Source organism: Lolium perenne, chromosome 3 (genome assembly GCF_019359855.2).
Source record: "Lolium perenne isolate Kyuss_39 chromosome 3, Kyuss_2.0, whole genome shotgun sequence".
In the NCBI taxonomy this organism is placed as follows: Eukaryota; Viridiplantae; Streptophyta; class Magnoliopsida; order Poales; family Poaceae; genus Lolium; species Lolium perenne.
The window spans coordinates 64,705,047-64,777,135 of record NC_067246.2 but is presented as its reverse complement, the minus strand read 5'-3'; the positions used below and the strand labels follow the sequence as shown (position 1 = coordinate 64,777,135).

Sequence of the window (72,089 nt, the reverse complement as noted above, 5' to 3'; positions counted from 1 at the left end):
CACATACTCTAGTTGTTTCGGAGACGCCAGTTGAAGGAGAGGAATCCTCGCCTACTCAACAAAACGTCGGCGCTTCTACTCCTCCTTCAAGCCCCCTTGTCCCTTCACCAAAAAGGGCAAGGGTTGAAACAATCCCGGAGCCTACTCTTCAATTGAGTAGCTCCTCTAACCCTCTCTTGGATGATGTAAGTTCTTAATTTTCTTGTCACTGTCTATATTTCCTCTGTTTGCTTCTTTATGCCATCATATTTTTCCCGTACCGACATTTTCTTTCTGTGTCCTTCTTTGACAGCCTATGATCAAAGAGCTTATTCGCATCGGTGCCCAATTCATTGGGTATCGTGAGTATGCCAGTAAGACTGAAGGTAATGCCTTGCTGCTTCTTTTTGCCCTTGCCTTCTTACTCCTTTGTTGTCAATGTTTTTTAACTAAGTTTAACTTTCTTGGCAGAAAAACTGGCGGAGGTCAGCGAGCGTGCCAATACACTTGCTCAAAAATTAGAACAAAGTGAAGAGGCTCGTAAGAAGGCCGAATCAGATGCTATTCAAGCTAGAGCAGAGGCTGACAAGGCCAAGACCGATGCTGCTGGTGTCGAAGATCTTAAGAAGAAACTTTACGATGCCGAGACTTCGCTGAGCGAGCATATAGCCGCACAATCTGCTCGCGAGGAAGCGATTATTAAACGCCTAAGGTCGCAAAACCGTCGCTTTGTCAGTAAGTATCTGAACCATTTCTCATCCTTTGTACTTTCTTTCCTTCACTCGTTTGTTGATCAATAAGTTTTTATCTTGACAGGTAAAACATCTCAAGAATTTGAACTTGAAGATCCCGACAATGATCCTCTTCTTGACGCCCTTTCGTTCCTTGAGTTTCATGGAACAGAAGCACGCGAGGGCATTGATCAAGCTAAAGCAGGGCTGTCGCGACTCTTCCCCTACTTCTTCCCGAAGAAAGAGGAACCCGCAACTTTCCTTGCTCTTGCCAAGTGCTTTAATCCGCGAGAAGATATTGGTCTGAAGGTGCGCCAAGAGAATATGAAGGTCGCTGTTGAAAGCACTGTTGCCTTGGTCGCTGATAGCCAACAAACTATCGACTGGGCTAAAGTAGGTGACACAGAACAGATAGAGCAGACAGAATGGCGATCGTTGATCAAGGCGGCAAAGCCCAACACGAAGAAAATCCTGTCCTATCTCGGGATCAAGCCATCTTCAACTCCTAGCTCATCAAAGCCGGAGGTCTAGTTGAATGCCCCTTCTTTTTATTTTTCCTGTTTCTTTAGCTATTGTCGCCATATTAGTTTTGGCGACAATTACCTTGGTAGTCCTTTTGAAGAACTCCTTCTGTAATATCCATGTAAATTTCTTGAAGATCAATGGAATTCTGTCTTGTACGATCCTTTGATATTGGAATTTTCTTTTCCAGTTGATATTTGATAACTACTCTGCCAACCGTCATTCTGCCGATACTTCTCCTGCTTCCTCCTTCTCGAAGAAAACACTAGTCAATGATAACTTCATCGAAGGTTCTTCAAGACAACATTTGTCGCAAGATTTGCAAGAATTGTGCCAACAACTCCAATCCATGAAGAAACAAACTCTTGCGATGATGGAACAATCTCGACAAGCATCCGAGAGAGAGAATATTGCTCTTCAACAGGCAAAAGAATCCATTGCTGCAAAGGATGCTGCTGTTGCTGAGGCTACCGAAGCTTGCTCTCGAGAAAATTATATGCTTCAGCTAATGACTGACGCCAGCCTGGACATGACAGGTATGTTTCCTGTTCATAACCATGCTGGATGTTATTTTTGCTATTTTTCCTTCCTTGTCAATTTATTTGCTGTACCAGGCTCATTTTTGGATACTGCTGCCGAAGATCAACGTGTTGAAGCTCGAGCCAATGTTCTGCTCAGACTGGCTGTACAACATGGTTCTAATTTTTGGGTTACTCCTGAGCGTACCCGTCAAATTGTCAGATTCCAAGATCGCGCGGCTCAGGTCCGTGACTTCCTTGACTTCTGTACGAAGACTTTATTTTTAGTTTATGGAACCATGTTCCCTCGCAACAAGATGCCAAAAACTCTTCCTGCATTAATGGAAAAATTTCGAGATGCTCCTCGAATCCATGGCTTTGTGCGGGCTCAACTCTCTGCTGGCGCAAGATTTGCTATGATGATGATAAAGATTTGCTATCCAAAATTGCCCATGAATCAAATTGTTCCTACGTGCCTGGCTAAAATGTCGAAGAAAAAGAGAAACATGGGCAAAATTGATGATCTGGTGACTCCTGTAGCCGAAGATATGATGGATGAACTTCTTCGGATGGACGCTGAGTTCTTTGTGAAGGGTAGCTATGTCGAGCACAGTACTCGTCCTTCCAATGAACAAGTAACCATAGACCATGTGCTAGGTATCCATTGAAGGTTTTTTCCTTTTTTCTTGCTGTAATTTCCCCATTGATACGTCTTTGTAAACATGATCTATATTGTAAAGCTGTCAACTCCGTAAGTGTGTATTGTTTCTATTTTTGATCGTCGAGCCCCCGAGCCTTTGGCTGGAGCTTATACTATTTTGTTATCCAAAGATTTTTCTCTTATTGCGAGAAGGTATATATATTTTGCTATCAATGGGCACGAGCCCCTGAGTGTCTTGGTGGTGACGTTCTATATTTTTGTTGCGAGGTTTTCAGACCAAAGCAATAACATTTTGACGAGTACGCTATATTTGTAGTTGTTAGCTTCCGATAGTCTATTTGGCGAGGTATTCTTGTACCAAGGCGAAATATTTTGGTACGCCTAGTTTATCTATATTGTATATATTTTGTAACTTGAAGGCAGTGAGCCCCCGAGCGTGTCGAAGAATAAGAAGTATATCTCCACTATCTTTATTATATTGCAGCACCGCGAGCCCGCCTCATTAAAAACCTTTCCGGCCCCACTCGGTGCCCCGAAAAGGAAAAGAGTGCGTCTGAAAACTCGATGGCGTTTCAGTACATTGTATCTTTACAGAGGAGGACTATATTTCGACTCTAAGCGTAGAACCGCCTGAGCTGTGCCACGTTCCAGGGGTTTTTCTCGGGAACCCCTGTCTTCTTGTCTTTTATCCTGTACGCTCCTCCTTCGATTACTTCCGTAACGACGTAAGGGCCAAGCCATGGCGACTCGAGTTTTTCAGTACGCTCTTGATTGAGTCGCAAAACTAGGTCTCCAACTTGAAAGGATCTTGGTCGCAAACGTCGACTGTGGTAGTTTTTCAGGTCCTGCTGATATTTAGTTACCCTTGACAATACTTCGTCTCGAGCTTCGTCGAGAGCGTCAAAGTCGTCTTCCAATGCTTTCCTGGAAACTTCTTCGTTGTACTCTGTGACTCTGGGGGAGTCGTGCTCTATTTCTATCGGCAGTACTGCCTCTGCTCCGTGTACTAGGAAGAACGGGGTCTCCTGTGTTGCTGTATTTGGTGTTGTTCGGATGCTCCATAACACGCTTGGTAACTCTTCTGGCCAGGTATGTCGAGCTTTTTCCAGTGGTCCTAACAAGCGTTTCTTGATGCCATTGCAGATGGTACCATTGGCTTTCTCGACTTGACCATTGGTTTGAGGATGTGCAACTGACGCGAAGTGCAATTTGATGCCTACCTCTGCACAGTACGCCTTGAACTCCTTTGACGTAAAGTTGCTGCCATTGTCTGTGACGATGCTGTGAGGTACTCCAAATCGAAAAACGATGCCCTTCACGAACTTTATTGCTGATGCTGCATCTGGTGAATTTATCGGCTTTGCTTCTATCCACTTGGTGAATTTGTCAACAGCAACCAACATGTACTCGTATCCTCCTGGCGAAGCTTTGTGTAATTTTCCCACCATATCGAGACCCCATTGAGCAAAAGGCCAAGATAAGGGTATTGGCATTAATTCTGCTGCCGGAGAGTGAGGTTTTGCGGCAAATCTTTGACATGCGTCACAAGTTCGCACTATTTCCTTCGCGTCCTCAATCGCTGTCAACCAGTAGAATCCTGCTCGAAAAACCTTGGCTGCAGTAGCTCGACTGCTTGCGTGATGACCACATACTCCTTCGTGTACGTCCTTCAAAATTATCCTTCCTTCTTCGGGTGTAACGCACCTTTGTAACACGCCCGAGATACTTCGCTTGTACAACTCCCCTTTGACCACCGTGAAAGCTTTGGATCGCCTAATAACTCGCCTTGCTTCAACCGGATCGTCGGGTATTGTTTTTCTTAGGATGTATGATATGTACGCCTGCATCCATGGGATTTGCACCATCAGTACTAGCTCCTGTTCCTCTTCTTCTTCTTCCAGTGCTTCTTTTGCAGCCTCCGAGGGTTTCTCGTTCTTCTCCTTTTTTGTTAATTTTTTCGGCTTCGTGGATCTTTCTGTTATCTCTTCCCAGAACACACCTGGGGGAATCGCGAGGCACTGCGACCCGATGTTTGCAAGAACATCGGCTTCATCATTGCTCAACCTGCTGATATGGTTTACTTCGCATCCGTCAAATAGTTTCTCCAGCTCATTATACATCTCTTTCTACGCCACCATGCTATCATTGACTGCATCACATTGGTTCATGACTTGCTGAGCTACCAATTGTGAGTCGCCAAATATTTCCAGTCGAGTTGCGCCGCAGGCTTTCACCATTTTCATCCCATGTATAAGGGCTTCATATTCTGCCTCATTATTAGATGCGTTTGGGAATGTCATCCGCATGACGTATTTCAATTTGTCGCCTTCAGGTGATATGAGTATTACCCCTGCTCCAGCTCCTTCTAACCTTTTGGACCCGTCGAAGTTCATAGTCCAGGTTCTCGATAAATCCGGAGGTCCTGTGTTTTGCAATTCCATCCACTCTGCGATGAAGTCTGGTAGAATTTGTGACTTTATTGCCTTTCTTTTTTCATACGTGATGTCCCGAGGAGAAAGTTCTATTCCCCAAAGGGAGACACGGCCTGTAGCTTCTGGATTATTGAGTATGTTGGATAAAGGCGCCTCATTGACCACTATTATCGGATGCACCAAAAAATAGTGGCGCAATTTTCTTGCGGTTGTGAATACTCCATATGCTAGCTTTTGGTACTGCGGGTACCTCTGTTTTGAAGGCGATAATACTTTGCTGATGAAATATACTGGCCTCTGCACTCCATGGAGTTTTCCTTCTTCTTCTCTTTCGACAACTAGCGCTGTGCTGACCACCTGAGGTGTAGCCGCAATATATAACAGGAGCGGTTCTTTCTCTTTTGGCGCCACTAGAATTGGTGGTGTCGAAATTTTCCGTTTGAGGTCCTCGAAAGCCCTATCTGCATCTTCGTTCCACTGGAACTTCTCTCCTTGTTTGATTAAGGCGTAGAATGGTAGCGCCTTTTCTCCCAGCCTGGCGATGAATCTGCTTAAAGCTGCGACTCGCCCAGTTAACTGCTGTATTTCCTTCAATTTTGTTGGCTTCCTCATTGTTACGATAGCTTGGATTTTTTCGGGATTTGCTTCAATCCCTCTCACTGAAACTAGGAACCCGAGAAGTTCTCCTGCAGGGACGCCGAAAGAACATTTCGTCGGATTCAACTTGAGACAAAATTTGTCGAGGTTGTCGAAAGTTTCCTTCAAGTCCTCGATTAATGTTGCCCCCTTTTTTGATGTGATGACGACGTCGTCGATGTACACTTGTACATTTTTTCCAATCTGTGTTGCTAGGCACTTCTGCATCATTCGTTCATATGTTGCTCCCGCGTTTTTTAACCCGAAGGGCATTGTTTTGTAACAAAATACGCCATACGGTGTGATGAACGCTGTTTTGGCTTCGTCGTCTTCTTTTAATATGATCTGGTTGTAACCAGAATATGCGTCCAAGAAGGAAAGACGTTCACATCCTGCCGTGGAGTCGATAATCTGATCGATCCTTGGGAGGGGAAAGTGATCCTTTGGACAATGTTTATTGAGGCACGTAAAGTCGACACACATGCGAAGGACTTTCGTGTTTTTCTTCGGCACCATCACTGGGTTAGCTACCCAAGTGGCCTCAGTAGATATCTCTTTGATGAAACCAGCTTCTCTAAGTCGATCAATTTCTGACAGCATGGCTTTGAGGTTTGGTTCTGAAAAACGCCGCAAAGGTTGCTTGATTGGTCTCGCAATAGGATCCAAGTTTAGGTGGTGCTCGGCAAGTTCCCTGGGTACTCCTGGCATGTCAGCTGGACACCATGCGAAGATTTTCCAGTGCTCACGGAGGAACTCGATGAGCGCGCTTTCCTATGCGAGGTCCATGTTTGTTGCGATGGACGTCGTTTTCTTCGGATCTGTCGGGTGAATCTGCACTTCCTTAGAATCTTTTGCGGTATTGAAAGTTGATTCCTTGTTGGGCCTCCCTACGTCTGGCAGCACATCATAATCAGTCGTGAGCCTTGACGCTGCGTACTCTGCCTGCATCCCGAAAGTTTCTGATAGTCGATGGAAATCTTTGTCGCATTTATCGGCCAGCGCGAAGCTTCCTTTGACTGTGATTGGTCCCTTGGGTCCAGGTAACCTCCAAAGCAAGTACGTGTAATGTGGTACCGCCATAAACCTAGCATATGCTGGTCGCCCCAACAAAGCGTGATACTGCGACGGGAAATCCACAACTTCGAATTCCAACCTTTCTATCCTGTAGTTTTCTCGGGTCCCAAACTGAACGTCGAGATTGATCCTCCCCAGTGGGTAACTTGGCTTCTCTGGTGTGATGCCGTGGAAATGTGTGTCGGTTGGTTTCAAATTTGCGAGGGAAATATTCATCTTCCTTAGCGTATCTGTGTACATAAGGTTTAAACTGCTGCCGCCATCTATGAATACTCGAGATACATCGAATCCCGCAATTACTGCTGGTAAGATCAGTGCTGACTGCCCTGGTCGAGGAACTTGCTGTGGAAGATCAGCTATTGTGAAGCCAATATCTTGCCCTGACCAGTTAAGGTAGTCGACTGTTGGTGGTGGCATCTTTTCTGCCATAAACACCTGTCGCGAGATTACTTTCTGAGCTCTATTGTATGGCCTTCCTTTCTGAATCATCGAGACCGCTCCGTTAGAGTTAGGATCGACATAGGGCGGTGGAGCAGGTGCTGCCGCTATTCTGAGCTGATGTCGATTTTCATCTGTAACCACAGGAGGAGGTGGTAAGTGAATCTCACTCCTAGGTCCTCGAGGATTTCTGTGCGCTGCCTGAGCATTTGCATGTCCTGCCCATCTTAACATTGCCTAGAAATTTCGGCAATCTTTTTGCAAGTGTCCCGACTGTCTTTTTCCATTGCTATCGAGAAAGAATGCATCTGACACGGCCCGTTCATCATCTCTTCGGGAGACACAAAAGGTCTCTGGAACCTTGGCCCGCTATTTTGCCTGTTATCTCTATTGTCGCCTTGCTGTGCACTACTTCTCTGGTAGTCATCTCTATTGTTTCCTCCATTGTTTCCCCGAAAGCCAGCCGATATTTGGCCAGGTGCATCGTAACTTGAAAATTGACGGGGAAATCGACGTCTATTTTGAAAATTTCGACTGCGATCTTCCTCTGGGGACCTATGTCATTTGTTATGTACCACATCTTCGCCATCTGCCCATCTGTTTGCTATCTCCATTAAAGCTGATACTGTTCTTGGGTTTGTCCTCCCCAAGTCCTCCACGAAATCTCCTCGTCGAACTCCTGCAACAAATGCATCTATCGCTCTTTCGTCAGATATATTTTCTGCCGAGTTTTTGATGATGTTCCACCTTTGGATGTATTTCCTCATTGATTCATCATGCTTTTGTTGACATGACCTCAACTCCTCTAGTGTCGCAGGTTTCTTGCAGGTTGACCGGAAATTCTTGATAAACACGTCCTCGAAACTTTCCCAGCTGTCGATGGAACCTGGGGGAAGCTTTTTTATCCATGATCTGGCGGCTCCGCTCAGATGTATCTGGATGCTCTGCATGGCTGTCGCTCTGGTCCCGCCTATCAATTTTACTGTCTCGAGGTAATCCACTAGCCAATCCTCGGGGTCTTGCAGGCCATCGAATTTCTTGAAACTATCGGGTAGCTTGAATCCTGATGGAACTTGAGTTTTTCGGACCCGTCGTGTGAAACATGGAAGTCCACACATGTCCTCTTCAGCAAGTTCTGGTGAATGTCGACGTTCCCTTCTTTCTTGTCGTGCTCTATCAACTCTGGCCTGAGTTGTTGTGTCCCTGGCTCCACTTGCTCTTGGTGGATCTTGCACTGCTGCGGTAGGTCTTGGACTATTTTGCCTTGCAGTTCCTTCAGGAGGTGTAGCTGTGAACGCTGCTCCCATGGCTCCACATCCTGCCATGGCCATGTTGTACAGCGCTTCTCTTGGATCTCCGGGAGGTGGCCTGGACGCTAGGATGAAAGCTTGTGTCGCCATGTACCCTGCTTCCGGTGTTTTTGGGATAATATTCCCCCTCGTGTCGATTGACATAAAGGACATGTCGAGGTTTTGGATTAGAGTCTCTCTTTAAGCTTCCGGTATATTTTGCAGCCGAGATCTTGCTCTCCTCCGAGCTTCTCTGTGACTATCTCCCGAAGTTTCTGAGTGTCGACTTAATTCCCCTCGTCGCCTGCTTGATGCGGAAGCTGCCTCCCTTCTTCTGTTCAAAGCAGCTCTCTGTTTTTCCAACTCTCTTCCAGCTCGGGCGAGTCTATATTGATAAGCTTGCAGTTCTTCGACTGTAGCAGTTGTTTCCATTGGTTCAGAGCCATCCAAAGCTTTCGCAGCTCTATCCCAGGCTGCTTGTGGAAGTTGAACTCTGACACATGGTGTAGGCCTGACATATTTAGTGCCCAAACCTCTCCTTAGATCTGAGGGATCGACATAGGGGTTTCCCAGATCATCGAAAGCCTCTGATGTTTCCTCTTGATCGTGACTTGCTTCTCCAATGGCATAAACTTGGTGATATTTTGGAATTTTCACTTTGCTTGGTTTGGTGACACCATCGTAGAGATTGGTGAAGACCTTCCCAATAGAGATGGATTTGTCGATGAAGTCGAAGCTGTAGGTGTCGCTCGAGTCATCGCTTATATAGGAGTCCGCCGATGACTCGAAGGACATCTCGCTGAAGATCTTGGCGAGTTTTTCACTTGCCCTGCTGCTGATGAAGCGTGGTGATGAAATCTCCTTGTCGCTTGACTCGATGGATGATACTGAGTTTGAGAAATCAGAACCAACCACCGATAATCCCGACGAGATCGGAACTTCGAGACGATACGCTCCTTTTTTCTCGACGCGAAAGTGGAACTTTCCAAACGTCATCTTCATGGGCTCCTCCAGATACGCATATGCATCCAAACGGGAGGGCGGGTGAGGAATAAAATCAACGAGACCAGTTTCGATCTGTTTACCTCTCTCCATGATGTTGCTTGCTACTGATGAAGTCGACGATCTTGAACGTGCCATCGAGATCAGCTCCTTGTCGCCTCTAGATCCCACAGACAGCGCCAATTGACAAGGTATTAACTTGTCAATGCCTACGGATTGTAGACTAGGGTTTAGTTGGATGTAGAGGGCAAGTAGATCTCGAAGGTTTCAGCCGAAAAGTACTCGGCGAATATAAAACTAAGGTTGTGTTGACAGTAAATTCGATGATTTCTGTGTCCCTCGACTCCCCCTTATATAGGAGGCGGAGCCGAGGGATTCGTATTGTACAAGTTACAGAGTCCGGGAAGGTTTCTAACTCCTCCCGCAAGATTACAATAATGCTTCCTATTACAACTCTAGCTTTCCTTAACAATATCTTGGGCTTCCAAGTCTTCTTATTCTTCGGGTAGTGGGCCTTCAGTAAACCCCGGGTACTATCATCGGTAGGCCCATTGGGATGCCTATGTCACCCGGGCCTATCCCGGGGCTTCTTCCTCAACTCCTATCATGATCGCGTGGGAACCTGTGCATAAAATCCTATTATGGCATTCACAATTAAATGCAACATTTTTCAAATGTGAGCAATTTTTGAAATCTAAATGTTTTTTCAAATATGACCATCTTTTAAAATACGAACAATTTTCAAATCCGAACACTTTTTTGAAATATGATTTTTTACTGAACAATTTTCAAAATCTGAATGTTTTTTTCCAATATGGCCATTTTGTAAATCTGATCAATTTTCAAAATTAGGAGATTTCAATTTTTTTAACTAAACATTTTAATTTGAATATTTTTTTCACCTAAAATTTAAAAATTATCTAAAATGTCTGGACAGAAAACGAGATATTTTACCAGGACGGCAGAAAAAGAATAAATGAGAGAACAAACCGATTAAGGCGAGCGAACTAGTGCTAATGGGCCTTCCCACGCAGAACGACGTCTCAAGGATTTGCACCCGTAGCGGACACAACAAGCGTTGACTAGGACCTCCCCTACAAGTCGGAAGGTCCTATCCGGGGAGGTGCTTTCTGCCGACCTGGTCGGCGGAAACAAGCCACCGCACCCCCACGGGCAGGCAGCAGTTTCACGGCCCGCGGCCCATCAGGTACACCTTTTCTTTCCTTTTTTTGTTTTTGCATTTTTAAATCTCAACGTTTTTTGGAAAACCAATAATAATTTTCAAGGTTTCTTAAAAATATTTGAACGTTTTTTCTAAATCTGAACAAATTCAAAATTTAAATAGTTTTCAAAATATAGATAATTTTAAATCCCAAACATTTTAAAAAATTTGAACAAATTTGAAAAGTGAACAAATTTCAGATTTTGAACAGATTTAGAAATTTAATCGAATTTAAAAAATTGAACGAATTTCCAAATTAGAACGAATATCGATTTTGAACAAATTTCGAGTTCGAACAAATTTTGAGTTCGAACAAATTTCGAATTTTGAACAATTTTCGAATATAAAAAATAAATTCAAATATTTAAAAAATCTGAACGTATTCATATTTCGTAAAATCAAAAGTAAATTATAAAATTAAAAGTAAAATAGAAACGAAACTAAAAACAATAGATAAACAGAAAAAGCAGGTCAAAAACGGAAAAAAAAAGCCTAAATGGGCCAGGCCCATATTCCCCGGGGGTGTGCGGTGGCTGGTAGCGACCGACCTGGTCGGCATATAGGATTCACCCCTATCCGCCGACCTAGTCGGTGCGGATGGAGCACCGCACAGCCGCGCGACGCATGTTCGACCGGCCCAGTTTGTCTTTCTTTTTTTCTATTCACGTTTTTTTTTTGACAATCAATACCACATATATTCATAGTAACAAATAGTACATGGTAGAGATACATGAACTGACTCCAACGATTACAAAATAAAGCCTAAGTGGGAGCGCTGAGACATATTTGTAATACTTTATGTAGGTGACATATCGTTGATTATAAATAATGTAATTATATAATTGATTAAAAAGGTTTCATTGAGAATTAAACTTCAATGAAAGGATATAAACTGAAACATGTTTAGTGTCAAGATCTATGAAGATGGATTGAAACACATAAAAGTTTAAGTTAAAAAGTACATAGAATGAATATTGAAGTAGTTCAATATAAAGAAGGTGTTTTTTTCATGTGAAGGTTTTACAAGACTTGAGTGTATTTGACACTCAATGAGTAAAAACACATGAGTGATTTTAGATCACGAATAATATGTACAATATCAGATGTCCTATGCTCTAAATGGTTAGGAGCATATACCAGAATGATTCATGTGATGATCATTGGATAAACAGTAAGAATATCCCTGAGTACTTTAGAAGAACCAAGGATATATAGTTTTGTATGAGTAATGACAAACAAATCGCTGTAAGGTGTTGCACCGATATTTGTTTTGTCACATATGAAAATAAAATTTCAATCTCAAATTAGACTAAGTGTTGTTTAAAAGGTAGCACAATGAGCTAGAAGTTGTCTATGCTAGATTTAGAAGAGTTCAAAATATTGTGACGGATTCTACAAAAGAAGGCAGAGTATGTCAATTGTTTTGACAATGACAGAGGATGTTAAGTCAAGAGGTTCTTTGAGAACTTGGTGTAGTTCCGACAGAGTCAGAACTTTGAAGCTATATTGTGTGTGACAATATTAGTGACATATTTCAGACCGCGGAATTAAGGTTCCACCAAAAGACCAAACATATATAATGCCAACTCATTTGGAAATGAGTGATGCGTTGAGACGCAAATGAATTACAAAATACATACATTTCTGAGCATGTCAGATCCGTTGACTAAAACCTCTCCCGTGAGCAAAACATGATAAAACACCGGAAGGCCAAGGTGTTATATCTTTACAAATGTAAACTAGATTATTGACTCTAGTGCAAGTGGGAGACTGTTGGAGATATGCCCAAGAGGCAATAATAAAATGGTTATTATAATATATCTTTGTGTTTATGATAATGTTTACATACCATGCTATAATTGTATTAACCGAAATATTGATACATGTGTGTTATGTGAACAACAAAGATTCCCTAGTAAGCCTCTTGTATAACTAGCTTGTTGATTAATAGATGATCATGGTTTCGTGATCATGAACATTGGATGTTATTAATAACAAGATTATGTCATTATATGAATGATGTAATGGACACACCCAATTAAGCGTAGCATAAGATCACGTCATTAAGTTATTTGCTATAAGCTTTCAATACATAGTTACCTAGTCCTTTCGACCATGAGATCATGTAAATCACTTATACCGGAAAGGTACTTTGATTACATCAAACGCCACTGCGTAAATGGGTGGTTATAAAGGTGGGATTAAGTATCCGGAAAGTATGAGTTGAGGCATATGGATCAACAGTGGGATTTGTCCATCCCGATGACGGATAGATATACTCTGGGCCCTCTCGGTGGAATGTCGTCTAAATAGCTTGCAAGCATATGAATGGTTCATAAGAGACCACATACCACGGTACGAGTAAAGAGTACTTGTCAGGAGACGAGGTTGAACAAGGTATAGAGAGATACCGATGATCAAACCTTGGACAAGTAAAATATCGCGTGACAAAGGGAATTGGTATCGTATGTAAATGGTTCATTCGATCACTAAGTCATCGTTGAATATGTGGGAGCCATTATGGATCTCCAGATCCCGCTATTGGTTATTGGTCGGAGAGAAGTCTCAACCATGTCTACATAGTTCGCGAACCGTAGGGTGACACACTTAAGGTTTGATGTCGTTTAAGTAGATATGGAAATATGGAATGGAGTTCGAAGTTTTGTTCGGAGTCTCGGATGGGATCCAGGACATCACGAGGAGGTCCGGAATGGTCCGGAGAATAAGATTCATATATAGGAAGTCATATTCCAAGTTTGGAAATAATTCGGTGCATTTATGGCAGGTTCTAGAAGGTTCTAGAAAAGTCCGGAAGTAATCACCATGGAAAGTGGAGTCCCGGAGGGACTCCACCTTGCATGGCCAGCCAAACCCTAAGGGGTGGAGTCCCAGGTGGACTCCACCATAGGTGGCCGGCCACCCCACCTAAGGGAAAGGTGGGAGTCCCACCTTGGGTAGGACTCCCCCCTTGAGTAGGTTTCCCACCTATGGGAGGTTTTGTTGTTGGGGTCTTATTCGAAGACTTGGACTACAACTCTTGGGGATTTCCACCTATATAATGAGGAGGAGAGGGAGGGGGGCAGCCACTCTTGGCCACCACCTTGGCCGCACCCCTTTGAGGGCCGGCGCCCAAGCCCCCTCTCCCGAACCCTAGCTATCTCTCCTCCACATACAACTCCCGCATACGCTTAGGCGAAGCCCTGCCGGAGTTCTCCACCATCACCGCCACCACGCCGTCGTGCTGTCGGGATTTCGAGGAGGATCTACTACTTCCGCTGCCCGCTGGAACGGGGAGAAGGACGTCGTCATCAACACCGAACGTGTGACCGAGTACGGAGGTGCTGCCCGATCGTGGCACCGTGATCAAGATCTTCTACGCGCTTTTGCAAGCGGCAAGTGATCGTCTACCGCAGCAATAAGAGCCTACTCTTATAGGCTTTGGAAATCTTCAAGGGTGAGTCTTGATCATCCCCTCGTTGCTCCCGTCTTCTAGATTGCATCTTGGCTTGGATTGCGTTCTCGCGGTAGGAAAATTTTTGTTTTCTATGCAACGAATCCCTACACATTGACGCCGGGAAGAAGATCTCGTCGCCGAACGAAAGTCTGAAGATCACTTATTGCATACGATGCCATCTCCATTGAGGGGAAACCAACTAGCAGCCGCGCGACGCATGTTCGGCCGGCCCAGTTTGTCTTTCTTTTTTTCTATTCACGTTTTTTCTTTCCGTTTTTGTCTGCTTAAATCTGAACAGTTCTAAATTTGGACAATTTTCGAATTTGAAAAATTTTCAAATTTTTTCTTTTTCGAATATGAACAACTTTTTTAATTTGCACAGTTTTCAATTTTGATTTTTTTTCAAAAAATAAGCATTTTAAATTTAAAATATTTTTCGAATTTGAACATTTTTTAAAAAAGTAAAAAATTTAAAATCTGCATACTTTTCAAAATTATTATTTTTATAAAAAATGAACATTTTTCAAAATATGCAGATTTTTCAAATTTAACATTTTAAATCTTAAAAGTAAATAAAAAAGAAAAAAAAGAGGAAAAAGAAAATAAAATAGAAACAAAAAAGAAAGAAAAGAAAAGGCCAGCACCTAACTGGGTCGACGCCCGGTACGCGTCGACCTGGTTGGTGTATAGGAAACGCCCTACAAGTCTAGGAAGGGTTGAGACCGACAACAGATAAATTGGCCGATTTTGGACGTGGGTTCCAGCCCACATTAAGATGGCCCAAAAAAAGATTCTCATGGGTGTTTATGTCCGAAATAGCTTTTAGGGACAAAAAAAGAGGTCTTATTAGTGCGATGATATGTATTTTTCATGTATAATGTTTTACACTATTTAAGGCTTAAAATTATGTAAAAATTATGTGAATGAACATGTAATTTTTTATGACATTCGATTTTGAGATCATTTTATTTATCAATCAATGTTGAGAAATGCTAAAAAGTTATTTTTATTGTGAGAAAGATGTGACAAAGGATTGACAGGTTGAGAAAGATGTGACAAAGGATTGACAGGTTGAGAAACAAATTCAACTCTCAACTTGATAAAGTATCCGGGAAATTTCATCACACACCATCGATGGACCAACGTTGATTTTAGCCAAAATCCACCACGAATAGATGGCAGCGGAGCAAATTGAAGGAAATATAATTGTTGCCCTTAATTGATTTGTCCGGGCTGGGATTATATGGTACAAGAAGACCTGGTTGGCAAGCTAAGAGATTAGAAATGAGGAAAATAACAACCAGCTAGACATATCCTACTCGTACACGTCTAACACCCCCTCCTAGTCGGAGCAGGAGAGACACATACATTCATGATAGAGCCAAACTCAGTGAAGATAGTCGATGTCAACCCTTTGGTGAAGATATAAGCATACTATGCAGATGTTGGGACGTGGAGAACACGAACATCTCTGAAAGCAACACGCACTCTAACAAAGTGAAAATCAATCTCCACATACTTAGAGTGTTGATCGAGGTACACAACAAAGTTGTTGTCGCAATCAGTGTCAGAGCTTGGGCTGGTTTACGGGGGGGGGGGGGGGGGGGATGGGCTTAGGGGACAAAATTTGCACTATCTTGGCGTAAGTTGTTGGGGCAAATGGGCTAGATATGCATAATTCTTTCAGGAAACGGTAATGGGCTGGGGGCAATAGGCCATAGTGGCTCGCTGAAGTGGATGGTGGACCTCAGACAAGAGCTGGCGCACCTAGGATATGCCTCGGCGACTGTGTTGGCTACTCCCATGATATTCTGCCTCTGCACTTGATTGTGAGACAGTTTGTTGGCTCTTGAAGGACCGAGAGATCAGATTGTCACTGAGGAAGACTCCATATATAGCCGGAAGTGGATTTGCCTGTGTCGGGGTAGCCAGTGCAATTGGCATCAGTAAGTGCAGTAAGTGATGTTGGTGACGATCGATGTAGTTGTGGTGCGGGTCACATGGGTCATGCATGTACAAACATACCTGCTGCACGGCAGAGTCGACATTCGGTCGTGTGAAGGAAAGGTACTGAAGGGCACCTACCGGTAGGTGGATGGGTTACCGACGGAGGATCTAATAGCAACAAGCTTAGGCTGTGTGTCGATAGGAGTGGAGCAAGGGTTGCACTCGCTCATACCTGCACGTTCGAGGACGTCGATGATGTACCTCAGAGAGGAACATGCCACTGGAGGAGCGAGTGAGCACTGGGGGGAGCCGCGCTGTGGATTTTGGTAAATGCAGTAAGCTCTGCGAGGAAGCGGCGTTGTGGATTTTGGTCAAGACAATGGTGGCACACTAGAAACGATCGAATCGGCAGTTCCTCTCGGGCCTAGCCCGGGGTTTCTTCCTCGAGTCCTATCATGATCGTGTGGGAACCGTGGCATATACATCCGCTTATGGCATTCGCAAAACGAGTATCATCAAACTTGTTCAAAAACACTTAGTAAATCCTGCTCTCTTTAGATTAGCCTTTATGTGGCAAACTCATAGTTTCCTTTTAAAAGGAACTGGGAAGTCATTTCCTCAATAGAGTTCTTTGCCCAACCAGCGAAGTTGATTCGCCCAAGGCTGAGCTTTCAAAACGAGATCAACTCCGAATTAAGCTTAGGAGCGGCGCGAAGCTTTTTTCTGTGTTGACACTAAGTGATAGTTGATCTATGATGAAGTCAGAAGAAGAGAATATCATGAAGATCGAATTGGAGGACTAGCTAATGAAGGTTCAAGTCTTTGCACTGTTGAGGGGCTTGCTTGGTGTTCCGGACTTCGCAGTTGTGGTATGAAAGTGGCAGTGGTAGCACATGTGAAGTTTGGAGTCTTACCCTTCAGGGTGAAAACCCAAGGTCAGGCCTTAACTGGTTGTGCCTGGCAATGTCCTTGTTGAAGGCATTGTTTTGAGAGCGGAGACTATCTTCAGGGTGAAAATCTAAGATCTTTGACCGGGCAACGATGGCGCTGGTGTAGTGTTCCCTTCTTGGAGACGTCACTTTTGAAGATTCTGAATTTCAGGTGTTGTCTTGGTGGTGGTTGTATTACTGTTGCTAGGGCTAGGATACTGTAGCGGAACTTTTATTTCTTAGCTTTCTTTTTCTCGTTTTTTGCTATGTGCATCCTTAATGTTTTAGGGCATTGCGTTGTTGCAGATACTGGGTGATATTGGTATCCTTTAATATTAATATATTTCCTTTATCGAAAAAAATCGTGCATGACACAACATGAAGTAAGTCACGTAGCCAATCAAAACGTTTTCGTCTCTCCAAAGGCTGTCAAGAGGACATGCGAGCTACCAGACGTACCCTTGAACACTCACATGCCTACACTACAGAATGAGTAACAGTCCGCGACCTCTGCAAAATCTAGCCGTACGTGGTCGATTGAACAAGTGGCATCATCTCCCGTGTATTCACGGACCGGACCCCACAGTTGTGCAAGGAGCAGCGACGTGCCAGCCAAGCAGAGCCAAGTGACATGTACACGTCGCGGCGGCGATGATGGTACAAGCACTAGTACATGTGCAAGTGTGCACGTACGGGTATCCACGACCGTTGTGCTGAATTGCTGGCGGAACCAACAAGAGTGAAGAGATGGCATGCTGCATGCATTCCTTCAGCGTGTTGCCTACACACGGACAGACATAGGGCCGGCAACGATGTGCCTCTCTGTGTGTGGTGCAAAAGTGCACGAAAGAAAGAAAGATATGGACCGGTGTTTGCTGTGGCGATTCTTGTTTCCAATTCATTATTCCTTGCAAGTATGTCGTCGCGAATTGCTTGCTTGCTCACCGGGCATATGTATTGTCCGGCCGGTGCACATTGCACTAGCTATCAAGTGCATTTTTTTTTTGTCGTTGATAAATCTGACTTTTTGTCGAAACTAATTAATGCCTCATCTGACTCTGACAAAACTATTTTGAAATCTGACCTCTGGATTTAGCGCCAACTGCAGTTGAAGTTGCATAATCGGCGCAAGCGCATGTGGCGTCGAAGCTAAGCTAGGTGGGCGCCAATGACATTCGTGCCGAACCCACGAGGTCAATCTTTCCTGACAATCATTGTTGTCGATCTGCATGACTTTGGCTTCATGCATCTTGTTGGTGCCAAACATAGAGCTTAAAATTTATAAATAATATATTTCGCCGAGAGGTAAGATGAGGTATTCGCTTTGCCAAAAAGACCAGTTCTGTCAAAAATAAAAAATAAAAATACATTTTACATAAGGGGCAATGGTTGAGCTGGCCGTAGGCTTTCGGAGGGGTCAGGAGCTTGTACTTCAGTTAAGCTGCATGCATGGACGGGTCAGAATTACCCGCCGATAATGCGCAATTTATTTATACGCAGAAAGAGGAACTATCCTTTAATCAGAAAGAGAACCATCAACTTAAGTGGACAAGTATCCTTTAAGTACAAAGTGATTCCTCAACTTAAGTGGGTACGTATAGTCAAATAAGAGACCTAAGCCAAGATGATGTTTGGAATTAGGCGTATCTATTGCAAGTTTGTGTTTTGGTAGATGAAACTTTTCAAACATATCGAAGATTCAATATTTTATTTTAAACTTTGTGTTGTGATCGTGGAAGACAACTCATGAATATCTACCATGTATTATTTGCTACTATAAATATATCATATCGATTTTTTTTAAAAGATGATGTTTGGAATTTAGAGAGTGTGGAAGAGCATGTTATGATCTTGGCTTCTTCCTGCCACTTTGTGGGAGACCCAACATATATAGGTAGTACACGGGCTGGCGTTCACTTTGACTAATCCAGGAAACCTGCCAATAATCGAGCTAGGCAGCCTTACAACTTGTCGTTGGTGGTATAATCCAAGAACCGCACCTCCTGATTGAGTGATTGAACAGGGTGGTGGTCTCCAGCGCGGCCGGACGATAGAATATGGTTAAGAAAGACCTGGTTTTGTATCTGTCCTGGGAGAGAGTCAGAGCCACATCCATCCACATGTACTATTTACATCAGTACGTGTAAGAAAATATCGGTGCCAGTTGTGGCGGATACGGCTGCCATTTTCTAGCTTCGTGATTTTTGTCGGATCTCGTGCAACTCTCACCTAGGCGAGCGGCCCAGAGATACCAGGATCGTGGACCAGGCGCCAGCTGATCGCTTGTGGTGGGATGGACGCAGACACGCAGTCCACATCTTTTTTTTTGTGAACGAGACTCCTGTGCGACCCCGTTCAAACGTACATCGGCAGAACTGTACAAGTACGTTACATACGTGTCCATATCATCTCGATCGGTACGTCCAAACGATGATTATATGGTACAGCGACCATTTAAACGACCTCCCGGCCATGGTAAATAAAATCCAAATCTACACAATTTATGTGCAGCTAAAAAGAACTACTCAGAGTGTGGAGTAATATAGGTAGTAACATCAACAATATACAATGCCAACTAGTAAGCATTTTAATAACATGGCACGTTATTAATTAAGAAAAAAAGAACATAGTGGTAACTTAGATATGTTACGATCACATTACACACATTCCAAGAAAGAATGAGTATACAAAATAATAAATATAGCCTTTTATGTTACTGCACTTATAATAGTATCCACTAAGAAATATAGAGTAGTGACACATGTGCCTATGTTACTCTCCACTATGAGTAGCCGAAGACATACCGGATTCAAGGACGAGGGCCGCTCCGTGTGCACGTGTGGAGAGGTAGCGCCTGCTTGGCCATGACTGTTAGATGGATTTCGTCGAAGCTCTTGTTAGTTCTAATGCCCGTTAGCTCTCATCTTTCCTATATGAAGCTCGACATTAAGGTGAGCTATTTCATGGTCCACTTGCCTTCTCAGCATCAGTTGATTCTTAGTCTCTGTAGCATTGTTCTTTTGTCTCGGCAATTCTTGCGACCAGCTGTGTGCAGCAACCTTGAATACCAAGCTAGACACATGGCTCTCCTCCACCCGGCACCTCCACCACCTTGGTCTCACGTAGACTATGGCCTAGCTAACCATGCCATACCAAGCTGGAGGTGTGGTTGTAGGCTTGCCGCCGCTGGCCAAAAATGAGTGTGCCGCTAACCTCCTCTGGGACCTGGAAATGAAGCTCGAAGTTTGGGACATGGAGTGGTTAAAATCAGGAGGTGAGAGTGAACGGTAGAAATAGGGGGGGGGGGGGGGGTCGGTGGTAGGTGACAAGCTCCCTTTTCATTTTCGACTGTCGCGCGCGCATGCTTTTGCTATCTCCATGGTCGGTTGAGCTCCTGCATAAAAAGATTCTCTTTTACATGGGTGAAATGCGAGATGAGAGGGTCTCCACGGAACGGACAATTTGGTTCCTAGAGGGCATGGTCTAGAGGTACTTCAAGAACTGTACGAGCCACAACGCAGAGGGAACCCAGATGCTAGACATCCAATCAGCACAACTTCTCTTCCACCATACCTGATCGGGGAGCATGCGAGCTAACAAACACGCCTGACGTTACATTGACATATCGCGGCTGCGATGATGGTACAAGCACTATTACATGTACAAGTGTGCACGTACGGATATCAGTGACGTTGTGCTGAATTGTTGCCAGAGGCGATGGCATGCATGCATTCCATAAGCGTGTTGGCTACGCACAAGGACAGACATAGGGCTGCCCGGCGGTGATGTTTGTCGTCCGTGCCTCCGTGGTCCAAAAGTGCACGAAAGAAAGAGGAATCGACAATTGTTGTGAGTTGTGACGATTCTTCCTTCATTCCTTGCGAGTGATGCCGTCCGTTATTTGCTTGCTTGCTCACCGGGCATATGCATGATCGGTCCGTGAACAGTGCACTAGCTACCCAGTGTACATAAGTGGCCATCTTTCTTCAACTGGCTGTAGGTTTTGGGAGGGGCCAACAGCATCTACTGCAGTTAACCGGGGCGGGTGCAGGTCGATCGGGTAGGGGACTTCTTTTCTATTTCTAGGATAAGATTGCTTCTCTTAAAAGTTACCCTACCTCAGCTTTATTTAGAAACCTATTTTTAAAATTTATTTAAATTTCTAAATTAGTTTATCTAATATTAGTTTAAAACTTTAAACAAATTAGAGATCTCTAGGTGAGAATATTCGTGCCTGCCACTGAAATGGATGAATTAATTCTGAAGTTCTGCTAACAACGATATGTATGTGTTGATCGATCAGGCAAACTCATAAATCAGTCATCTACCAACATGTGCAGCTTCCTTTCATCCAAACTTAATGGCATCCGAAAGAATCCTTCCAAAAGGTTGAAGAGATATGCCGACGGTATTGATGTCGGCACAACTAACGTCGTTGTGCTTTCGTTAGCCAGTGGGACGCCAGCGATAGGTGGATCGAGCTATGCCGACGGCCAAAGCTACGCCGAGGCCACAGTCGGCGTAGGTCTACCTATGACGATGACCAAACTACGTCGATGGCCATCTTGCAGGCCGGACCTGACAAGGAGCTATGCCGATGGTCCCGATAAAAGACCGTTAGCATAGCTCTTTGTCGTCGGGTTCCTGCAGTGAGAGACAGGTTTGTAGGAGCAGCCGAGGAAGGGTAGCTTCTGAGAGAATCATTTCTAGAAGCTAAAAAAAAGTGGAAGCCACCATTGATATTCGACTTTCTTTTTGACCTGCTCGATTTAGTTTAAATGGGCACAAAACGAACCATCCTTTAATCAGAAAGTGAATCAGCAACTTAAGTGGATAACTGTCCGTAAGTAGAAAGTGAATGGAAATACATAAATAGTAAGAGTCAACCAAAGAGTCCGAAGCCAAGATGAACTGTGGAATTTAGCGGGTGGAAGAGCCTATTATGATTTTGGCTACTTCCCGGGGAGAGCCAATACAAGCATGCACTGAGGCAGGCGCCCATTTTGACTAATCCATGAAATTATTCTGCGCAATAATCGAGGCATCCTCGCAACTTGTCGTTGGTGGGATAATCCAAGACCCGCACCTCGTGTACAATCGAACAAAGTGGTGGTCTCCAGCGCGGCCGGACGATAGAATAATAAGGTTAAGAAAGACCTCATTTTGTGTCTCTCCTCGGATATATGGTCACTGTAGAACTGCAGCGAATTTTTTTTAAATAATACGAATTTTTTATTTAATTCGAGGAATAGCGCGCGATTTGAAAAAAATCCGAAACTGTGACCTGGTCGGTCAGCTACTGACCGATCGGTCAGTAGCCCGCCGATTGAGAGTCGGCTGCCCTGCTCCGACCGATCGGCTGGCTGTAGCCCCACCCCCTGCATGGATTTAGTTTAGGTTTATTACTAGGGATATCTGCTGGCACTTCTCCCCATTATTTTCCCGCCATATCTTCTCCCGCTCCCGTTCACACCGCCGTATTTCCCTCTCGCCCTTTGCCGTCACCCTTCCCGCCACTTCTTCCCGCCAACATCTCCCGCCAAATTTATCCCGCCACTTCTTCCCGCCACCATCTCCCGCCAAATTTATCCCGCCACCATCTCCCGCTATATTTTCCCGCCACGCTCTCGGATTTTTCCCTATAAAAGCAGGCATCGACACTCATCGCTGCACAAGTGCTTCTATCTCTCTATTTTTTCTGTTGGCTCACCCTTAGCCATCATGAGTGTGCCGTGCTCTGACCAGGAGTTAAGGCCGGTGAAGGCGAAGGTTGCAAGTTTTCCCCCGGGTGTGACTGCGGAGCGGTGTTGGTGCGGCCGTCTTGCTAAGGTTAAGCAGGTGGAGGATTTCTCCGACCAGTTCGGCATGAAATTTTTTATGTGTGCGAGCTATGAGCATGATCCACCCCGTAGTTCAGCTTCGTCGTCCACCAGGCCGCCGGTATGTTTCGACATAATTTTATGTACGCATAAATTTATTTATGAATGTGATTTAATGTTATTGTTTGTGTTGCAGTCTCCCCCGCCCCTATGCAAATGGTTTCACTGGATAGACACGGAGCAGCCGGATTGGGCGCGTCAGGAGGTTGAGGAGAAACACCGGCGTGCGTGGGCAACGTTCTTTGAGGAGGAGCGTTGGGAAAAGGTTCGTGCTAATGAAAAAGCAGAGCGAGAGAGGCAGATACAGAAACTTAGGGCGGAACAAGCTCGTAATCGCGAGGTGAATCAGAAGAGGATGGATGATGAGGCTGCACGTAGGTTTGCAGAGGAAGAGGTGCGCAGGGAGGCTCGTGAAGCAGAAAGGAAGAGACTAAGGGAAAGAGCTGCTGAGGCGCAAGCGGCAGAAGAACGCGGCGACAAGTCTGGAAAATGGCCACGGTGGACGCAGGGAAAGTAGTGTGATGTGTCGTACTAGCTATGTATCTTAATTTCAGTTTTAGTTTGTCATTGTATCTTAAATTCCGTTGTAGTGATAAGGCGTATTTTAATTACAGCTTCAATGTATCTTTATTTCAGTTTTAGTATTAATGTGAAATGAATTTGGCGCAAAATTGTTGTGTCCGAAATTTTGGCTCAAGTGTTACCCGCCGAAATTTGCCGCCCAATTTTTCGCGCCCAATTTTCGAGCCATTTATTCCCGCCCAATTTTTCGCGCCCAATTTTCCCGCCATTTATTCCCGCCGAAATCTGCCGCCACTTTTTCCCGCCCAATTTTCCCGCTCAATCTTCCCGCCGAAAGTCATCTCTTGTAGCCTATAAAAACCCCCCACCGTTTCCTTGTGTTTCAGTGTATTCTGTGAAGAAGATGGATCCCCCATATAAGAATCCCCCCCATCTTTTCAAAGAATTCATGGCCGGGCCTCTTCTAGACGAGGCCCGCAAAGTGATGACGGAGAGTAAGGTAGACACATTCGAGGAGTTCATCAGTAGCGACGCCTTGCTGCGTAAGGTGGGTAGGGAGTTTGAGAAATATTCTTATGGGTGGCCAGTGAAGAAGATGCCTGCTCGCAGCCCACGGGAGATAAGGTGTGAGCTTATCAGGTTGAATGAGAAGTGGAAGTCACTAACATGGAAGAATGAAGAAGATAGGGAAAGGGATTTGAAATATCCAGCACGGTGGGCGGTTGAGAGTGAGGACGACGATGATATCTTTGAGCCTAGCAGCAAGGCGAAGAGAGCTGCATCGTCGAAGGGCAAGAGTGCCAAGTCCTCGAAGGGCAAGAGTGCTGCACCACCAGTCGTCGACTCGGACGACGACTTCGAGCCTAGCACGAAGGCGAAGAAAGCTGCATCGTCGAAGGGCAAGAGTGTCAATTCCTCGAAGGGCAAGAGTGCAGCACCGCCGGTCGTTGACTCGGACGATGACTTCGAGCCTAGCACCAAGGCGAAGAAAGCTGCATCGTCGAAGGGCAAGAGTGCTGCACCGCCGGTCGTCGACTCGGACGACGACTTCGAGCCTAGCACCAAAGCCATGAAAGCTGCATCGTTGAAGGGCAAGGGAAAGGGTGTGCTGCGTTCTTAGTTTAAGTTTTAGTTTATTGATGTATCTTAAATTCCGTTGTAGTGATAAGCCGTATTTAAATTTCAGCTCTATTGTATCTTAATTTTCTACGCTGTTATAATAAAGTACTATTGATTTAGCACGAAATGAAATATGTGAGCGGGAGATAAGTGGCGGGAAATCAAGCGTACATAAATATGTCATACATAAGTGTCTCATACAGGAGTAATGCATACATAAATGTCTCATACATAGGTGATACATCAGCCGGGGGACGGCATAGTCTGGGCTGTCGTGGGGGTGGCGTACCACGGGGTGTCCAACCAAACCTGTCCGGGGGCCTGACGTTGCGAGCAGGGATCCAGGACCCGGACTCGGGGTCGTACTGCGTCTCCTGTGTGTGGAGTGGTGGAGGAGTCTGCATACCGACATAGTTCTGCTGTGTGCTGTAATACTCCATGTGCTCAGTGTCCTGATCACTAGCTCCCCATGAAGGATTAGACGCAGTGTGCTGTGTGTATCCTGTGGCACGAAACATAAGTGATGTCAAATTAAATGGAGTATAATTTATACGGAATAGAACAGCTAGAATAGTACATACCCTGCGAGTATCCTCCTCCTCCTCCCATGAAAGGAGCCTGCTGCTGCTGCCACTCGTCGAAAGCAGCTTGCTGCTGATAGTAGTGAAAGTCGTCGAAGGAAGGAGTGTGCTGCTGCTGCTGCCACGACGAACCTCCTGCCTGCTCAGGAGGTGGTGGTCTGGGTGTCGTCGTCGGCGTGAGGCGAGGCCGTGATCCATGCTGCTGCCCGTGAAAGTCGTCGAACGAAGGAGTGTGCTGCTGCTGCCACGACGAACCTCCTGGCCGGTCAGGAGGTGGTGGTCTGGGTGTCGCCGTCGGCGTGACACGAGGTCGTGGATCGTGTCGTGTGGAGTGACGCGGTGGAAGGAGGTGGCGCTGAACGACGTCGGAACTACGGCTACACGTGATAGCCGAGTAGATCCCGCGTAGCTTCTCCTCGAGACGCCTCAACCAGGACACCTGCTGGTCGCGCGGCTGCAGAAGAGGCCCACTGGACACTTGACGTGTGTACCGTGCGACTTCATCATGTAAGTCTGAAGTCATCTGGCCCTGCAAAAACATGGTAGATCATGGTAGCATATAAACCGTAGAACCCAATATATATAAACGACAAATATGTTGGTGGAAAAGAAAAGTATTACGTACCGCGTGCTGTCGACTACCGGCTGTGGACTGAGTCGGGTACATATCGTACATAGACGCTAGTGGCGCCTCAGCTGGATCTATCAGCGGGATAAGGCGCACTCGCGCTGCTGCAGTGTACCTCTGCAGATATGCCTCAAACTCCTGTGGATCAAACTGCTCATCGTGTCGCCAGAGGTGTGTTGTCGCAGTCAGCCACTCATCAACATACGAGCCAACGCGCTGAAGCCACCATGTCGAGGAGTGGCTCGTACCCTTCCTGTTGTACCTGCAGAAAATTATTGTGTCACTAAGCCGAACCATGATGAACAATCTTAACCGTAGCGACGCTCTGAACTTACTTGTGGACGTAGGGAGGGAGAGGTGCTATCGGTGGAGGAGGATCGACCAACTGGCGAGAACCGAACTGTCTCATGATCCTCTGCTGGGCCATTACCTCGACGGACACATCGAAGATGATCTTCGACTGTGTCATCCAGTACGCACAATCTCTATAGCAGAGGATTGAGATCCCGCCGGGGTATCTTGCATGCACTGCTGCCGCTGTATAGGGCTCCCAGATCACCGCCCTATCATCGAGCACGTCAAACTGCTCAGTGAACGCAGGGTAGCAGTTCCTGACCTGATCGCGAGCAAATCGTCTCTGCGGACAGAAAAAGAACTATAGTCAGGTACACACATAGTAGTATAAATTACAAAAGAAATATAGTAATTACATGTACCTCGCGACGTGTCCAAAGTATACCGAACGTAGGCATGTCGATGTGGTCCGCATCATCAAACCCGTTTGCCTCGAAAGGGCGTTCAGCATCTATGTCTGGTCGACCAATTGGGAACCTCTCCCACGACCATAGCTGCAACAATAGTGGGCAGCCAAGAAGGCCAGACTTGTGGGAGACAAGTGTACAAGCATTGCACAAACCTCGGTACGTGGCTGCTAGAACCGCGGAACCCCAACTCCGCGGTATGATGTCGTCGGCGGTTGTAGCCTCTGATATCTCCTGCGCAATGGGGATGTAGCGCCTGCTGATGGTGGTCTGATGGTTCTCTGTGAACATCACCTTCCCAAGCAGCCACATAAGGTATGCCTCGAGACTCCTAGTGATTTGTGCCTCACTCATCGGTGCTGTGAACTGTGAAACCTACAACGAACAAAAAAAAAGATGTTAGCTATAACAACACATTAACAATAAATAATTTTCAATAACAATGCTTACCTCGAAGTTGAGTAACCAGTCACACTTTGGACCATGGTCCTCACAGAGAAAATCAGGCTGACCCACACGAATTCCCTGAAAACGTGCAGGCATTTGTTCATCCCAGTCCACTGGTTCTGCCAGCGGGCCTATGGCCCGACCAGCCAACGGTAGGCCCAGTAAGTAAGACACGTCCTGCAGAGTAGGGGCCATCTCTCCCCAACGAAAGTGGAACGTGTGAGTCTCGGGCCTCCACCGATCCACTAGGCTGGTCAGCAGTGAGTGGTCGTACTGAAGGCGCTTGATTGGCGTGCCCCCTCGCTCACCGATGACCTCTGACATAGTGGCCTCAACCAACCGAGCGAAAGGTAGAAGTCCAGCCCACTTCAACCTACAAATTCATATAAGAATCCAATGAGTATGTGTGAGTACTTCAAATTAAATATATCAAATATAATCCCACATACCTCTGAACCCAACCAGGGTGTATCTGCCAATTCTGATTAGCTCCGCGTGTCACCAGTGTGGGAAGGCTATTAGGACTTGCCTCTAGCTTCGCCGCACGGTGCGCCTTCTCAACGTCCCTACTGAGCAACGATCTTCCTGCCATTTCTGTAAACAACACAACATATTTGCAAAATTCACATGACATAATACGAATATATATTTAAGTAACATACAGGACCACAATAAAATTGCAAAGTAGTTCCATACTTATTACAAATTCATTGTTCACTACATAAATTACAGTAACATAGTTTCACATTTGAGATTGCAAAGTAGTTCCATACTTATTACAAATTCGTTGTTCAGTACATAAAATTGCAAATAAGTTTCGAAGTAGCGCCTCGCCGCCTAGTTTCTTCCCCTCCCGCGACGTCCCCTTGTGCCTCGCTGCCCCCTTCCTGCTGGGCCAGTGCCGAAGGTTGTACAATTACTGTCCCAATGGCCAAATTGATTGCATAGGAAACATTGTCGCGTTGGCCCTCCAGCTTCAGATTCATCCATATCATTCCGGATGCGCTGCGATGGCCGTCTACCGATGGCTGTCCTCAGTAGCGTTGGGTTTGGGATATATCGCCTTTCACCAGGGTTTACAGTGTTGAAATTTCCCATTGACCGAAATCCTTCCAGCTCACCGGTCCAGGTGTTGAGCACGGCCTCCTTAAGATAATACGGAGAGACGAACGAGATTTCCGACATCCCCAGGACACCACAAACAGCTAACACATGTGAGCAAGGAAGATGAAGCAACTTTGGTTTGTTGCATGTGCACTCGCAAGTTGGCCTTTCTTCATTGCCAATTTTCACATCATGCGTTCGCTGCGGATTCCCACACCCGAACCTATCTGTAGGTAAGCGTACTTCGAACCTTCTTTCCACATTACCAATTTGAGCAACAGGGAGATGCTTAGCTTTCTCCTTCTTCTTATGCATGTACTCCATAATCTTCGAACAATATGGAGTGGCTGGTTTGTTCAGCATGTGCATCCGAGCCTTCTCACGTCTCTCTCTGTAATATTTAACTGTGCCCATGAAAATACCCTCTACTATAGCTGTAAGTGGCAAAGCTCTATTGCCTCTCAGCACAAAGTTATACGACTCTGCGAGGTTGGTTGTCATGACGCCGTATCTAGCTCCATGTGTATCGTGCAACAAAGACCACCTCTCCGTAGGCTCATGCTCTATCCACTGCTCAAAGTTTTTAATCTGCCTTCCCTGCCTTCTCCTTGTTCCGGGCGGGTCCAATCCGGGCAAGTCGCACAGACCTTGGGGTGCCTCATAAACTGGTGCTTCTACCGCTGTTGTTCCTGCTGCAACGGCCTGCATATGTGCTGCTATGTTTGCATCTCGAGCTGCTTTCCTCTCCACAACTTGTTTCTTCGTCAACTCCTGCAGTTTGCTACGCAAAAAATTATACTTCCACTGCTGGTTCTGGATGCACAGCCTCTTGAAGACATTCATAAGGTCCTTTTTCCTGAATTGTGTGTAAAAATTGGCCCCCAGGTGGCGCATGCACCAACGGCTCTCAATATCAATCCATGGAGTTTCTTGCCCAGGCTCTTTCAGTGTCTTAATAGCTTTCAGTATACCTGCATGCCTGTCATGAAGGATGCAAACATTCGGCTTGTCCTTTACAATTGAAATCTTCAACTGCCTGAAAAACCATAACCAGCTTTCGGTGTTCTCACTCTCCACGAAAGCAAAAGCGAGTGGCACGATTTGATTGTTTCCGTCCATTCCAATGGCGGTCAAGATTTGACCCTTGTACTGACCGGTCAGAAACGTGCCGTCGACACATAACACGGGTCGACAGTGTCTGAATGATTCGATGCATACACCGAACGAGAAATAGACTCTATGCAGAACCCTGTAAGATGGGGACTCCGGCAAAAACATGTCCTGGATGTTCACATATGTTCCTGGATTCCTCGCCTGCAGCGTCTGCAGCATACGAACAACAGCGTCGTATGCGTCTCGAAACGAACCAAACCTCATCTCCATCGCCCTCTGCTTAGCCCTCCAAGCCTTGCCATAAGAAATGGTGTAAAAATGATGCTTCTTAACATTCTTCTGTATGGCGTTTACTCTCATGGCTTGCCCTTCCACTATTTCAGTGTACATCAGCCGGGCTATGAGATTAGACGACAGGTTGCAATGATCATTGAGGATACTTACAAGCTCACAACTGTGCGGCACAAAGTCGCTCACACGCCATATTGTGTCATACTTAGGAACATACCCATGCACCCTTCCGGGACAATTGATGTCCACACATTCCATCGTCAGGTATTTTCCAGATGACACGGTTGTTCTCAGCTCCCTCTGGCTCGCCATTGCCCACTTAATTATTGCATCCTGCATATGTCGCTTCGACGGAAACATGGCCCCTACGGCGAGATTGTTCTGGTGATACTCCCAGTTAGAATCAAGGCCATCATTGATTGTCATTGCAGACGAAAAGTTGTGATTCCATCTACCAGGAATAGGCACCTCCTCCCCATCGTCAGACTCATCAGAATCATCATCATCATCAGTTTCACCTTCTGTATCTTCCTCTTCCATCTGATTCTGCCTGTATCCATTTTCTTCGTCACCATCAACCTCACCGTCTTCTCCTGTGTAACCATCACCCTGGCCACTATAAACATCTTCCGCATGGCTGCTCTGTTCAGGCTCGTAACCACCGCCACCGCCGGGTGCTTGACTGCTCTGGCCTGATTCGTAACCACCTCCTCCACTGTAACCGCCTTCAGGAGGCGCTACCTCCTTCGCCACCGGAAGAACTAATGCCACAGGGTTAGTTCCTCTCCTTTCAGATCCTTTTAACCAGCTCACCCACTTAGAGGTATCATCTACAGGCCTCAAATACCACACAATGTTTGATACCGACTTAGTCCACAATGCATGCACACCCACTGTGTGCACTTCAGGATTAAGCCCGAAACATTCTGTCAACCAGTCCTTCACCTGCTCAATTGTCCATGTTCTAGGAGCAGTCATATTCATCTCTACAGATTTGAACTCACTCAGATTAACTCCCATTTCATCTGATCGGACACTGCCCATACCATAATAAAATACTATCTTCACTACATCTGTCATCTTTGCTCACCTAAAAAAAATTCCGTCTGCGTCAACTACTAATACCAGCCCACATAAATACACTAGCACTAAAACCAGCCTACATTAACCTACACAGTTAACACTAATATGGAAAGATTAGGGTTTACCCTTGTAGCGTGAGCAGCCTCTCCAACAGCAGCAGCACGAACAGCACGCAGCAGATCAGCACCACCACCAATCCACAGCAGCAGCTCAGCCCCTTACACCACCATCAACCTCCACCACTTCATCACCATTGCTGCTAAACAGCACCACCAAACGCCTCCAAACCCTAACCCATCTGTAGATCGGGCTTCCCTCAACTAATACCAGCAAAATGGTGAAGTTTTATTGGCTAAATCATTGGGGATCTGAGAAAACCGGAGTTTTTGGAGCTCTTCTCATGTGTAGCCGACGAACAGCCAGAGGAAGAAGAAAAGAGGAAGGAAGAAGAAAGAGAACGGCGTCGTGGGAGCGTCTGCGGGCCGGCAGAAAAAGCCATGCACGGTCGGCCCACAGTCGACCGATCGGTCGGCTGCTGACCGATAAGGTCTGGCGCCTGGCCCCGCCTGCGACGCATGCTGTAGTCGGCCGGTAGTTGGCCGATCGGCCCCCAGCTGTCCGATCGGTCGGCAGCTGACCGACCAGATCACATTTTTCAAATTTTTTGAAAACGAGCGCTATTCCTGCACTTAAATAAAAAATTCGTATTATTTAAAAAAAATTCGCTAGAACTGCATGCTCTAACCAATGCAATCAAAAGACCGATCTGATGGAAGAGATTAGGCAATGCATTTATACTTCAACACTGCCCCTCACGTGTGGCTCCCTCAGGCCTAAACGTGGACCGAAAGTGGGCTGCAATATTCGAAAGTGGGCTGCAATATTTTTATTTTATATTGCGCCAGCCGGGTCTTGAACTCAAGTCCTCTTGGCTCTGATACCATGTAGAACTGCATGCTCTAACCAATGCAACCAAAAGACCGATCTGATGGAAGAGATTAGGTAATGCATTTATACTTCAACAGTCACAACCATGTACATCCACGGGTATAAAAGTATTCATTGTAGTATGTTTGGATCAGATATACAGACGTTCTTCTCTTTGATCCATTTGAGTCGGGGCAAGCTTAGAGATCAGAAGGTTTTTTGATTACTATTTCATTTGTAAAAACTTAATTTACACATGGCAAATAATATAAAATACATTAAAAATAAAAGGGGTAAAACCTTATTTAAGTTTGCGTTGTCCGCGTCACCTACTCGTCGTCATTGACTCTTGTCTGTGGCCACGTCGATGAACTACGGCGGAGTCCACGGGTTGGGCTAGGGCACTAGTGTCGACGGAGCTACGCACGCTCGAGCTGGCGGCCTTGGCATATATGCGGCATTGGTGTTGGGGCCGTCGGTGGCCAGGTTGACGTAGTGGGCCACTTTTCGGTCCATGGCGATGTCGGTGCAGGCTGGCTCGGTGGAGTCTGCGGTGTCTAGGTAGGTCTTCTTGACGGCCGGGCCTAGCTTCCAACTCAGCCAGGGACTCCAACTCCCCCGTTAGTGATTCCCATCCTGAGGGCTTCGTCATCGCCTAGCTTGTTTGGCTGGTAGGGGAGAGCTCGCCCCCTTCTTCATGGCATCTAGCTGCTCATGCTCCCACACAAGGAGGGCCGATGTTGTAGAGGGTGTTATCCTGCAACTCCTAGCCCAGGATGTCGTCGCTGTCCACAAGACCCTCCTCCTCCTTCATGGGCGCCTCGCCGTAGTTCCATTCCCACTACACGAAGTTGTGCCATGCCGACGAGTCGAGGGAGTAGGCGATGTCTTCTTCCAGATCAGGCGGCAGTAGCACCGACGCTGTCGAGTCCTCGCGCCTTCTACCCCCGTCCCGTGGAACCTGCGACACGTCACCCTCCACGTGTTGAGGAGGCATCCGAAGGGCAAGATTGGAAGGAAGGAAATGGAAATGTTGTTGGCTGGACACGATCTACTTGCCTTAAAAAGTACTCCCTCCGTTCATAAAAGTTTGTGATAACTTTGTCAAAATTTGAATGTATATGACCTATTTTAGTATCTACTCCTTTTAGAAAAAATGGAGGGACTAATATGTTTGTGTTTTTGTGTCAACCTATCCAGGCAGATCAAAATAGACAACCTTGATTGTTTGGATCGAGCCGATGAAGATGCCCTCGGTTCGTTCAAGGAAAATATCCATGCCCGGTTGTGGCTGATAGGGAGCTGGCCTCCTATAATCCTATTTCCTTGATGTTGCTCGTCTTTGCCGGATCGGTGCAATTGTGGCGCTCGGACCACGCCGGAATGGGTCGTCACATTTTCCTCCTCCTGTCGCAAGATCCAAGCCTAGGCTAGGCGTGGTTTGGACCATTGTGTATGCTTGCGGTGGGGTCGACTCGGTCCACACATCTTTTTTGTGAAGGATGCTCGCGTGCGACCTCGTTCAAACATACCGATACGTACGTGTCCACAGCGCTTGGACGCGATGGGTGATATGGCAACAGCGACAATTTGAATTTGAACATGAATTTATATGTGTGCAGCTGAGAAGAGGCGCTGCAATACGAGGACGAGGGCCAAGCGTGAGCGTGTGTGGGGAGGGAGTGCCTGCGTACGCGTGTATATACCTCTACCACGCTATTTTTTTTTCTGTTGCGAATCCACTGAGCGGCAGAAAAGCCAAGAGCGCGCGCGCGCGGTGGTAATAAAATAGCTGCGGCGCCTGGCGTCTCGCGGCGGGAATAAAACAGAGCACCACCACCGCCACCTCTCGTACGAGCTCTCTCCAATCTCCAGTTTCCTCCTCCCGGCCGCCTCTCGTGCGATCAAGGCATTGACGCAGCGGCAGCGCCATTTGGCGGCCACAGCTAAGCCAGCGGCCGGCGTAACTACGCCTCAGGCACAGGCAGGCTGCTTGCACGCGTGTACCTCAAGCAGGAACACGCATTACCCAGGAGGACTGCTTCTTCTTCTTCCTCCGTCCGGCACAGGCCTGCCTGCATGTGAGTCACCCTCCTCCTCTTCCTTGTCTTTACTCGCTTGCTTGCTTCCATGATCGATCATTCATCCATGAACACCATCAGCACCCATAGCTAAACCTCCTAGCTAGATAAACCGCAAAAACCGCCGTCGCATAAATCAGAGCTCAATCGCCCGTCTTCTTCCCCGCATCCAGTCCGGTTATCTTCTCTCGTTTCGCCGGAATATAATACTAGTGCTACTAGGCTACTAGACAATATTATAGCGCCTATTCGGTTCTTGCCTTCCGTGGTCGGGAGCGCAAGCTACCTCCCTCCTAGTACACAGATGCGTTCCGTGCCCTCCCTGTCTCCGATTCCTTCTTCCTACACCGTAACCTTGTGTTAGCCGACAGCCAGGTTACCAGGATCGGATTCTGCATTTCTGCGCCGCTACATAGTCGTAATTAAGGTGCGCGAACCATGCTTACTCTTCACTCTACAACTTGCAAAGATGCTAATTACGATCGTCATTTCCTGCTACTTTTCACGACGTACTACTACCTCCTATCTGTTTTAATGGACGTGAAACTGTACCAAGCGTTGCTCTTTTCCGCGTCGATCTTTTCCGATCGGAGTGAGCATATATTAGTGCTTGCAAGTTGCAACATATGAAAAGTACTGTGCTCGTGTAGTAGAGCCGTGTCGAAATACCCTATCTTGCAGTCAGCCCAGGAAATGTTCGGATTTCCGAAAGGTTCACCCCTATGATTCACCGCCCCATGATTCACAGAATATGCGAGAGTGAAGACATTTCTCCCTATCTAGCCATTCAGAGAATATGTGCATAAAAGGGATAGGATGGGGTGATTGCCTGCAAAGAAGATCCCTCCTCTCTTTACACACGTACCTCACAGAGTATCTAGTTTGAATTACAAACAATAAAATTATATTGTGGTTGCTTACTAGCTAGACCAGGAACGATTCAGAAAAACACTTGTTTACTCTCAACAACCTGGGCGCACGACAGAGAGAGGAGTAGACAGACCAGGTTAAGCAAAGGTAGCAAGCGCCAAGTGATTCCTCCGAATCTGAACACAAAACTTCAGATTTCAACATAATCATTGCTCTAAAGCACGATTTGTCGCCTTCTTAATTAATCTGAATCAATGACATATCTCCCAGCGAGAGAGGAGTAGATCGACGGACCCAGTTAAGCAAAGGAGAGCAAAGCTAGTAAGGGCCAAGCAACTCTTCTGAATCTGACCCTAAACTACAGATTTCAACATAATCTTTCCTGTAAAGCACGATTAGTTACGCAATCTGACGTAATGGTATATTTGAAGCAATTTCACTCCCCTTTCTCTCCTTTTCCGTCGCCGCTATCGTTTTGCACGCTTTGCTTTTGCGGCTTTGCTCTTTTGTTTTTCAACGAACATCCAAAGCTACACATGACGGCCACAGAAAGGATGCCATGTTCGACTGCGCATCTATCCCCTCCCCATGAGTCATGGATGGAGCTTTCTTTCTTTTTATGCCTCCATATGTGTTAACCCTAATCTTCAGCCCTTCAAAGCCAACAACGCGCTTTAATTGCTGCTACACACATAAACCCGTACATGTTTCCCTGCTCACTCGTCATCACACCTTTGCCTTCCCTTTTCTAATCCTCAAGGCCAAATTGGATACCCCAGAGCACCTTTTCGTTGCAATTTGACATACAATCCTAGCCGTTTAAAGGGAAATGTTAAAAGTCAAATTAGCAGGCCGTTTTGTTCTCTGACAAACTTGGTTAGAACTGTGACGGCTCGTAGCTGTTAGTTCGTTATAGTCATGCTTGGAGTAAAAAATTCGCCGGTCACCATGACTCAAACTTAGCAGGGGAAAAGTAAAAAATTGCAGTAACTTTTCTGTTTCCTAGAAAGCTTGATTAGGCTTGACGGTTAATTAGCAGCAGAACTGTCATGGTTAGTACTAGCTGTTAGTTATTTAGTTAGAAATTCTAGGACTAATAAAAAATTGGCCGGTCAATCCGAGTCAAACAACTTAAGCAGTGGCCGTTGGCCGAACTGTCGTATTGTTTGTCCAAGCCAAGCCAAGCGAAGCAACGCAAGTAAGCTGAAAATAGGCTTATAATTTGGCCATAAAGCAGCAATCCCAGAACGAACGGCACTCCGTTGGGATGGCTTCTGCGCAAAGGGAACACATCGTTTTCGCTCACGAGCTGATCGGTCGATAGATGCAAGCGTACGCCACGAACAATCTCGTGCCCCGCAGTTCGCGCGTGAATGCAATGTGAACCAACTCTGCTCCTTCTTGTCTGCAGGAAACCCAGCAGGTCTAGCGGCGCGGATCGATCGACGGCGTGTGAACCCAGCGCCATCCCTATGAGCGCGCCGGCGACAACGGAGAGGGAAGACGCCGGGATGACACCGGCGGCGATGGAGAGGGACGGCGGCGCTGGCACGAGCGTGGCGTCGCCGCCATCGCCGACGGAGAGGGACGCCAGCTGCGGTGACCGGTGCGGCGGCGACCGGTGCATCGAGGTGATGGAGGAGGACACGTGCTGCGTGCGGTACGTGTGCATGGGGCCGAACCCGATGATGGCGCGCTACGTCTACGCGCTCATCTTCCTCGTCACCAACCTGCTGGCCTGGACGGTCCGCGACTACGGCCACTCGGCGCTGGGCGAGCTCCAGCGGCTCAAGGGGTGCCAGGGCGCGCGCTACTGCCTGGGCGCCGAGGGCGTGCTGCGGATCAGCCTGGGATGCTTCCTCTTCTTCTTCGTCATGTTCCTCTCCACCGCCAGGACCAGGAAGACGCACGACTGCCGCAACTCGTGGCACTCCGAGTGGTGGCCGGCCAAGATCGCACTCTGGATGGCCCTCACCGCCGTCCCCTTCTTCGCGCCGTCGCCGCTCATCCAGCTCTACGGGAAGGTGGCGCATTTCGGAGCAGGGTACGCTACACTTACATCCCCATCTTTGCCTTTCTTCAGACAAAGCCTTGTTCTTCAGTTACAGATTTGCATCCATGGAAAATGTCTCTGATCAACTTGTGTCTGGGTTAACTGAACTTGCAGGGCGTTTCTCGTGATCCAGCTCATCAGCGTCACGAGGTTCATCACATGGATCAACGACTGCTGCCGGTCAGAGACGAACCTCAAGCGATGGTAGGTACTCATTTTTTGTCCTCTGACAGACCTGCAAGTTGTTGCGGATGCAACTGGTGTGATCACCATCATCTGACACTCAAAATCTTACTATCGATTTGCTGCAGCCACATGCAGGTGCAGGTGGTGTCGATCGTGGCGTACGTGGGCGCCCTCCTGGGGATCGTCCTCATGTACGTCTGGTACGTGCCCACTACCTCCTGCAAGCTCAACATCCTCTTCATCACCGTCACGCTCGTGCTCGTGCAGCTCATGACATTCATCTCAGTCAACTCCAAGGTAATTATAATTAGTTACAAAGAAAAACGTTCTCTGAGAAATGAAATGCCGTCTCAATTCCATAGTGAAACGAATCGCATTCTGATCGGTTGGAAATATCAGGTGAAGGCAGGGTATCTGGCACCAGGTCTCATGGGGATCTACGTCGTGTTCCTCTGCTGGTCGGCCATCAGAAGGTGAGAAAGAATAAATCAGAACTGGATTCTGAAATGATGGAGCTGAGCATATATTGGATGGAGTCAAACATCAAATTAGTCTATTACTTGATACAGGAGTTGCTTACGTTTTCTTTCCTTGTGATCTTTTTGTTCCCCTGAAGTGAGCCGCACACCGAGATCTGCAACAGGAAAGCATCGGTTGCAACAAGCGCAGACTGGCTCAACATAGCGGTATAAACACAGCCTCCCTTCAGTTATTGTTCTTCTTATCTTCAGCGATACTAGTTCAGTAGAAATTTACAAAGAGAAAAAAAGTTGCCACCAACTGAATTTTCTTGGTAGTACGAGTATCTAAAGAAAACGATATCTGAACTTGTGCAGAGTTTTGTGATTGCGGTGATCGTCGTCGTCGCGGCTACCTTCTCCACCGGAATAGATTCCAAGTGCCTTCAGGTATGTTGTTCATTTAGATATCAGAAATTAAACAATAGTACGGAGATGTAGTGCTTGTACAATTGTACTAAGTACAACTGAAAGCTGAAACTCCTCAAGTATGTGCAGTTCAAGAGGACTGAGACGGAGTCCGAGGACGACGACATCCCCTACGGCTTTGGCTTCTTCCACTTCGTGTTCGCCATGGGCGCCATGTACTTCGCCATGCTCTTCCTTGGCTGGAACGCGCATCAGAAGATGGAGAAGTAAGTTTCGGACTCCAAAACACACACCCACACTGACAGACTGCAATCAGAAAGTTCAGACGATAAAATTACCATGCTGCGTTGATCATCGAATGTTGTTCCAAATTCAACAAAATTATATGATTCAGGTGGACGATCGACGTCGGCTGGGCGAGCGCGTGGGTGCGCATCGGCAACGAGTGGCTAGCGGCCATCGCATACAGTAAGTGCGAACACCATTGCTGATCTTAAATTTTCTGCTGCATACGAAGGAAAGTGTTAACTCGTTGGTGTTATCCACTGACGAAAAAATTTAAATTGTTGATCGTGCTTGCAGTATGGATGATAATCTCTCCGATCGTGTGGAAGAGCAGGCAGGTTGTGTCGTCGTCCACATGTGCATGAGTGAATACTTTTCTCTCGCTCGTGCTAATTAACTCTGAGAGTCTGAACAACAACAACAACAACAACAACAACAACAACAACAACAACAACAACAAAAAATGCTTGCACAACAGCAAGGAAGATGAGAGGGATGCATGGTGATCGGAAAGTGGTGGTCACTTGTTTTTGCATAACTGAAGGTAAAGGGAGAGGAGGAAAGAAAAGAGCCAAATGTGTTCGTCGGTGTATACAAGGCCAGTTTTGCCTGTGGCCGTTGCAGATAAAAGGCTACTAATTCTTTTGGAGTTGAGTCGATTGTATATTCTCACTCTGAAAAGAGATTTATGAAAGAACAAGCACGTTACATATATGCTTGACAAGAATTCGAATTTCAACATACTAGAAATTTCTGAGGGATGCCGAAATATTTATGTTTGCGTTCTGTAGTTTCAGATAAGTTCAACTAACTTCTCGCATTTATGAAATGCTTGATGATATGCCGGAGGTAAACTCGGAAGCATTTTTACGATACTGAAAATTTAAACCTGTTGTGGCGATATAATAAAAGAGAAAACATACGTGGAAACGCAGACCGGGCCCCGATTCGTGGGCCTGCATGGGGTGGAGTATCCTCGGATTGGATCACATACCAAAGAGGTTGAGGTTCGGTCCTCCATCTCCGTCTGTCTCCCCCTCCCCGCGGCGCCACCAACACAAGCGCGTACGTCTGCCATGTCTCGAACTTTTGACAAAAGAGACTACCTATCCGAATGAATTGTCAAAAAAGACCATTTCTCAAAAAAATTATCAAAAGAGACCACCTCTCAGTAGCGGCAGGGCCTGCCAGGCGACACGTGGCACCTGCCGCCATGAGCTGTGGCGGCAGGCCCTGCCGCCAAAGCAAGTGTCGGCACGTTTGGCTGGGCAGGGAGCAACTAACGGTGACGGCAAGAGGTGGGCCCTCCCGCCAGAGCCTCTGGCGGTAGCCTGTCGTGGCGGCAAATGTTCATACGTAGGCTAGCTAGGGAGCGATCACGCATGCATGCAGCTGGGCAAAGCTCCGTAGTTTATCTACATATGGCTGCTCGCCTGATCAAAGCTAATCAGAAATTGTATTTGCAGGAAGCTAGGTTAATGGTGTAAGAGCATCTCCATCGGCGCGCCTTATAATGGTCCCGATAGAGTTTTGGGAGCTGGCATCGAAAATGAGCTCGCACCGACGTGTCCCAAATATCGCCGACGCTTTTTCGAACCCAATAGAAGCGTCGGCAACCCCGTGTCGGTCCCTTCACGAAGGGCGCGAATCGGTCGCGCCGGCGCCTCGTGAGACAACGGTTTTCGCGGGTGGGGGCGCCTCGTCAGCGAGAGGACGCGACGGTTCGCATCGGAAACGACGCGGGAAGGTTGGTCGTCGGTGTTAATGGCCTCCCGCGCGGAAACCCAAGTGGCGAGGAGGGCAGCGACTAGCCACGCGGCGTCCACCCACCTTCCCACGCGCCTTCAATGTGCGTCCACCGCCTTCCTTAAAATCCTACCGGCTTCTCTTCTTCCCCGCCTTCCAACCGTAGCCGCCACTGTCGCAACCGCCACACAAACCTCTCACGCACCCACCGATGATGGATCACAACGACGAGGTCGGCGGCAGCGACGGCGGCGTGCTCCGCTTGTTGCAGCTTAGCCTCGATGAGGCCAATGTACTGTACTAGCAGCGCATCCTGCTGTCTACTGTTGGCTTCTTTTCCTGTAGACAGTGTTGGGCCTCCAAGAACAGAGGTTTGTAGAACAGCAGCAAGTTTTCCTTTAAGTGGATCACCCAAGGTTTATCGAACTCAGAGAGAAAGAGGTCAAAGATATCCCTCTCAAGCAACCCTGCCATCACGATACAAGAAGTCTCTTGTGTCCCCAACACACCTAATACACTTGTCAGATGTATAGGTGCACTAGTTCGGCGAAGAGATAGTGAAATACAAATTGTATGAATGAATATGAGTGGTAATAGCAATCTGAATAAAATATGGCAGCGAGTAAACATGCAGTGGAACAGTAAATAAACGGAGATTCGATGTTCGGAAACAAGGCCTAGGGATCCTACTTTCACTAGTGGACACTCTCAACAATGATCACATAATAAAACTACTCTACACTCTTGTTGGATGACAAACACCATTAATTGTGTAGGGCTACAAGAGCACCTCAATGCCGGTGTTAACAAGCTCCACAACATTCGATGTTCATATTTAAGTAACCTTAGAGTGCATGATAGACCAACGCAATTATACCGAGTACTAACATAGCATGCACACCGTCACCGACATGCTATGAAAGGGGGAATAGATCACATCAATACTATCATAGTAATAGTTAACTTCATAATCTACAAGAGATCACAATAATAGCTTATACCAAGTACTACATGATGCACACACTGTCAACATTACATCATGGAGGAGGAATAGACTACTTTAATAACATCACTAGAGTAGCACATAGATGATATTCAACTAGATCACAAAGAGAGAGATGAACCACATAGCTACGGTAGAGCCCTCAGCCTCGGGGGAGAACTACTCCCTCCTCATCATAGGAGATAGCAGCGGCGATGAAGATGGCGGTGGTGTCGATGGAGATGCCTTCCGGGGGCACTTCCCCGTCCCGGCGGCGTGCCGGAACAGAGACTTCTGTCCCCCGAATCTTGGCTTCGCGATGGCGGCGGCTCTTGAAGGTTTCTCGTACCGTGGCTTCTTCTTTTAGGGTTTTCGCGACGGAGACCTTAAGTAGGCGGAAGGGCAGCCTCGGAGGGGCCCTGGTGGGGCCACACCATAGGGGGCGCGCCCCACCCCTTGGCCACGCCGCCCTGGCGTGTGGCCCCCCTGGCTCCTCTCTGGCCCCTCTTCGGTGCTCTGGAAGCTTCCGGGAAAAATAAGATGTTGGGCGTTGATTTCGTCCAATTCCGAGAATATTTCCTGTGTAAGATTTCTGAAACCAAAAACAACAGAAGACAGGAACTGGCACTTCGGCATCTTGTTAATAGGTTAGTTCCGGAAAATGCATCAAAACGTTATAAAGTGTGCACAAAATATGTAGGTATTGTCATAAAACAAGCATGGAACATAAGAAATTATAGATACGTTGGAGACGTATCACATCCCTGTGCCAGTACAGGTGCCGCAGGGCTGGCACGTCTCCAACGCCGGCTTCGCCGTACCACCGTCGCCACCGGATGGACCATAGATGCATGCCCTCGCCAGGGAACGGCGGAACCTGATGACGCCGACGAAGAGGAACCTACCGGCCAACGCGCTCGACAACCCGGCTTGGGGGCAACGATTTTAATATGAGCGCGCCGTCGAGCTCGCGCGGGTGGCCGGGCGTGCGAGCAGCCGCTTCAACACCGTCGGCCGTCGTGAGTGGTGGCACGGCCGCGACGTCGACACCACACTGCGACAATACGGCTTCCGCCAGCGCGTCTGCAGCGACCCATCGCGCGTGCCATTGTACTTCCCGCAAGCGGCGTGCATGGCGCCGGTGGCGTCGACTCTGCAGAGGGCGCCGGAAAGGACCGCAGCGTCCGGGAGCTCACGCACCGGATCGTCAGTAGGCGGTGACCGCACGCGCTCGGCCGTGCCCGCGCCTCCTTCCGGAGGCGTAGTCACCCGCGACGGGGCGAGGTGCGCGTCCTCTGCTTCGGCCCATCGGACGACGGGGTCGGGCCACCGCTGCTGCCTCAAGGAGGAGGACGCCGCGGCCTCACCACCACTTCCGCCGGCGAAGAAGAAGCAATGGTGGGAGATGGAGGCGGAGGCGCTGGCGACCCTCCGTGGCGGCGACGACCCAGAGGAGTTCCCCGGCCAGAATTTCATCGTCGGTTGCTCCGTCGACGAGGACTACCGGCAAATCGCGATGGACCCACGGCAGGTGGCGATGTGGTCCGCCAGGGACCACGATGCCAACTTCGTCGAGCTCGCCGGGCCTTCCGAGCTGCCGACGTCAAAGGAGAAGAAGGCCGACGATGACTGTTCCTTTGGGCCATTCAGCGGCAACGGTGACGACCTGGACTCTAGCACCTTCGACTCTAGATTTCTTTTAGTTTTTTAGTTTAAATTTGAGTTACTTTTTTCATTCGAATTTCGTATAAATGTCGTTTTAAAATTTCATTTTAAGTTTCAAATTCTATTGAGGCTGACGTTTGAAGAACGTCGGTGTGGGAGCAGCATTTCCAAATAGAGGATGTTTTGCTAGTGTCCTTATATAGCAGTACCGACGCTCCTGACTGCCCTTATTTAAAAACCACCGGTGAAGATGCTCTAAATGGAGGATAGCTCGGGATTTCCGGAAGCTAGGTCGATGCTTACCGGAGCGAGAGATCCTAAAATCAACTTAGCTAGCCACATCTCCTGCACACGCATGCATTCTAGGCAACCCTTCCACTAGTGGAAAACAGGGCATTTGATCCGGGTGGTAAGCGCCTTTTGTCGCGGGCGGCCAGCCGCGACAAGAGAGGCGCGACAAAAGGGTCCACCTTTTGTCCCGGGTCGCTTACGACCCGCGACATAAGGTCCACCACGTGGCAGGCTTGGGGCGCGCAGGGGACAGGCCCTTTTGTCGCGGGCGGTATTACCACCCGCGACAAAAAGCCCTCTACGTGGCGCGCGCACAACGCTGCTGCTTTAGGGTTTGAGGGGTGCAGCCCCCCTCCCCCCGCCACCGACCGCCTGTTATTTCATTTTTTTCGTTCGAAAATAAAAGTTGCATATATTTGTACGCTACTAGAAGTTGTACACGTTCATTCATTATATATATATATATAGATCGATCAAACAAATATTGGAAGCAAAAGCCGATTCCCCTTACACATATTCGTAGATTCCCTACATATATACATGGAGCTCACGATCGACAAGCGGTACTAACCGACCGTCTATTTGGAGGTAGAGCATCTATTTGGACTAAACAAGCCTTTGTTGTTTATTACTTCTCTAACCAAAAGTCCCGCCAGTTCCTCCGCGATTCCTAGTGCGTGTTCCTTTGGTTGGAGTCTGTCCCGCATGAAGTCGACCTATATACGAAAATGAGATGAGTATGACTATATCAGTCTTGATAACGAAATATTGATGATAATAAATAAAGTTGTGAATGTTATTGCTTACGTCGAATTTATTTTTGTTCTGCTTCTCAGTGGTTAACATGCGAATGGACTCGCAAACGTAGTATCCACATAGATTCGTCCCTTGTGGCTGCTGGGGGCACGGTACAGGAGTAAATGTTAGCTTCTTTGCAAAGGTAATCTCCTTATGATGATTGAATGAGTGGATAATTAATTGATATCTCATGAAAGATAAAGCGCGGCGATGAAGGAAATTACACTTGGAGCAACTTCTGCAAGTCCTGGAACCCGTCCACGCCTCTACTCAGTGGGTCTCTTACTTCAACTATTCCCTTATCAGGTTGAATGTCTAGTAGAATCCAGTGGAAGCTGCACATGTTATGCATATACGTCAGGAATTACACTTAACATCGAGTAAGAAAAATTGAATGTGCATAAAAGATCATTAAGACTCTCACTCGTAGTTGTAAGGAAACAATATTGAATCACAGAGATATTGCTCCCCCAAAAACCTTAGTAGGTTTCCCCCCGTTTCTTCGCGTTTATGCTTCACCGTTTCAACATGTATTTTATCTGGGTCAATAAACCCAACATTGATAATATTATTACTTTTGCATTCACTGATCTTCAGTCTGCATAAGAGAACACATAAGATATAATGAGTATATATATGCAATGAAAACGAACATGAACTGAATGAAAATGAACTTATATGTAGTTAACAACTTACAAGCAATAGCAACTCATGAGAGATTTGTCGAGGGCATCTAGATTGAATAACTGCGTAGTTCATTCATCTCAATATGGATCTCCTCCTTTCGGTAGTAATATTCCCATGGTATACTCGCCACGATGTACATTATGTTCTCCTTGCATGCATCAAGGTACCACTGATGCAAATTCCGCATATGTGTTGGCAGTTTATGCAGCTGCTCTCTGCTGACCAAGTCGGCCCCGTAGACAAATTTAGGAGCTATATCAGCAATGGGTAGTGCAGCATCTGCTGCAAGTAGCAATTCCTCCACGGTAACTGAACAAGCAGCCGCTAGCCTTGCAGCTTCTTCCATATCGATACCACCATGTTCCTGGTACACCTTGGGAACATTAAGCACTTTGAGTGCTGGGATCGATTGTTTGGGCTGAGCACCGAGGAGGGGAACTTCCTTTCTCTTTTTGCCTTTTGTTGTTTGCTTGGCCTTGAGGGGTGCACTTGTTGAACTTGACTTTTTCTCAGCTGCACTTCTAGCTGATGATTTGCTCGTGCCAGCAATGTCCTTCTCCTTAGCCTTTTCATCCTTCTTTTGGTCAATTACCTTCGCAAGAGTGCGTGCATAGTCATCCTTCTTCTCGTGTAACTCATACTGCGATGGTGTGTTCAGAAAACTAGTAGCATATTCTATTTGCTTCTCTGTGTATGGCTCTGGCGCTGGAGGTTTTGGCTTATGAAAAAAATCATAATTGTATTTCTTAACAATGGCATCATTTTCCTCCTCAGTACGATCGTAAGGACGGGGGGGAGGAACCTTTGGTACTTTTGGGAGGGGCGACATCTTGCGGACAGGACTCTTGAAACGCTTCCGGCTGGGTGCATTCCGAGTCTTAGTGGGCGGAGGCGGCGGCGCTGGAGATGGAGATGGACTACCGATGTCGTGGTCGACGTCGTACCCACGGGGTGATGGTGGCGACAAGTGATCACTAGGAGGAGGTGATGGTGGCCTGCGATCACCTGGAGGAGGTGATGGTGACCTGCTGGGACGACTGGTACTAGGTGCTACCCAGCCTGGCAGCCTGATGTTCTTCTTTTCCCAGAGAATGATTTCTCCCAGCACCTCTCTGAGTGTAAGCCCCCCATCACCTCCAGGGATATCGAGCTCCAATGTCTCCCACGACGGGACAACTGAATCCACCCCGACACGAGCATAGCCAGCTGGAATCGGATTGCCATGCCATGTTGCCGGCTCACCTTCAGGTCCAAATGCCGGTAAGACATAGCCGACCGCCACCTTACCAGAAACCTTCCTGAACACCTCATGGAGATCACAAGGTGTTTGCTCCTTGATTCCATCCAAGGGGTCGCCAGGACCGGCATCTATCATCATCCGTGTAGGAGGGGCCTCTGAGTCGGCCACGCTGCTGTCTCGTCGCTGAGATATGTCAGCGGTATTATCTGGCGGGCGCTGTCCTTTTAGTTCATTTATCTCCCGCTGCTGCTGCTGAAGCTCCCGCTGCTGCTGGTCAAGTCGGCGTTGGAACTCGGCCATCCGGTCATTCTGCACCTCCAGCTGGCGTTGTTTAGCTCTTGCTCGGCTTCTATAAGTCTCCGCATCGGCCGGAAACCCAAGCGACCACGGAACACTAGGGCCGAAGCCTCTTGTTCGTCCTCCCTTCTCAGGATTACCGAGGACAAGCGTCAGCAAGTCTTTCTCTCTATCGGGAGCAAACTTTAGTTTTCCCGCCTTTATATCTGTCGTCACTTCAATCCATTTTTGCCTGGGTACCCTAACCCTGGTGTCAATTTCAACAATGTTCCCTGTCTTCATGTCATACTCACATCCATGCGCGAGGAACCAATTTCGAGCCCTAGTGTCCCATCCTTCTCGCGTGGGTTCTGGAGTGATCCCTTTCAGCTCCATCTCAGCCTCTTGTGCATCCCACTTAGGCATGGCTACTCCGTAGCCCCCTCGCCCCGTATGATGGTGATATTTCTTTTCGCTTGCATTCTTCTTGTTTTTCGTTGACAGGTTCACAGCCTCCTCTGATTCTTTGTACCTCACAAATTCTTCCCAGTTATGCTCCTGCTTCGCTAGGTAGTTCTCGAATAATGGAGGCTTCTTGTCTTTCTTATAATTTTTCCATAACCGGTTCTTATACGCCCGGAAAAGTTCCCCCATCTTCTTAAGAGCCCATTTCTTCACTAGCGCCCGCTGCTTAGCATTCTCAGACTCCAATCCCAAATCTGGCAAAGTGAAATGTGCCATGAGGTCGCTGAAAAGTGTGTCTTTGTACCTATCGGCAACCTGATTTTCGGACACATTCTTGGTCTTGTTCCATTCTCTGACAGTGATCGGGATACGATCTCTAACCACAACTCCGCACTGATTTTTAAATGTCACTCCAACATTCGCGGGTACCACCGGTTGGCCTTCCGGTGATATAGCTTCAATTGTGAAGTGGTCTTTTTTGGTCAACTTCTTTGCCGGGCCTCGTTTCTCTATCTTATCTTCGGAGGCCTAAGAGAATACATATAGAATTGCATTAATGCCTCTATACTAATGCCTCAATACATATGTACATATAGAATTCCATTAATACCTCGTCATGACCGGAGCCGTCGGCTTCTCCGTCACCGGAGCCGTCGGCTTCTCCGTCACCGGAGCCATCGGCTTCTCCATGACCGGAGCCGTCGGCTTCTCCATCACCGGAGCCGCGGGCTTCTCCATCACCGGAGTCGCGGTCTTCTCGGTCGGCTTCTGTACCATCGCGGATTATGTCCGCGAACATGTATTCCTGTTCCAAGTCCCGTTCGAATGGATCCATTGTTTCTGCAAAAGAATTAAATCGATAAGTACATGTTCTAACCCTAACCCTAATCAAACACAAACCAAACCCTAACCCTAATCAAACACAAACCAAACCCTAACCCTAATCGGCGACACGTGTTTGCGAGAGGGAGAGGGTGTCGGCGACGCGTGTTTGCGAGAGGGAGAGGGTGTCGGCGACGCTTGTTTGCGAGAGGGAGAGGGTGTCGGCGACGCGTGTTTGCGAGAGGCTCGGATGTTCGCGAGAGGTAGAGGAGAGGGAGAGAGAGGGGAGTTGCGGCGTCGAGTGATCGAGAGAGGGAGAGGGAGCACGGGACGAGGGCGATTGCGCGAGAGGGAGAGGAGAGGGCCGGTGTCGGCGTCGGGGGTGTTTGCGAGAGGTAGAGGAGAGGGAGAGAGAGGGGAGTTGCAGCGTCGAGTGATCGCGAGAGGGAGAGGGAGCACGGGACGAGGGCGATTGCGCGAGAGGGAGAGCAGAGGGCCGGTGTCGGCGTCGGGGGTGTTCGCGAGAGGGAGTCGAGGGCGATTAATTTTAAACTAACTATAACTAAATACACTAAATAACTAACTAAATACATATACTAAAAAACTAAACTAAATACATATACTAACTAACTAACTATTAAACTAACTACTAATTACATAAAACAAATGAAATAAAAACTAAAAAATTAAAACTATAACTATACTAACTAAACCTAAAACTATACTAACTAAACCTAAAAACTATACTAACTAAAACTATACTAACTAAAAGTATACTAACTATACTAACTATACTAATTAAACTATACTAACCATACTAATTACTAACATAAACTAATTAACTATACAAAAAAACTATACAAAAAAATATACAAAAAAACAAAAAAAAACCGAGCTCCAGCTCGGCAGAGGCAGCGGGGGTGCCGGCGCGCTACCTTGCAGCGGGGGTGCCAAGGCGCGGCGGCGCGTCTAGGCGGCGGCGGCCGAGGCGGCGGCCCGACCGAGGCGATTGGCGGCGGCGCTGCGCCGAAGGCGGCAGAGGAGGCGCGCGGCGATGGAGCGTCAGCGGAGGAGCGCGCAGCGCCGTCGGCGGCGATGGAGCGTCGGCGGAGGAGCGCGCGAACGGCGGCTGAGGGCGTCGGCGGCGGCGGCGGCGCAATCCGGCAGCCTGGCGGCGCGCAAGTAGGGTTTGGCCTCCTGGTCGTCGCGGGTTCTGGCTTGGCCCGCGACGCGCGGAGGTTATATACTGGGGGGTCTTTTGTCGCGGGTGGTGGGTCAACCCGCGACAAAAGGGGGGGGGGGGTCTTTTGTCGCGGGTTGAGCCACCGCCCGCGACAAAAGGCCCTTTTGGCCGATCCGTGGCACTCCGCATCCAACGGCTCCGGCCGTTTGAATCCAACGGCCCGGAGCCGTTGGACACGGATCAGCTCTGTTTTTTTTTCTTTTTTCTTTTTTTCTTTTTTGTTTTTTCTTATTTCAATAACTTTTAAATGGTAAATCAAATAGAAAAGTGTTATATATGAAAATTTGTCAGAAAAATACAATGAACATGAATATGACATCCATATAACTAGTTGCATCTCACAATGAACATAGTCGTGTATGTTTCACCCCTAATGATATGCGGAGTGACACCGAGTAAGGTTTCACCTCGCCACGTGTCGCCGCCTCTTCCACGCGCCTCGCCCCGTCGCTGCCGGCGTGCGACGTGTGTAGCCGTGGCTTACACGTGCCTCGCCACGTGTCGCCGCCGCTTCCACGTGCCTCGACCCGTCGCTGCCCGCGTGCGACGTGTGTAGCCGTAGCTTACACGTGCCTCGCCACGTGTCGCCGCCGCTTCCACGTGCCTCGCCCCGTCGCTGCCCGCGTGCGCTATATAGAGCGACGAGTGCGGGCGCAACCACACGTCTCCACCGCCTCTGCTCATTCATCTCCGGGATGCCTCCACGTCGTCGACGGGCGTCCGGTTTCCGTGGCGTTCGAGTGCGTCCGAGCGGTAGGTTCTACGCCGAGATACGCGCCGGTGGCTTCCGCCTCACCCTCGGCACGTACAACACGCCGGAGCTAGCGGCGCGCGCTTACGACGTGGCGGCGTGGCGTTTTCGGCGGCCACGGCGCGACATGAACTTCCCGGAAGTTGAATCGCTAGAGGAGGCAGAGTTCCTCGCGCCACCGCCGTGCCTCGTCGACGACGAGGACCGTCGACGGCACCGCCAGGTGCAGCGCAGGATCGCCATCGCCGAGCACGACGAGCAGTTGATGCGCCAGTGGAGGGCGCAGTTCCCCAATGACGTCGACAACACCGACGCGTTCTTCGCTATCCTTAGGGCACAACGCAGGTCCAACAGGCGCCACCGTCGGGCCGTCGCCAACTTCGAGCTCGAGAACCCGAATACAACTTGGACCGAAGACGACCCTCGGTGGGATGACATTTGGACGGAGACAACCTCCGACGACGACTGAGACTAGACTAGTAATTTATCTATTTTACTGTAATTTCAATAAAGTCGTTGTTGGTTCTATTAGTTTAAATTTAGTTTATAAAGTCGTTGACGGTTGTTTGTTCAATAAAGTGGTTGACACGAAATTTATTACGACTGAACTGAAATTAAAGTACAGAGCTCAACTGAAAATTAAGATACATGGCCAGATTCGAATGTTGGAGCCATTCAATCATAGTCGTGCCTAGCCCTATAATACTCGCCACTGTAGTCATCATAGTCGCCGACGTCATCGTCGCTAGCATCGGGGTCGCGGTTGTCCAACCTCGGCGGGTGAGCACGCGTGGGCTGGGATTGAGGGTAGCGCAGGCGGGGGCCACGATAGGCCAGGACGCTCTGGAGAGTCCGGCCGCGCCACCACATCCGACGGCCGGCCTCGTTGAAGTTCGAAGGAGGCGGGCTGTCCTCCTCGTACCTGGCAACCGCCCTCTCACGCCGATTGATGAAGAAGCTGTCCCAAGTCGAGCTGTAGTCGGGATGCCACTGGGGATTCCTCCGCTGCCCAGGCGTGAGCTCGAAATAGTAGTGGTTCGTGATGGCCATCTCGCGTGGCACACCAAGAGGGATAGGAGGGACCGGTACACCTCCGACGCTCAGCAACCAGCCGGTCGGGACGCGGTAGCCGGGCGGGCAGGGGTAGTTCGAGGCGCAAAGCGCCTCCGCCTCCCGGGGTGTTAGACATACGATGGAAGCCATGGGAGAGAGTGATGAGGTTTGCAGATATGAGTCCAAGCCTACATATATATAGTGGAAAAATGGCGGGAATGCGAGAAGAAAATAGGCGGGAACGAAGTGGCGCGCGAAACTTTCATCCCGGGTGGAGGCTCAAACCGCGACAAAAGACTGGGGGAGGCTTATCTAGGAGGGCCTTTTGTCACGGTTGGTGGCTGCAACCGCGACTAAAGCTGTCGGCAGGATAAGGATGTGTCGGTAACCTTTTGTCACGGTTGGTGGCTGCAACCACGACTAAAGCTGTCGGCAGGATAAGGATGTGTCGGTAACCTTTTGTCACGGTTGGTGGCTGCAACCGCGACTAAAGCCGTCGGCAGGATAAGGACGCGTGGGTGGACGCACTGCTCGATGAGATAAAGCATGTAGCGCACGACGGCCTGTCGAAGGAATAAGACAAAGTAGAAGCGGTGCCGTGCCTATAAAAGGAGCATCGATACGCCTTGCCAAGCAGATCAACAAGCCAAGCACAGTTTCATTCCCATGGATGAAGGAAAGGGTTGGGAAATCTCCCGTGGCGCAGCTTCTCGAAGATGTCGTTGGTGCACACGCCCTACGGCATCTTCGGAAGCTGCTCCTCGGAAAAATTTCCATGCAAGCCCATGAAAGACTCCGTCTCCTCTAACAGTGTTGGGGAAAGGGTTCTCATTATTACATAAATGTAGAGATTGTCTTGGGAACTATATATGAAGAATACATTATTACATCGCCATCTAGTGTTGTGATCTTCTACGCCGTAGCCATGGAGAATCTTCATCATTTAGCAAGATGCTTGGGTCAATTTTCACCGTGAAGGGCGGAATTTCTTTAAACTTATTACAATCTTCTGACATGTCTGTCTTGTCATCCACTCCCACGATGTTTCTTTTCCCCGAAAGAACTATGTGGCGCTTTGGCTCCTCGGTTGATGTATTCTTTTGTTGATTTCTTTTTCTTGATTTGCTAGACATGTCCTTCACGTAGAAAACTTGAGCCACCTCGCTGGCTAGGACAAAAGGCTCGTCCAGGTACGCAAGATTGTTGGGATCCACTGTTATCATACCGTACTTATCGTCAATATGTATAGCTCTGAGCTTCACCCATTTGCACCGAAACAAAGGGACCTTAAAAGTGGGACCATAGTCAAGTTCCCATATCTCCTCTATGTATCCATAATATGTGGTGGTCTGCCCATTCTCGTCTTTTGCATCGAAGCGGACACCGCTGTTTTGGTTGGTGCTCTTTTTATCTTGGTCGATCGTGTAAAATGTATTCCCATTTATCTCGTACCCTTGGAATGTACATATGTTTGAAGATGGTAACCTGGCCAACAAGTACAGCTGCTCCACAACAGATGGGTCATTAATGAGATGTCTTTGCAACCAACTGCCGAAGGTATTCATGTGTTGACGTGTAATCAAGGACTCGGGCTGGCCCGGGTTTATTTCTCGTAAAACATTCTTATGTTTCTCGATGTACGGAGCCACCAAGCTGGAATTTTATAGAACTGTGTAGTGTGCTTGATTGAAAGAAATCTTGTCCCTCCACACCGTTGCTTTCCTTCCTAGTGTGCCTTTTCCAGTCAGCCTCCCCTCATACCAAGATTCAGGAACACCAATCGGCTTAAGGTCAGGAAGAAAGTCAACACAAAACTCAATGACCTCCTCAGTTCCGTAGCCCTTTGAGATACTTCCTTCCGGCCTAGCTCGGTTATGAACATATTTCTTTAAGACTCCCATGAACCTCTCGAAGGGGAACATATTGTGTAGAAATACAGGACCGAGAATTCTAATCTCTTCAACTAGGTGAACGAGGAGGTGCGTCATAATATTGAAGAAGGATGGTGGGAACAACAACTCGAAGCTGACAAGACATTGGACCACATCTTCCTGTAATCCTGACAAAGTTTCTGGATCCATTACCTTCTGAGAAATTGCGTTGAGGAATGCACATATCTTCACAATGGCTAGTCGAACATTTTCTGGTAGAAGTCCCCTCAATGCAACCGGAAGCAATTGTGTCATAAGCACGTGACAGTCATGGGACTTCAGGTTCTGGAATTTTTCTCCTTCATATTTACTATCCCCTTTATATTCGACGAGAAACCAGACGGAACCTTGATACTGAATAGGGCTTCAAAAAAGATCTCCTTCTCTTGTTTGGTAAGAGCGTAGCTGGGAGGCCCTACAAACTGCCCTGGATGATTGCCGTTTTGTCCTTTATGAAGTTCCTGGTCCTCCCGTGCTTCTGGTGTATCTTTTGTCTTTCCATACACGCCCAGAAAACCTAGAATATTCACACAAAGATTCTTGGTCAGGTGCATCACGTCGATTGCAGAGCGGACTTCCAGGACTTTCCAATATTCTAGCTCCCAAAAAATAGATTTCTTCTTCCACATGGGCGCGTGTCCGTCATCGTCTTTCGGAACAGGTCGACTGCCTGGACCCTTTCCAAAGATAACATTTAAATCCTTGACCATGTCAAATATATCAGCACCACTACGAGGGACAGGCTTCGGACGGCGGTCTGCCTCGCCATCGAAATGCTTGCCTTTTTTCCTTAAGGGATGCTTGCGCGGAAGGAAACGACGATTGAACGGGTACACAACTTTTCTGCTTTTTCTTAAATATTTACTTTCAGTCTCATCTAAACAGTGTGTGCATGCATTGTATCCTTTGTTCGTCTGTCCTGAAATGTTACTGAGAGCAGGCCAATCATTGATTGTTACGAATAGCAACGCTCGTAGGTCAAATTCTTGCTCCGTGTGCTCATCCCACACACGTACACCTGGTTTGGCCCACAACTCCAAAAGTTCATCGACTAATGGCCTTAGGTACACATCAATGTCGTTGCCCGGTTGGTTTGGGCCTTGGATAAGCACTGGCATCATAATGAACTTCCGCTTCATGCACAACCAAGGAGGAGGGTTGTAGATACATAGAGTCACGGGCCAGGTGATGTGACTGCAGCTCTGCTCCCCAAAAGGATTCATGCCATCTGTACTTAGACCAAAGTATAAGTTCCTTGCCTCACCTGCGAAATCCGGGAACTCTCTCCCGATGTTTCTCCACTGCCGATCATCAGCGGGGTGCCTCAACATCGCGTCTTTCTTACGTTCTTCCATGTGCCATCGCAACAACTTGGCATGCTCTTTGTTTCTGAACAAACGTTTCAACCGTGGTATTATTGGAGCATACCACATCACCTTCGCAGGAACCCTCTTCCTGGGTGGCTCGCCCTCAACATCACCAGGGTCATCTTTTCTGATCTTATACCGCAATGCACCACATATTGGACATTTATTCAAATTCTCGTACTTCTCACCGCGGTAGAGGATACAGTCATTAATGCATGCATGTATCTTCTGCACATCTAATCCTAGAGGGCAGACAAGCTTCTTTGCTTCATATGTACTGACGGGCAATTCATTATTTCTTGGAAACAGCTTCTTTAATATTATCATCAATTTCTCAAATCCCGAGTCAGTCACACCGACCTCTGCCTTCCATTTCAGCAATTCCAATATGCTACCCAGCTTTCTATGCCCATCTTCACAACCTGGGTACAACAATTTGTGGTGGTCCTCTAACATCTTGTTGAACTGCAACCTCTCCTTATCCGTGCCACAGTCTCTTCTTGCATCTGAAATGGCCCGACGAAGATCATCATCAACAGGATCATCTGATGCCTGTTCTTCGCCTCCTTCTTCTTCATTGTCGTCCATTGCGGTATCAAAGCATTCAGAGAACATAGATCGGTACTGGTCATCATTATCTTCTTCCTCATCGCCGTCTTCCATCATAACCCCTTCTTCTCCGTGCTTGGTCCAAACATTATAGCTGGACATGAATCCAAACCGAAGCAGGTGGCTCTTAATGTCTCTTGAGCAAGAGTAATCCTTCTCGTTCTTACATTTTAGACATGGACAACACATAAAACCTTGCTTCGACTTGTTGGCCTCGGCCACAAGCAGGAAAGAATTCACGCCCTCTCTGAAAGTGGGAGCACATCGGTTACCGTACATCCATGGATGACTCATCTGCATCATAAGTACAATTATATATGTATCAGATGCAATCACCTTGCTAAAATTAGTATTGTACGGACTATGCATATATATATAGTCGAGAAAATAGTTGCTAACCTTTTAGGATCAAAAAGAGGAGAAATCTTATCAAATAAAACCAAGTGGCATCCCTCTCACAAGCATTCCATCAAACACCTCTTGTGCACATGTAGAAAAAATGAGCTAGCATACACCTCCACCTTCACCACCAAGGAAAAAATGAGGTGGGGGGTGGCTGGCTGCTTCTATATATATAGGCATGGACATTTTGTCGCGGGCCGTATTACGACCCGCGACAAAAGGGGTGGCCACGTCGCTCCTACCCCTTTTGTCGCGGGTCATAATACGGCCCGCGACAAAAGGCCGCGACAAAAGCCTCTGCCGTATTCGGAGCGACGTGGCCACCCCATTTGTCGCGGGTGCAGGCGCGCCCGCGACAAATGGCTCCCACGGAAGCCCTATTTTCCACTAGTGTTCGTTCCCATAGGCAATACAGGGTAGGCAGCAGACGTAGGCATCTGCCGCCAGAGGCTAGAGCGGCAGGTCCCACCTCGCTCCGCCGAGAGGTGGTCTCTTTTGACACTTTATTTAATAGGTGGTCTTTTCTGACAATTCATTCGGGTAGGTAGTCTTTTCTGACAATGCATTCGGGCAGGTAGTCTCTTTTGTCAAAATTTCCCATGTCTCGCCCTGCGCCGCTCGTGCTGAGCCGGTACGTGCGCGCGGACAGGGACGTCTCCCTTGGCTCAGACGCACCCAAGCCCGAGCAGCCGGCGTCACGTCCCCTAAGCTGTATAACACTAGTGGAAAACATGCCATTTGTGGCGGGTCGTAAGGGCCTTTTGTCGCGGGCGGCCATCCGCGACAAGGAAGGCGCGACAAAAGATCGACCTTGGCGGGTCACTTACCACCCGCGACATATGGTCCACCACGTGGCAGGTGCGGAGCGCGCAGGGGCAGCCCCTTTTGTCGCGGGCGGTATTACCACCCGCGACAAAAGGACCTCTACGTGGCGCGCGCAGAACGCTGCTGCTTTAGGGTTTGAGGGTTGCAGCACCCCCCCGCCACCACCCCTTTTATTTCATCTTTTCATTTCAAAATAAAAGTTGCATATATTTATACGCTACTACAAGTTGTACACGTTGATTCATTATATATAAATCGAGCAAACAAATATTGAAAGCAAAAGTCGATCTATTCGTAGATTCCCCTTACACATATACATGGAGATCACGACTACCGGGACTAAAGCCCGTCGTTTCGAGAGGGAGAGCGCCTATTTGTACTAAACAAGCCGTTGTTGTCTATTACTTCTCTAATCAAAAGTCCCGCCACTTCCTCCGCAATTCCTAGTAGGTGTTCCTTTGGTTGGAGCGTGTCCCGCATGAAGTCGACCTATATAGGGAAAATGAGATGAATATGACTATATCAATCTTGATAACGAAATATTGACGATAATAAATTGAACTTGTGAATGTTATTGCTTACGTTGAATTTATTATTGTTGTGCTTCTCAGTGGTTAACATGCGAATGGACTCGTAAGCGTAGTATCCACATAGATTCGTCCCCTGTGGCTGCTGGGCGCACGGTATAGGAGTAAATGTTAGCCTCTCTGCCCAGGTACCCTTAGTATGTTTCCTGAAAGCTCTCCAAGCCCTTCCAGGCAAAACAATGATTGAATGAGTGGATAATTAATTGAAATCTCACGAAAGATATAGCGCGTCAATGATTGAAATTACGTCTGGAGAAACTTCTGCAAGTCGAGGAATCCGTCTAGGTCTCTACTCATTGGGTCCCTTACTTCAACTATTCCGTTATCAACTTGAATATCTAGTAGAATCTAGTGGAAGCTGCACATGTTTATGTATATACGTCAGGAATTACACTTAACATCGAGTAAGAAAAAATGAATGTGTATAACAGATCATTAACACTCTCACTCGTAGTTGTAAGGAAACAGTATTGAATCACAGAAATGTTGCTCCCCCAAAAACCTTAGTAGGTTTCCCCCTGTTTCTTCGCGTTTATGCTTTACCGTTTCATGATGTACTTTATCTGGGTCAATAAACCCAATATTGATAATATTATTACTTTTGCATTCACTGATTTTCAGTCTGCATAAGAGAACACATAAGATATACTGAGTATATGCAATGAAAACAAACATGAACTGAATGAACATGAACTTATATGTAGTTAACAACTTACAAGCAATAGCAACTCATGAGAGATTTGTCGAGGGCTTCTAAATTGAATAACTGCCAGAGTTCATTCATCTCAATATGGATCTCCTCCTTTCGGTAGTAATATTCAAATGGTATATTCACCACGATGTAACTTATGTTCTCCTTGCATGCATCAAGGTACCACTGATGCAAATTCCGCATATGTGTTGGCAGTTTATGCAGCCGCTCTCTGCCCTGTAGACAAATTTAGGAGCTATATCAGCAGTGGCTAGTGCAGCATCTGCAGCACCCAGCAATTCCTCCACGGTACATCCACAGTCAGACGCTAGCTTTGCAGCTTCTTCCATATTGATACCACCACCATGTTCCAGGTACACCTTGGGAACATCAAAAACTTTGAGTGGTGGGATCGAATGTTTGGCCTGTTCTCCGAGCTGAGGAACTTCCTTTCTTTTTTTGCCTTTTGTCGTTTGCTTGGCCTTGAGGGGTGCACTTGTTGAACTTGATTTCTTCCCAGCTACACTTATAGCTGATGATTTGCTCGTGCTAGCACTATCCTTCTTAGCAGTACCCTTATCATCCATTACCCTCGCAAGTGTGCGTGTATAGTCATCCTTCTTCTCGTGTAAGTCATATTGCGATGGTGTGTTCAGAAAAGAAAGAGCATACGCTTTTTGCTTCTCGGTGTATGGCTCTGGCGCTGGAGGTTTTGGCTTATGAAGCTTTTCATACGTGTGTTTCTTAACAATGGCCTCATTTTCCTTGTCAGTATGATAGTAAGGACGGGGGGAGGAGCCTTTGGTACTGTTGGGAGTGGTGACAGCTTGCGGACAAGACTCCTGAAACGTTTCCGGTTGGGTGCATTCCAGTCTTAGTGGGCGCAGGCGGCGGCGCTGGAGATGGAGATGGACTACGGATGTCGTGGTCGATGTTGTACCTATGGGGTGATGGTGGCGACATGTGATCAGTCGGAGGAGGTGATGGTGGCCTTCGATCATTTGGAAGAGGTGATGGTGACCTGGTGGGACGACTAGTAGAGGTTACCATGCCTGGCAGCCTGATGTTCTTCTTTTCCCAGAGAATGATTTCTCCCAGCACGTCTCTGAGTGTAACCCCCCATCACCTCCAGGGATTTCGAGCTCCAATGTCTCCCACGACGGTACAACTGAATCCACCCCGACACGAGCATAGCCAGCTGGAATCTGATTGCCATGCCATGTTGCCAGCTCACCTTCAGGTCCAAATGCAGGTAAGACATAGCCGACCGCCACCTTAACAGACATGTTTCTGAACACCTCATGGAGATCACAAGGTGTTAGCTCCTTGATTCCATCCAAGGGGTCGCCAGGACCGCCATCTATCATCCGTGTAGGTGGGGCCTCCGAGTCGGCCACGCTGCTGTCTCGTCGCTGAGATATGCCGGCGATATTATCTGGCTGGTGTTGTCCTTTAAATTCATTAATCTCCCGCTGCTGCTAAATCTCCCGCTTCTGCTGGTCTAGTTGCCGTTGGAACTCAGCCATCCGGTCATTCTGTACCTCCAGCTCGCGTTTTTTTGCTCTCGCTCGGCTTCTATAAGTCTCCGCGTCATTCGGAAACGCAAGCGCCCACTGAACACTAGGGCCGAAGCCTCTTGTTCGTCCTCCCTTTTCAGGATTACCGAGGACAAGCGTCAGCAAGTCTTTCTCTCTATCGGGAGCAAACTTCAGTTTTCCCGCTTTAATATCAGCTGTCACTTCAATCCATTTTCCCTGGGTACCCTAACCTTGATGTCACTTTCAACAAGGTTCCCTGTCTTCATGTCATACTCACAGCCATGCCCAAGGAACCAATTTTGAGCCCTAATGTCCCATCCTTCTCGCTCTGGTTCTGGAGTGATCCCATTCAGCTTCATCTTAGCCTCTTGTGCATCCCACTTAGGCATGGCTACTTCGTAGCCCCCTCGGCCCGTATGATGGTGATATTTCTTTTCGCTTGCATTCTTCTTGTTTTTCTTTGACAGGTTCACAGCCTCCTCTGATTCTTTGTACTGCACAAATTCTTCCCAGTTATGCTCCTGCTTCGCTAGATAGTTTTCGAATAATGGAGGCTTCTTCTCGGCCTTATAAGCTCGCCATAACCGGTTCTTATACGCCCAGAAAAGTTCCCCCATCTTCTTAAGAGCCCATTTCTTCACTAGCGCCCTCTGCTTGGCATTCTCAGACTCCGATCCCAAATCTGGCAAAGTGAAATGTGCCATGAGGTCGTCAAAAAGTGTGTCTTTGTACCTATCGGCAACCTGACTTTCGGACACATTCTTGGTCTTGTTCCATTCTCTAATAGTGATCGGGAGACGATCTCTAACCAGAACTCCGCACTGATTTTTAAATGTCACTCTGACACTCGCGGGTGCCACCGGTTGGCCTTTCGGTGATATAGCTTCAATTGTGAAGTGGTCTTTTTTGGTCAACTTCTTTGCCGGGCCTCATTTCTCCAACTTATCTTCGGAGACCTAAGAGAATAAAAATTAATTAATTTATATACATATGTACATACAGAATTCCATTAATGCCTCAACTGATCGTATACCTCGTCATGACCGGAGCCGTCGGCTTCTCCATCACCGGAGCCGTCGGCTTCTCCATCACCGGAACCGTCGGCTTCTCCATCACCGGAGCCACGGTCTTCTCCATCACCATAGTCGCGCTCTTTTCGGTCGGCTTCTGGACCATCGCGGATTATGTTCTCGAATAGGTCTTCTTGTTCCAAGTCTCGACGGATTTCGAATGGATCCATTGTTTCTGCAAAAAATTAAATCGTTAAGTACATGTTCCAACCCTAACCAAACCCTAACCCTAATCAAACACTAACCAAACCAAACCATAACCCTAATCAAACACTAACCAAACCCTAACCCTAACCACGGATGGGGTAGGCTCATGGAGAGGATCTCGACAATGCTCACGTGAGGAAGAGGGTGTTCGCGAGAGGGAGAGGGTGTCGGCGTCGGTTGTTTGCGAGAGGGAGAGGGTGTCGGCGCCTATTGTTTGCGAGATCGAGAGGGTGTCGGCGACTGGTGTTTGCGAGAGGGAGAGGAGAGGGAAGTTGCGGCGTTTCAGAGGTAGAGGTGACGAAAGTTGCGGTGTCGGGAGAGGGAGAGAAGAGGGGAGTTGCGGCATCGATGGTTTTCGCGAGAAGGAGAGAAGAGAGGGAGAGGGCCGGTGTCGGCGTCGTCGGTACTATATATACTAACTATATATATTAGTAACACCGCTGGTGTCGGCGTCGGTACTATACTAACTATATACAAAATAAGTAAACTAAACTAAATACAAAATATACTAACTATATACAAAATATACAAAATAACTAAACTAAACTAAATATACTAACTATATGTACTAACTATATACAAAATAAACTAACTATTTAACCATATACAAAATAACTATAAACTAACTATTTAACCATATACAAAATAACTAACTATTTAACCATATACAAAATAACTAACTATTTAACCATATACAAAATAGTTAGTTTGGAGGACCTCGAGGGAGGCGGCGCGGCGGCGGCGGCGCCGGAGGGGCTCAGGGAGGCGGCGCCCCGAGCGGGGCAGAGAGGAAGCGGCGCGACGACCCCGAGCGCGCGGCAGAGGGGCGCACGAGCGGCGGCGGCGGCAGAGGCTCGACGAGGAGGCACCGGAGGAGCTCGAGGCGGCGACGGCGGAGGCGACGGGAAAATTCAGCAGCCTGGCGGCGTGATTTCGTTAGGGTTGGCCTCCAATGTCGCGGGTGGAGGCTCCGCCCGCGACGCCCACCTTTTATACCTATCCCCTTTAGTCACGGGTGGTGGCACCACCCGCGATAAAAGGCCACCCTTTTATCGCGGGTTGTGCCACCACCCGTGACAAAAGGGGGGGTCTTTTATCGCGGGCCGTGGTACCACCCGCGACAAAACGGGGTGGGGGCTGATCCGCGGCGTCTGCATCCAACGGCTCTGGCCGTTTGAATCCAATGGCATGGAGCCGTTGGACGCGGATCAGCCCCTGGAGCCGTTTTTTTCTGTTTTATAAATAAACCTTTATTTATCTATTTTAACTTAATAAAAACTATTATTTCAATAACTTTTAAATGGTAAATCAAATAGAAAAGTTTTATATATGAAAATTGATCAGAAAAATCCAATGAACATGAATATGACATCCATATAACTATTTGCATCTCGCATCATATCAAACATTGATAGTCGTGTATGTTTCACCCCTAATGATATGCGGAGTGACACCGAGTAATGTTTCCCCGTGCCACGTGTTGCCGCCGCTTCCACGTTCCTCGCCCCGTCGCTGCCGCTTCCACGTGCCTCGCCCCTTCGCCGCCGCTTCCACGTGCCTCACCCCGTCGCTGCCGGCGTGCGACGTGTGTAGCCATGGCTTACACGTGCCATGCCCCGCGTGCGCTATATAGAGCGACGCGTGCAGGCGCAACCACACGTCGCCACCGCCTGCGCTCATTCATCTCCGGGGTGCCTCCACGTCGTCGAGGGTCGTCCGGTTTCCGTGGCGTTCGAGTGCGTTCGAGCGGTAGGTTCTACGCCGAGATACGCGCCGGTGGCTTTCGCCTCACCCTCGGCACGTACAACACGCCGGAGCTGGCGGCGCGCGCTTACAACGCGGCGGCGTGGTGCTTTCGGCGGCCACGGCGCGACATGAACTTCCCGGATGTTGAATCGCTAGAGGAGGCGGAGTTCCTCGCGCTAGCGCCGTGCCTCGTCGACGACGAGGAACGTCGCCAGCACCGCCAGGTGCAGCGCAGGATCGCCATCGCTGAGCACGATGAGCAGTTGATGCGCCAGTGGAGGGCGCAGTTCCCCAACGACGTCGACAACACCGTCGCGTTCTTCGCTGACCTTAGGGCACAACGCGGGTCCAACAGGCGCCACCGTCGGGCCGTCGCCGATTTCAAGCTCGAGAACCCGAATAAAACTTGGACCGAAAACGACCCTCGGTGGGATGACATTTGGACGGAGACAACCTCCGACGACGAGTAGAGACTAGACTAGTCATTTATCTTTTTTATTGTAATTTCAATAAAGTCGTTGTCGGTTCTATTAGTTTAAATTTAGTTTATAAAGTCGTTGTTGGTTGTTTTTGTTCAATAAAGTGGTTGACACGAAATTTTATTACGATTGAACTGGAATTAAAGTACAGAGCTCAACTGAAAATTAAGATACATGGTCAGATTCGAATGTTGGAGCCATTCAGTCATAGTCGTGCCTAGCCCTATAATAGTGGCCACTGTAGTCATCATAGTCGCCGACGTCATCGTCGCTAGCATCGGGGTCGCGGTTGTCGAACCTCGGCGGGTGAGCACGCGTGGGCTGGGATTGAGGGTAGCGCAGGCGGGGGCTACGGTAGGCCATGACGCTCTGGAGAGTCCGGCCGCGCCACCACAGCCTACGGCCAGCCTCGTTGAAGTTCGAAGGAGGCGGGCCATCCTCCTCGTACCTGGCAACCGCCCTCTCACACCGATTGATGAAGAAGCTGTCCCAAGTCGGACTGTAGTCGGGATGCCACTGGGGATTCCTCCACTGCTCAGGCGTGAGCTCGAAATAGTAGTGGTTCGTGATGGCCATCTCGCGTGGCACACCTAGAGGGATAGGAGGGACCGGTACGCCTCCGACGCTCAGCAACCAGCCGGTCGGGACGCGGTAGCCTGGCGGGCAGGGGTAGTTCGAGGCGCAAAGCGCCTCTTCCTCCCGGGGTGTTAGACATACGATGGAAGCCATGGGAGAGGGTGATGAGGTTTGCAGATATGAGTCTAGATGTGATATGTAAATGGAGGCCAAGCCTACATATATATAGTGGAAAATGGCGGGAAGACGGAGGCGGGAACGCGGGAAGAAAATAGACGGGAACGCAGTGGCGCGCGAAACTTTCATCCCGGGTGGAGGCTCAAACCGGGACAAAAGACTGGGGGAGGCCTAGGAGGGCCTTATCTGGGGGGCTGACGTGCGGGTAACCTTTTGTCACGGTGGGTGGGTGCAACCGGGACTAAAGCTGTCGGCAGTATAAGGATGTGTCGGTAACCTTATTCGCGGTTGGTGGGTGCAACCGGGACTAAAGTTGTCGGCCGGATAAGGACGCATGGGTGGACGCACTGCTCGATGAGATAAAGCATGTAGCGCACGACGCCCCGTCCAAGGAACAAGACAAAGTAGAAGCGGTGCCGTGCCTATAAAATGAGCATCGATACGCCTTGCCAAGCAGATCAACAAGCCAAGCACAGTTTCATTCCCATGGATGAAGGAAAGGGTTGGGAAATCTCCCGTGGCGCAGCTTCTCGAAGATGTCGTTGGTGCACACTCCCTACGGCATCTTCGGAAGTTGCTCCTCGGAAAAATTTCCCTGCAAGCCCGTGAAAGACTCCGTCTCCTCTAACAGTGTTGGGGAAAGGGTTCTCATTATTACATAAATGTAGAGATTGTCTTGGGAACTATATATGAAGAATACATTATTATATCGCCATCTACTGTTGTGATCTTCTACGCCGTAGCCATGTAGAATCTTCATCATTTAGCAAGATGCTTGGGTCAATTTTCACCGTGAAGGGCGGAATTTCTTTAAATTTTTTATAATCTTCTGACATGTCTGTCTTGTCATCCACTCCCACGATGTTTCTTTTCCCCGAAAGAACTATTTGGTGCTTTGGCTCCTCGGTTGATGTATTATTTTGTTGATTTCTTTTTCTCGATTTGCTAGACATCTCCTTCACGTAGAAAACTTGAGCCACCTCGTTGGCTAGGACAAATGGCTCGTCCATGTACGCAAGATTGTTGGGATCCACTGTTGTCATACCGTACTTATCGTCTACCTGTACACCGCTGAGCTTCACCCATTTGCACCGAAACAAAGGGACCTTAAAAGTGGGTCCATAGTCAAGTTGCCATATCTCCTCTATGTATCCATAATATGTGGTGGTCTGCCCATTCTCGTCTTTTGCATCGAAGTGGACACCACTGTTTTGGTTGGTGCTCTTTTTATCTTGGTCGATCGTGTAAAATGTATTCCCATTTATCTCGTACCCTTGGAATGTACATATGTTTGAAGATGGTAACCTGGCCAACAAGTACATCTGCTCTACAACAGTGGTGTCACTCATGAGATGTCTTTGCAACCAACTGCCGAAGGTATTCATGTGTTCACGTGTAATCAATGAATCGGGCTTGCCCGGGTTTATTTCTCGTAAAACATTCTTATGTTTCTCGATGTACGGAGCCACCAAGGTAGAATTGTATAGAACTGTGTAGTGTGCTTGATTGAAAGAAATCTTGTCCCTGCACACCGTTGCTTTCCTTCCTAGTGTGCCTTTTCCAGTCAGCCTCCCCTCATACCAAGATTCAGGAACACCAATCGGCTTAAGGTCAGGAATAAAGTCAACACAAAACTCAATGACCTCCTCAGTTCCGTAGCCCTTTGAGATACTTCCTTCCGGCCTAGCTCGGTTATGAACATATTACTTTAAAACTCCCATGAACCTCTCGAAGGGGAACATATTGTGTAGAAATACAGGACCGAGAATTCTAATCTCTTCAACTAGGTGAACGAGGAGGCGCGAAATAGGAATAATTAAATGATCTCAATGAGAGAAAGCCCAATCCTATATGCAGAAAGAGGGCAAGCTCAGTGTATGTGAACTAATATGTGACAAGTGGTCCTGAGGGCGGCAATGATTTACTAGCATTTAGACTTCTACACAACATGGTAAATATCTTTTAAAGTTTCATTCCCTTAGGGCCATAGCCTAAATTAGGTGCAGCCATAGATATGAGAAAATACGCCCCTTATGATGGGTCCTAGAGCCATTTTCATGAGCAAGTATATGAATCATTAACACATAAATGCCCCATCATAGCAATTAGTTCATGGGCCCCCGACATAAAACCCTCTAATTCAAATTATTGGAAAACAATTTCTATCATTCCGTCCCTTCCAACCCTCATCATTGCATTTAAGTGCATCCCTATGAGCCCATATAGGTGAAATAATATCTAGTTGACGTTCATATAAAACCATCACAGGACAAGATAAAAAATAGAAAACTTGACGTAATACTCGTTGCACATCATATATAATCGTTTCCTCAAGAACATGGGGAACTACTCACAAGTGCTAAACATGGTGTTAATCACTGATACGTCTCAAACGTATCTATCATTTTTGATGCTCCACGCTTTTTCCACCAATTCATGTGTGTTTTGTTTACACTTTGTTGCACTTTTACACGATTTCCGGCACTGACCTATTAATAATATGCCACAGTGCCAGTTACCTATTTTCTGCTGTTTTTGTATTTCAGAAAAGTTGTACAGGAAATATTCTCGGAATTGGATGAAACAAAAGCCGAAGTAAATATTTTACCGAAACCAAGACAAAGTTCGGAGGGGGGATGAAGAGGTGCACCAGGTTGCCCACACCACCCCTAGGCACGACCTAGGGCTGGTCCGCGCCTAGGGCAGGTGTGGGGCCCACAGGTGCCCCAACGACCCGAATCCTCCGCCTATTTATATATACATCTTCTCGGGAAAACCTTGGAAACCTGAGCCTCCTTCCACAAAAAGTTCCGCCGCGGCCGCTATCGCCGAACCCATCTCGGGGGGTTCTGAAGCTCTTCCCGGCACCCTGCCGGAGGGGGAAATCATCGCCGGAGGCATCTACATCGCCATGCCGCCTTCAAAGTGATGCGTGAGTAGTTCATCCCTGGACTATGGGTCCATAGCAGTAGCTAGATTGTTGTCTTCTCCACCTTGTGCTTCATGTATCGATCTTGTGAGCTGCCCTACATGATAAAGACCATCTTTATGTAATCCTCTATGTTTGGTTTGCAGGATCCGATGAATATTGTGTACTATGTTAAGATTGATTATATATTCATGTCATATGTTATTTCTGATCTTGCATGCTCTCCATTGCTAGTAGCAACTCTGGCCAAGTGGATACTTGTGACTTCTAGAGGGGGTATTTATGCTCGATAGTAGGTTCATGCCTCTAGTTTCCTAGGAGAGTGACTTTATAACTTCTAAGGTTGTAGATGTGCTGTTGCTACTAGGGATAACCCAACAATGTTTTATCCAAGGGGTACTCTATTGTTTACATTACACACATTGCTTAATGCGATAGTATGTTGCTTGCAACTTTATACTAGAAGGGGTGCGGATGACCTGAAGGTGGATTATTACTCATAGAAGCAGTTGGATTACGGTCTATGTATTATGAACATGGTTCAGTAAACGTGTGCATTCAGTGTTCGGTGTGAGCTATGAACATGGTTCAGTAAGGTTTCATCTTCCTGCCTGTTGTTCCTATCGTTTTGCCACTTTCTTGCCTTCCCCAGCGCATGTATAAATACAACGAGTGGTGGCGACAATTCCCAAAAAACCCACTTTTACAAATGATGTGCCCTGACGCCACTCCATGGTCCCCGATGAGTGTCCTTAGTGGAGCAAACTGACCGCATCAACACTCCCTAGCTATCGCCAACAGAGGTGGAAGGGGTGCATGCAATAGTTCCTCCTAGATGATCACGGTTAAACAAGAGCCCCTTCCTCTCGCCGCTTGGTCCCGATGCGCCTGAAACCTCCTCGGCCTTCCCTCTCTCCCATGAAGTGTCGTCCGACTCCATCCCATCTATTGACACTGACTAAAAGACTTCGGATTTTTTGTTGGATCTTTATTGTTGGGAGGAGCTCCATAGAAAGCGAGAATGGATGATGGTGTATGAAATTATTGGTGCAGGTACTATCACAATGTGGCGCAAAGAGTAGGCCACAATCATCGTGTTGTGTACACCTCCTTGAATTCTCTCCTCGAAGACCACGTGCGGGGATGTCTATGAGACGATGTTTGCCTCAAAATCCATGTGCCGAAGAAAAAGTGCAGGACATGGTCTCATTTGTATATCTAAAAATTGAATCTATGTAAAAATACATACATGTGGTGTATGAAATGTACAGTCAAATAGCAATGAGTTTTACAAATGTATTTGCATGCAATGTTAAGTTACAGATTGCTGGCTAAATATGGGTTATTACTTGTTATTTCATAGATAAAATGCCATTGGTGTATGCAAAAAAAGCATCAAGTTTGGCGAAACAAACGTGTGCCATATGACTTGAACACATACACGTGGTTCAGTATTAATCGTTTGTGATAGTAAAATTTGTTGATGTCCCATAACAGTTTGACTTTTTATCCCCGGAAATGGTTAGTTTTATAGCTGTTTTGGCAATACCAATAGGAATTTTATACACCACTTTTAGTTCAGGGGGTTTCTCAACCTTATATTTGACAGATCATACATATTCATATAGAGTTAAGCGTGTAGCTTCACGTCTTGAGAAATCCATGATGAGGCAAATAGTAAAAAGTAAAAAACAATAAAAATTTCCTTACGATACCACTTACCCATAGCGCTACACTCCCCGGCAACGGTGCCAGAAAAGTGTCCTGATGGCTCCCAAGTGCAAGATATCAATTGTAGTACTTTTCAATAAAAAGGTTGTTGAACCCACGAGGAGCTAAAGGTATTGGTTAGCAATTTTGACAAGTAAACATTAAAAAGGATGCAATAGTTTTGGTGTTCTAGGTGTATAGTTTGCAATGAAATAAAGTACTGAAAGTAAATAACAATAAGTAAATGATCTCAATGATAGAAAGCCCAATCCTCTATGCAGAAAGAGGACAAGCTCAGTTTGTGTGAACTTATATGTGACAAGTGGTCCTGAGGGCGGCATGGATTTACTAGCATTATAATTAGACTTCTAAATTAGGTAAATATGTTTTCAAGTTTCATTCCCTTAGGGGCAGAGCCTAAATTAGGTGCAGCCATAGATATGAGAAAATACACCCCTTATGATGGGTCCTAGAGCCATTTTCATGAGAAAGTATATGAATCATTAATACATAAATGCCCCATCAATTAAATTAGTTGATGGGTCCCCGACATAAAACCCTCTAATTCAAAGTATTGGAAAACGGTTTCTGTCATTCCATTCCTTCCAACCCTCATCATTGCATTAAAGTGCATCCATATGAGCCCATATAGGTGAAATAATATCCAGTCGACGTTCATATAAAACCATCATAGGACAACATAAAGATAAAAACTTGACGTAATACTCATTGCACATCATATAGAATGATAGCCAGGTAATCCTATTCCCTCAAGAACATGGGGAACTACACACAAGTACTAAACATGGTGTCGATCAAACGCATAATGGATTACAACACAATCTTAAAATATAGTCTCTCCACCAAATAAAGAAAATGTACCAATCACAAACATGCAACTAGCCTTTAAAATAACATCTGGGGATCAATGAAACACAAACTATGAGGGTGATGAAGTTGATCTCAGAGACGGTGGTGCTGGTGGATATGTTGATGGAAATACCCCCCCTTACGTCAAGGAAGAGTGGTGATGATGGTGGTGTTGATTTCCCCTTCACAGGAGGCACCGGTGCGATTGTATAAATATAATAATAAGCACATTCACGTGGGATATAATCTAGGGATTACTATTTTCGTGCCCCTGGTTCGTTAGTTGTGCTCGGTTTTCCCCAGCCTCTTAACTTTTCCTCAGTTTTCTCCTCCCTCTAGTTTGAAACCCCTCGTAGACGCTCGGACGGGAGGGTTGCCGTCAGGTCAGAGGCCTTACCGTTACTGTTAATCTGACGGGTGGCGCTGCACAGAGGGCAGTTCCTCTCTGACCGTCTCGTGCTGACGGGTAGCCATCCATCTGTCGCTGATGCGTGGGCTGTTTTATTTCCTGATTGTATACGCGGTGCTGCCAATGACAAATGGGCCCGCTCTATAGGGTTGCCGCAGCCAATGACCAGTGCGGTCGTCTATTTTCAGGAAAAGACATATATAACCGCTCTGTGGGGCTGCCGCAGCCAATGACCAGTGATGTCGTCTATTTTTCAGGAAAAAACATATATTGCCGCTCTGCGGGGCTGCCGCAGCCAATGACCAGTGGGGTCGGCTATTTTTCAGGAAAAGACATATATTGTCGCTCCGTGGGGCTGCCGCAGCCAATGACCAGTGGGGTCTTCTATTTATTTAGAGAAAATCATATATTCCCGCTCTGTGGGGCCTCCATAGCCAATGACCGCTGGGGTCGTCTATTTATTTAGAGAATATCATATAGAGTCGCTCTGTGGGGCTGCCTCAGCCAATGGCAGGTGACTATTTTTGTAGCTTAATCTAAAGTAAATCTTATGCTAAACATGGTACTTCCCGACGGTGACCTAGCAGTGGCGGCGAGTATAGCCGTTCTGACCATGCCAAAATCGGCATCATTTGGAGGCTGTGGTGCTCGAATCATGTTGGAAATTGCGATATAATTTTTTAAATGCATAATATATAGGAAAATAGCTAGATCTCTAAATCGATGCATATGAAGCTACATATATATTCTTGGTCATAATCCCCTTATCTAAAGGGGATGGATGCATGGCTTCACGTCATCATCGCTTTCATCGTCAGTATCTTCATCGTCCGAGTAGTAGTACTTCCTGCATATTGTTCCGTCGAACACATTCACTGTGAGCACATCATCGCCTTCATATTTGAAGTGTACGAAGCAGCCGAAATCCACACCGTGCGCGATGGCGAAATTCTCCCAGCCCTTGTCGAGGTACATCCGGCCTTGACCATCAAATAGGACCTCCACGGTCCAGAGACGAGGACCACAGTCAGTTGCTCGCAGATACACCTTAGCTGGCTCCTGGCCGTCAAGATAGTCTGCAAACTTTTTTGGGTGTGCCTGCAAAGAGATCGAGCGCCGATCGTTTGAAATTAAAGGTTTTTTACAACATGCCCATAATTAATCACATGCATCATATATGTGGGAACGCGTACGTACCTTCTTGACCAAAGGGTCTTCATAGACGACGATGAAGAACTCCTCTATGATCAATGGTAGTGTTGACGGTGGTGGTGGCAATGATGATGATCCACCACCCTGGCCGCCCCTTCCCCTTCCCCTTCCGGTCCGTGATACGTCTCCGACGTATAGATAATTTCTTATGTTCCATGCCACATTATTGATGATATCTACATGTTTTATGCACACTTTATGTCATATTCGTGCATTTTCTGGAACTAACCTATTAACAAGATGCCGAAGTGCCGATTCTTTGTTTTCTGCTGTTTTTGGTTTCAGAAATCCTAGTAAGGAAATATTCTCGGAATTGGACGAAATCAACGCCCAGGGTCCTATTTTGCCACGAAGCTTCCAGAAGACCGAAGAGTCAACGAAGTGGGGCCACGAGGTGGCCAAACCACAGGGCGGTGCGGCCCAGGTCTTGGCCGCGCCGACCTATGGTGTGGGCCCCTCGTGACGCCCCTTGACCTGCCCTTCCGCCTACAAATAGCCTTCGTCGCGAAACCCCCAGTACCGAGAGCCACGATACGGAAAACCTTCTAGAGACGCCGCCGCCGCCAATCCCATCTCGGGGGATTCAGGAGATCGCCTCCGGCACCCTGCCGGAGAGGGGAATCATCTCCCGGAGGACTCCACGCCGCCATGGTCGCCTCCGGAGTGATGTGTGAGTAGTCTACCCCTGGACTATGGGTCCATAGCAGTAGCTAGATGGTTGTCTTCTCCCCATTGTGCTTAATTGTCGGGTCTTGTGAGCTGCCGAACATGATCAAGATCATCTATCTGTAATTCTATATGTTGTGTTTGTTGGGATCCGATGAATAGAGAATACTTGTTATGTTGATTATCAAATTTATATCTATGTGTTGTTTAGATGCTCTGGTCAAGTAGATGCTTGTAACTCCAAGAGGGAGTATTTATGCTCGATAGTGGGTTCATGTCTCCGTGAATCTGGGGAAGTGACAGAAATCTCTAAGATTATGGATGTGCTGTTGCCACTAGGGATAAAACATTGGTGCTATGTTCGAGGATGTAGTTACTGATTACATTACGCGCAATACTTAATGCAATTGTCTGTTGTTAACAATTTAATACTGGAGGGGGTTCGGATGATAGCCTGAAGGTGGACTTTTTAGGCATAGATGCATGCTGGATAGCGGTCTATGTACTTTGTCGTAATGCCCAATTAAATCTCACAATACTCATCATAATATGTATGTGCATGGTCATGCCCTCTTTATTTGTCAATTGCCCAACTGTAATTTGTTTACCCAACATGCTGTTTATCTTATGGGAGAGACACCTCTAGTGAACTGTGGACCCCGGTCCAATTCTCTTTACTGAAATATAATCTACTACAATACTGTTCTACTGTTTTCTGCAAACAATCATCATCCACACTATACATCTAATCCTTTGTTACAGCAAGCCGGTGAGATTGACAACCTCGCTGTTTCGTTGGGGCAAAGTACTTGGTTTGTGTTGTGCAGGTTCCACGTTGGCGCCGGAATCCCTGGTATTGCGCCGCACTACATCTCGCCGCCATCAACCTTCAACGTGCTTCTTGACTCCTACTGGTTCGATAAACCTTGGTTTCTAACTGAGGGAAACTTACTGCTGTACGCATCACACCTTCCACTTGGGGTTCCCAACGGTCGCGTGCTGTACGCGTGTCAAGCTAAATTTCTGGCGCCGTTGCCGGGGAGATCAAGACACGCTGCAAGGGGAGTCTCCACATCGCAGTCTCTTTACTTTGTTTTTGTCTTGCTTAGTTTTATTTACTACTTTGTTTGCTGCACTAAATCAAAATACAAAAAAATTAGTTGCTAGTTTTACTTTATTTGCTATATTGTTTGCTATATTAAAAACACAAAAAATTAGTTACTTGTATTTACTTTACTTATTTCATTATGTTTCCTTTTAATTTTACCGTAAAAAACATGCCGGTAGGGCGCGGGTCTATAATTGGGAGAAATAATATAGAAGAATTTTTCAACCATGTTAGTACCGTTGATGATTTTGAAGATAGACACTTGGTAGACCTTGCTCCTACTTATGAAATTGCCGCTGCTGCTTTAGTTCGTATGATGGAAACTAAATTTGTTAATCTCAATCCTATAATCCAACACATGTTTCTTACACTCGGTGATATGGAAGAAGGAGAAAAGAAAGATTTTGTTTTAGAAACCCTTCTTAGAGAATTTGGTGGTATAGCAAGAGAGGCTAGAAAGGTCTTTACTAAATATGATATGCTTGGTTCTTATACCAATTTTGTTAGTCTCCTTGAAAAGATGGATATGAATAGAATAAGATACACTAATAATATTAATGATGGTGGGGAGATCAAAGCACCAATACCATGTAAGCTCCTAGCGATGAATGATGCACTAGAAAATAACTATGCTTGGCTTGTTCCTGAAAATTTGTTTGATGAGAGTAGCAAGCCCAAGACTAATGAAAAGGGGGACGCTAAAACTTATGTATCTAATATACTATGCCTGGTTGAGAAAACTCCACACCCCGCTGAAGATACCCCATCCTTTGATAATACTTGATACACACTTTCCGCGCCTAGCTGAAAGGCGTTAAAGAAAAGCGCTTATGGGAGACAACCCATGTTTTTACTACAGTACTTTGTTTTTATTTTGTGTCTTGGAAGTTGTTTACTACGGTAGCAACCTCTCCTTATCTTAGTTTAGTGTTTTGTTGCGCCAAGTAAAGTCGTTGATAGTAAAGTTCATACTAGATTTGGATTACTGCGCAGAAACAGATTTCTTTGCTGTCACGAATCTGGGCAAAATTCTCTGCAGGTAACTCAGAAAATTATGCCAATTTACGTGAGTGATCCTCAGATACGTACGCAACTTTCATTAAATTTGAGCATTTTCATTTGAGCAAGTCTGGTGCCTCAATAAAATTCGTCAATATGAACTGTTCTGTTTTGACAGATTCTGCCTTTTATTTCGCATTGCCTGTTTTGTTATGTTCGATGGATTTTTCGATTCCATTGACTTTCAGTAGCTTTGTGCAATGTCCAGAAGTGTTAAGAATGATTATGTCACCTCTGAACATGTATATTTT

The 72,089-nt window shown here is 47.1% G+C and overlaps 1 protein-coding gene across 4 annotated transcripts; it reads left to right on the top strand.

Moving 5' to 3' along the window:
- Nucleotides 1–33,024: 33,024 nt before the first annotated feature.
- Nucleotides 33,025–38,390, top strand: LOC127341666 (uncharacterized). 4 transcript variants are annotated; one of them, XM_051367543.2, is made up of 10 exons: nucleotides 33,025–33,370; nucleotides 35,652–36,284; nucleotides 36,408–36,497; nucleotides 36,605–36,776; nucleotides 36,879–36,952; nucleotides 37,096–37,165; nucleotides 37,316–37,387; nucleotides 37,487–37,632; nucleotides 37,761–37,834; nucleotides 37,949–38,390. In XM_051367543.2, coding segments are annotated over exons 1-10 (1,401 nt in total). In that variant the 5' UTR covers nucleotides 33,025–33,368; the 3' UTR covers nucleotides 38,017–38,390. The 4 variants fall into 4 exon arrangements, with proteins under 4 accessions (XP_051223503.1, XP_051223505.1, XP_051223502.1 ...); XM_051367545.2 differs by lacking the exon at nucleotides 33,025–33,370 and adding an exon at nucleotides 33,437–33,797; XM_051367542.2 differs by lacking the exon at nucleotides 33,025–33,370 and adding an exon at nucleotides 35,418–35,572.
- The last annotated feature ends 33,699 nt before the right edge of the window (nucleotides 38,391–72,089 follow it).

What these genes read in the sequence shown, in the direction of transcription:
- LOC127341666 (XM_051367542.2), top strand. An exon ending in TCATCTCAGTCAACTCCAAG is followed by an intron (nt 36,777 to 36,878) that starts GTAATTATAATT and finishes TGGAAATATCAG; the next exon opens with GTGAAGGCAGGGTATCTGGC. An exon ending in GCTAGCGGCCATCGCATACA is followed by an intron (nt 37,835 to 37,948) that starts GTAAGTGCGAAC and finishes TCGTGCTTGCAG; the next exon opens with TATGGATGATAATCTCTCCG.